The 72,089-nt window shown below is 44.7% G+C and overlaps 1 protein-coding gene across 1 annotated transcript; it reads right to left on the reverse strand.

Annotated features, from left to right (window-relative positions):
* Nucleotides 1-2,855: 2,855 nt before the first annotated feature.
* Nucleotides 2,856-47,956, reverse strand: DDX41 (DEAD-box helicase 41). The gene is made up of 17 exons (XM_075856497.1): nucleotides 47,620-47,956; nucleotides 43,738-43,824; nucleotides 43,263-43,422; nucleotides 43,050-43,124; nucleotides 42,128-42,188; nucleotides 36,661-36,797; nucleotides 35,660-35,732; nucleotides 35,370-35,523; nucleotides 32,375-32,511; nucleotides 18,225-18,387; nucleotides 14,462-14,593; nucleotides 12,863-12,934; nucleotides 12,216-12,312; nucleotides 10,690-10,839; nucleotides 10,031-10,102; nucleotides 9,831-9,941; nucleotides 2,856-3,648 (listed from the first exon to the last, which is right to left on the reverse strand). The coding sequence occupies exons 1-17, from the start codon at nucleotides 47,641-47,643 to the stop codon at nucleotides 3,512-3,514; spliced, it is 1,842 nt and encodes a 613-aa protein (XP_075712612.1). The 5' UTR covers nucleotides 47,644-47,956; the 3' UTR covers nucleotides 2,856-3,511.
* Between the last annotated feature and the right edge of the window lie 24,133 nt (nucleotides 47,957-72,089).

The raw sequence follows: 72,089 nt of genomic DNA on the forward strand, positions 1-72,089 counted from the left end.
TCAGTGTGAGCCTTTCTCAAGCATAACAGTGTCACACAAAAAGCACATATATATGCAGATCACAATTATAAATCCAATTACAGACATTTCATAAAATTGTGCTAAAACTATAAAACTAACACACAAAATTGTGTCAATAGGATCCCTTATGGATATACTCATATATACATGGGGATATACATATCAAATATTACGTGTAAATAGTGTAATCATGTTATATTAATAAGGCCAATCAATAGGATTGGCAACATATCTGTGACAACATGTGTATAGTATCACAACAGGTGTATTTATCAAACATTAAAAACATCCTAACCTCGCTGGATCGGCTGTTGGCGTCCCACCCTGTCCACTGCGCATGTCCATAGACTACGTCATATCCAATTTAACGTTAATGTGTGTTACAACGTATAACGTCCATTCGTGCATTCGTGATTCTCACTAGCAATATGAATCGCCATCTTGGAAGAGGGCACCGCTGTTTTCTCGTACCTCATATCCATCCCACACTGTCATTACTCGACTAGTAAGTAACATTGTATAGTTATAACCAACCTTATAGGTATCTAGTGAAATACTAGCGATGTCAAATACATAAAAAATTATTTTACGTATGACCATAGTTAATCGTATGTACATATACCTCATCCCCATAGTAGTAAATGTCAGATCCTATCATAAACTCTTATTATAGGAAAATATAGTGTGGGAATTAATTTAATTTTAATATTGTATCAAGTGAATGCATATGTATAATCTATAACGTATATGTGTGTGTATAGGACCATATTATCATGAAGGGTAGAGGATAATATATATCACAGATGGATTTCGAATAATGAGAGAATGGAATATGATATGATTTTACGGATATAATAGAAACGTTTTTTAAAAATAGAAATGAGAGAACCAGCCTTATTAATATAACATGATGATTACACTATTTACACGTACTATTTGATATGTATCAAACCAGCAGTGAAATGCCCTCTGTGTGCCAGCTCTAATGAGGTGGGACACTAGTGGAGCAGGAAAGTGGAACAAACCACAGGCTGGTGGGCGACAGAGGAACTTTCACTCTGGTCTTCAGCATGGCAGAGGGGCACGTGAATTGCATATGCCCACCAGATGTCGGAAAAAGTAGGGGGACAGCGTTGCCTTTGCTACCCCACTGAAAAAAAAAAAAAAAAAAAGAGAGAAAACAAAAAATAAATTAATGCAAAGACAGACTGCTGTACAAGCAGGGGTGTCTGCCTCCTACGGACACTAAGCGAAGACTGACTAGCTTAGTACCTATAGGAGGGCACATACTGGGCACAATACATTGGGCACTAAAATGTCATATCTATGGAATAATTGCAATTTCCACTTTGTAGCGATTTGCAGAAATTTGTGCACAAATACCTGTGTGGTCAAAAAGCTCACTACACCCATAGAATTGCTTTAGGGGTTATGTTTCCAAAATGGGGTCACTTCTCGGGTGGATTCCACTGGACTGGTACCATAGGGGCCCTGCAAATGCGACATTGCTTCTGCAAACCATTCCAGCAAAACCAATGCTCCAAAAGCCAAATTGTTGTACTTAGAAAAAATTGCTTTAATTGTGGGGTGCTTTTTCCTTTCTCCTACAGTCCTTGTGAAAATTAAACATTTGAAACTAAAATTACAATATTGGAAAAAAAAATGTTTTTAATTTTCACAGCCTAATTCTAATAAATTCTATGAAACACCTATGGGGTCAAAATGCTCACTTCACCCCTAGATAAATTCCTTGAACCAAAATGATGTCTGTTTCGGGGTGTATTTTATGTTTTGCCACTTCGAGTCCTTTTCAAACATCACGTTAGCTGGTAAACATCTGAAGGCCGGATTCACACGAGCGTGTTCAGTCTGCATGCGGACCGTTTATCATGGACCGAACACGCTCGTGTGAATCCGGCCTAATAAAAAGGAGGCCCCAAAATCCACAAGGCGCTCCTTCATTTCTGAGGCATGTGTTTCAGTCAAGTAGCACATTAGAGCCACATATGGGATACTTCTGAAAACGACAGAATCTGGGTAATAAATATGGACTGGTGTTTCTCTGTTAACACCTGTTGTGTTACAGAAATAAATGGATTAAAATTGAATGTTTGCAAAATAAACTTCAAATTGTAAATTTCAACTCCACTTTAATTCCAGTGAAACACCGAACGTGTTTATCAAACTTCCTAAATGCTGTTTTACATACGTTGAGGGGTCTACTTTTTAAAATGGCGTGATTTATGTGGGGTTTAATATATAAGCACAACAGAGTCTCTTCAAAACGGAAGTGATGCCTAAAAAAATGTTTTGCAAATTTTATTGAAAATGGGGTGAACACTCAGGTGAAAACCCATGCACATTGTTACTGTCCTGCACCTGTGTGATCATCACAACCATGGACACATTTTCATCCCCTAGGAATAAAAAAATGAAGGTTCCTATTGAATGATTGCAAGCAAAGATCTTAAAAATGGCTTCAAATATATATTAATTTTATTTTAATTTTCTAGATACAAAAAAAAAGTTACTTTTTTTGCTGAAACAGGAATACCCCTTTGGCTGCAGTCACATGTGGCAAATTTTGTTTCAGTCATCTGAATGAGGTGGTTTCTGCAGCAGGTGCATGAAATTCTGCAAGTTCCATTTAGAACTAATTTTCAGTCTCAAAAATGTATTGCAAATAAAACCTGCCGCGTGTGACAGCACCCGTTAACTCCTGGACAACTTCCTTAATATTAATCTGGGCTACAAGGTGCAATTCACAATTCTTGTAACTTCTATTCGTCTTAATGAAAGAAATAAAAATAAAAGTCTCCATGACATCCCCAGCAGACATTTAGTGCTTTTTTTTATTTTCATTACAAAAAAACAAGTACAGTGGAATGAGTGAGGTTGACAGCAACTAAATAAATTAACATGAGTCGTCGATTTTCTACTGATAAGCCAGGTGTGGGGCGGATATATACTTTTAGATTAATTTTCCTTTAAAAAGAGGACCTGTCACGTCCTCTGACATCTAAAACCGGCTGAATGCCTTACCAGCCACTGCAGCGCCAAGTACAGCACTGATTTGTTTTATTTTTTCTAGCTGCCCGTGTTCCCCTGCAATCCGTCCCCTTAGTCTCCTTGACCTCTGCGAGTTAGCTGGGCGGTCCCCAGCACTAAGTGTCTATGATGGAGATTGACACTGAGCGCTGGGGACCGCCCTCTTAACTGTCTAGTCATACAGGTCAGGGAAACTAACAGGACCGATTGCTGGGAGATGCGGGCGGTTAGAAAGTATAGAAGACCAGCGCTTCACTGAGCAGTGCAGCGGCTGGTGAGCTATCTAGCCGGTTTTAGAGGTCAGACGACGTGACAGGTCCTCTTTAAGCAGATGGAGTGTTTCACCAAAAAAAAAAAAAAATGACGATTTCGCTCCTGTGTGGTGAAAGTAATGGATAAGCCCAAATTCATGGCAAACACAGAAACCACCAATAATCTCCCCTTAAAAGTCCATGGAACTGGTGGCCAGGTAGTCTTTCCTCCCAATGGTGCTGACTTGTTTGGTCTGCATTGCCTCCAACTTGGGACAGTCTGTAATACGATGACCCAAACCTCCACAAAATGCACAGCCTCGTTCCCCTAGGAATAAAGAAAACAAAATTACAATGTAACCACAACATAGCTCATAGATCACATTTTTGTCCGGACAGTAAAACTAGGGCTGTCCATTAGTGAGCAAAGACTGCAGGAGCAAATATGGACTTGTCAAGCCTTTTCCTGAAAAAAACATCACGTATATAATGTCAATGGGCTGTTAGTGAAAGGTTCTGCCGATTCCAATTGCATTTCTGGATCTAGTTCTTTTGCGTTACATAGTTAGTATGGTTGGAAAAAAAACACTTCCATCAAGTTCAATCGGTGAGAAGATGTGAATGAAGTGAAGGGGTAGATTTTAGCACTTTGGTTCACCCTATTGAGCCAAAGAAAGGCAACCAAAAATACCCACAAAAAAACCAAAACAAAACACCAACATAAGGCATGAGTCAATCCACCATAAAAGGGAAAAATTTCCCTCTTGATCCCCAAGAGTGATTAAAGGAACAGTGTCATCACAAATAAATTTTTTATATGTTAAAGATGTTAGTGCTTTAATAAAAACGTTTATATTCATTTGTGTGTTTGTGTTTTACTTTTTCTTATTTTTACACTTTTTCTTCCCTATGGGGGCTGCCATTTTTTGTTCCATTTCTGTGTGTGTCGATTAACGACACACACAGACATGGAATACGGCGTTCACAGTCCCATAGGGACTGTGAACGGCTCCCGTCCCATTGACTGCCGTGTACGGTGTCTGTGTGGGAACTGCGCATGCGCCGCTCCCACACAGTCCTATTCGAAATTGGCGCCGTCCGGCGCCATTTTCCTGTGGACCGGAAGTCGCGGCCGGACAGTAATATTACTACTTCCGGTCGCGGCTTCCGGACTTGTGCACTTGGACCAGCGGCAGCAGATGGAGCGGACGGGCCGGAGGGAGCCGCGGCGGCAGGAGCAGGTAAGAGATTTCAATGTATGTTAGTGTTTGTGTGTGTTTACTACTGTATGTAAACCTACTACACTGTGGGTTACCTCAAAAAATAGCGACACACAGTGTAGGAGGTTAAACCTTTCAAACCCCTCGTTTATCCCGGCACTAGCCAGGATAAAGGAGGGGGGGATGCTGAGAGCTCACTAGAGCGAGGGCTTTTAACCCAATGTTGCAATGCTGCAATTTTGGGAACTAGCTCCATCTAGTGACCAAAAATGGGTAGTATTATAAATTAGAAAAAATTTATAATATTACCTGACTCGCGAAAAAAATAAAAAAAATTTGAACAATGTTTAATCACCCACACACTAAATGTTTAATTTTTAAAAAAAACAACATGTTTTTCTGGCAACACATTCCCTTTAAACCTGGTTCAACATTTATACAGGGATTCTATACATTTCGTTCTAAGTCGTCATCTAAGCCTTTCTTGAAGTCATCAGTTGTTCTAGCTAAAACTAGTTGCTGAGGTAGATTATTCCACAGAGTCACAGTAAAGAAGGCGGCTTGTCACCTCTGGAGATTGAACCGTTTTTTCTCCAGACGGAGGGAGTTTCCTCCTATCTTTATAAGGGATTTTACATACAACAGCCTTTCACTACATTTTTAGTTTGGGCTGTTAACTGGTTCCAGACCGCTGGCTGTATTTTTACGGCCTGCGTTCAGGGTCCTTAAAACCCGAGCCATAGACTTTTTAAGGCTCGGGTTTTAACTTGCTGCCCGTGCGATCGGGCAGCTGAATGTCGGGTCTCCGGCTGTCAGTGACTGCCGGGGACCCTAAGGAGAGGATAGAAGCAGCTTTCACTGCTTCTGTCTTCTCCGATGTCTTTTTACACATCGTTCAATGAACGCTGTGTATAGGAATAGAGACAGCAGCAGCGGCGCAGTCTCTATTCCTCCCGGTGATCATGTGACTGGTCACATGATCGCCGGGTGCCGTTAGTGACAGACTGCTGGTGGGTCTAAGGCCTCATGCACACTTCCGTTTTTTTCTTCAGGGTGCTATCCGTTTTTGTCACTGATAGCACCCTGAACCCATTCATTTCAATGGGGCCATGCACACTTCCGTTTTTTTGACGGTCCGTTGCTCCTTTCCGTTCCAAAGTAGAGCATGTCCTACTTTGGTCCGGGATTCCCATGCAAGTTAATGGGGCCGTCAAAAAAACTGAAGGCACACGGAAGGCATCCGTGTGCCGTCCGTGTGTGACGGAGCCGTTGCCTAGCAACCGCCGGGCGGGCAGAAAAACATGACAAAAATATTACACTAATCGGCAGCCACTTGTCTCTATCAATAACTGTTAGAGAAAAGAGGCTGCTGATTAAAAATAAAATAAAAAGCCTTTCATACGTACCCGGTCGTTGTCTTGGTGACGAGTCCCTCTTCTTCCTCCAGTCCGACCTTCTTTTGTGACGCGGCAGCCTGTGATTGGCTGCCGAGGGCGCGGCAGCCTGTGATTGGCTGCCGAGGGCGCGGCAGCCTGTGATTGGCTGCCGAGGGCGCGGCAGCCTGTGATTGGCTGCCGAGGGCGCGGCAGCCTGTGATTGGCTGCCGAGGCCGCCTGTGATTGGCTGCCGAGGCGACATGGATTGAACGTCATCTCTGGAGGCCGGACAGGAGGAATTCTTTTTTTTTTTTATTACATTATTTCCGCGCGCCGAGCATGGTACTGTCACCCTGGACAGTACCATGCTCGGCGCACGGAAACGGAAACATGGAGTGCACACGGGAGTGCACACTGAAACCACACGGCCGCTAAAACGGGTTCACGGACCCGTCAAAAGCGGCCGTGAAAAAGGTGTCGGAAGTGTGCATGAGGCCTTACTAGACCCAGCACAGCCCTATTAGTGACAATCGTCACTATGAGAGGGCCGATTTCCCCTGTTACTGGGGCTGCTGTGCAGCTCCAGTTACAGGGGAAAAGCCTGGTGTAAAAGAAAGAAAAAAAATATATATAAGTTCCCCAAAGGTCTTTTTTGACCTTTGAGGGACAGACCATAGTAATAAAAAAATAAGAAAATAAAGTGCAAAAAAAAAATTTTATAATAAATACACGTAAAATACCCACCCCAAAAAAAAACGTTCCCCCCCCCCCCCCCTCCAATCATTGTTGTAATGCTAGCGCTGACCCAATTACCCGAATATAGACATGTAATATATTAAAATTTACAGTAGACAATGACGATCACAAATAAAAGGTCTATTTTAGGGTAAAAGTATGTTATTACCCAAAAAAATAGCTGAAACGTAAAAAAGCTTATTTTTTTTACTATTATTTTCAAACTTTATGAATAAAAATTCTAAAATAGCAAAAAAGGTGTGTATAAAAACGATAAAAAATGAAACCTGCATTGTCTAAATGACGGAAAAAACGTCGTTAGCCCAACAAATAAAAACGTTATAGCCATTTAACTAACACGTGCTAAAAATGGCTAAACGGTGTCTGGTCCTGAAGGCGCAAAATAGCCCGGTCCTGAACTGGTTAATATACAAGTTAATCATGTTCACCCTAAGGGTATGTTCACATGCAGAGTCAAAAACGTCTCAAAATACGGAGCTGTTTTCAAGAGAAAACAGCTCCTGGTTTTCAGACGTTTTTTGTGCCACTCGCGATTTTCGCTGTGTTTTTTACCGCCTTTTATGGAGCTTTTTTCAATAGAGTCTATGTAAAACGGCTCCAAAAACGTCCCAAGAAGTGTCCTGCACTTCTATTTCGTGGTCGTTTTTTTTACGAGCAAAACCCCCGAAAAACGGCCGAAAATAGGCCGTGTGAACATACCCTTAGACAGGTCTTCCCGGATATAATAGAGTACATGTGATTGCTATAGATTTTAAATCCAACTTCTACTTTAAAGGGACAGCGTCATGATTTATTTATTTTTTATTATTAATTTATGTGTTTTTAAGAAAATAATATATTGACTTTATTTTTTCACACACAATGTTTTTTTTCTTAACACTTTCTTACTGTACTGGGGGCTGCCATGTTTTATTTAATCTGTGTATGTTTCTTGACGACACATACACAGATGAAATACAGTAGCACAGTGCATAGGAAACAATGAACGGCTTCCGTCCATTGCCTCTTCCATCTGGCTCTGTACTGCGCAAGCGCAGTACAGAGAGACCCAGCATAGAAGCTGGTTTGTAGGGGGAAAGCCGGCGCCATTATGAAGACTGGCTAAACTGCTGGTAAGCTGTGTGTGTCTCTGTCTGTCCCTCTCTCTCACAGCCCCCCTCTCGTGTGTGCGGGCGCAGCAAAGCTGTGTGTGTGCGGGCGCAGCAGATCTGTGTGTGTGTGTGTGTGTGTGTACACTTGCGCAGCAGAGCTGTGTGTGTGTACGCGCGCAGCAGAGCTATGTGTGTGTGTGTGTGTGTGTGTGTGTGTGTGTGTGTGTGTGTGTGTGTGTGTGTGCGTGCACAGCAGAGCTGTGTGTGTGTGTGTAGTGTGCGCAGCAGAGCTGTGGTTTTTTTTTGCAGTGGAGTATACCCGTGCGCCGCTGATCCTACATAGCCGCTTATCAGCTGTTTTGAAAAATCAGCGGCGAGCACACCCCGCACTCACACACAAATCCCCGCAAACATGCAACTGCACCACACACAACCCCACCCCACTGTTCTTTTATATGCAACGTTTTTTAAAAACGCTTGCGTAAAAAACTAACGGTCGCTTTCCCATTGATGTAAATGGGAAGCTTAAATCAAGCGTTTGACGCTTTTTTGGCGTGTTTTTTTATGCATTTTTTTCGCATAATTAGGACTCCCATTGACTATGGGATCATTTGGCACATTTTACGTGCAAAGGAATTGACTCGACATTTCATTATTTACACAATGTCTTTTTTTAAAACGAGTGTGTAAAATAGCGCGTTGTATATACTAACAGCACACTTTACCAATTATGTAAATCGTAATCAAGCGTTCTTGGATGCGTTTTTTTGGTACGTAAAGTGCGCAAAAAAAATTTCAAATACACGCCGTGTGAACCTGTCAACTGATTGTCATTCAATTCACTTTCATCGTTCTATGTGCACACACAAAATAAAAAACGTCTGAAAATACGGAGCTGTTTTCATGGGAAAACGGCTCCTAATTTTCAGACTTTTTTTTAGCAACTTCACGTCGGAACACGGCCGGAAATAAGCCGTGTGAACATACCCTTAGGGTACGTGCACACGTAGTGTTTTCAGCCGTTTTTCGGGCTGTAAACGTCCCGAAAAATCGGAAGCAGAACGCCTACAAACATCTGCCCATTGATTTCAATGGGAAATACGGCGTTCTGTACCGAGGGGGCGTTTTTTACACCTCATTTTCAAAAAACAGCACGTAAAAAGATGCCCGCGAAAAAGAAGTGCATGTCACTTCTTGGGTCGTTTAGAAAGCCGTTTTTCATTGACTCTATAGAAAAACAGAGCCAAACACAGCCGTAAAAAAAACGCAGCGAAAAACCAGAGTTTAATTAAAAAACGGCTGAAAATCAGGAGCGGTTTTCCCTTGAAACCAGCTCCGTATTTTCAGACTTTTTTTTAGTAAGCGTGTGAACATACCCTTAGCCTTTTGGTGTGTCCTATAGCTTCTGCCAGCTGCCATTTGTACAATTACTCAAAAATGGCAGCCGGACACTGCTTAGCAATTTGAAGACACTTTTTCCTGGCTTGTAGCCAAAAATAGGGAGGGGGGGTGAGATTCCCTCCCACATTTACAGCAGCTGTGAGTCAGGTTGCTTTGCCTTATTCACCTTGCTGTAATTCTGGGAAGTGCTCCCTCTGGTGGCAAACTTTCCACCATGTGGAAGAAAAAAAAAGAATACAGCAAAAAACTAAACATATAATAGAAATAAGTAACTTACTTAAAAAAAAAAAAAAAAAAAAGTTTCACTCGCGAACACATTCATTCCCTTTAAGAAATGGACATTTGAAGTTAAAGAAACCTGAATGTCTCAATCACATCAGAGTAATATAGTAGATCAACCCTTTAAAGTCTAAATCAGTGTGTATTTTGTTTCCCCCAGCCTTTCTGAAAATGCACAATATTTCATACCAAGTGTTTACGTCTTTTAGAGCACCACCCCTTCATCATAATTGGTTCTTTCCGATGACTCAGTTACAAACCTTAATCTTTTAAATCTTCAGTTCAGGGCTAAAAATTATTTTACTTGTGTCGAAATCCTTAAGTAATAAGTTGCAAGTAGACACTCCTAACAAGGGAAATGACAGGGAGTGGTTTTGTATTACTCACCGCCAATGTCCAGCATGGTCTCGTCGCTGCTGTTGAGTACTTGCAAGACAGGGGGCACTCGCTGCTTCGCCTCCATAAGTAGAGCTTTTAAGTCCATCAATACAGATTCATCTGTAGGAGTGGGGAGGTTAGTGGTAGAAATCAGGCAACAAAGGCAAACATTAATGGCCACATAGTGTCTTCTCAGCATAAACACTTACCGCATGCCTTGTTAATGAAAGTGGTTGCAATTCCAGTGTTACCAGATCGTCCTGTACGCCCTATTCTGTGAACTAGATATGAAAGCGGGTAGTTAGCGGAAGGTGCCACATGCCGATAGAGCGGTGTAAAAATTTCCGAACAATAAAAATAACTACGTATGAGGCAAAGAATAAAGCTGTACATAATATCAGCAAACGAGTTAACTAAAGGGATCGCACGGATTCATGTGTGATATTACCAAGACATATCAGCATTAGCTACTTTATTATCATTACAAACCTCAAAGTTAAATTATTTATACAATCCACCAAACTCTTAGCTGCTCACTTGCATCAACGGGAAACTTTTTTCATTTAATCTTTCTAAAGTATTCATTTCAGTTACAGTCTATGCTCCAGCATCACTACTGCATCTGACAAATTCTATTTTACTAGAAGATAAATTAGAATTATAGGGTATGGATATCAAAGCCTTCGGTTTATGAAAGAAGTGTACAATTTGTGGACACTAAAAAGTCCCCTTTTTGATTGCCAAAATTTTATTTATCAAATATTTTATAGTTAAAGTCAGTACAAAGACAAAGCTACTCCATAGTGTAGCCGGTTTCAGGGCAGACAGGGATTTCAATGATCAGCAGTCACTGTACTCCAAAACTCACCATAGTTCTCAATCTCTTCAGGCATATCATAGTTGATCACATGCTGGATAGCTGGAAAGTCTAAACCTTTGGAAGCAACGTCTGTAGCAACCAGGACGTCTTTTTTTTCTTCCCTGAAGGCCTCGATAGCTTTGGTTCTCTCCTCCTGGTCTAAACGAGAATAAAATAGCTAGTTAACACCTCAAGTGGCAACCGGTATGTCTGTGTTGGATATTTACTGTTAGTTTCCTTGTATTTGAAGTGCTCGTTCCTGGGAATGGTGATGGCTCTTCTGATTTACTTGTTATGGCCTTGCTTGATAAACTCCTATCCCAGTACATGCAGAGGTTTGTCACGGTCTGTGTGGTCTGAGCAGCTGTAAATAATAGATCTTCATATGCTTGGGGTGAAAACGGTCATTTTAGAGGGAAGTGTGTCGGTCTTCAGCCTATGAGTTTTTAATAGAAGGATTTTACCAGTTTATTGCCGTTTATGCCGATTGTGGTGCCCAAGAAATGTATATCTTTTTTTGAGTTAGTCTGTTTTAATGTCGTGGTGGAGTGGAAGGAATGACATTTTTTTTCTCAAATAGTCCTAACTATAAGTAATAACATTTCTAAATGAATATTGCCAATATTACCAAGGTAACTCATGGTTTTATTATGTTGGAGGGTAACTTATCTATGATTTATACTAAATGCTATCTATATGTGTTCATGGGATCTTCTTGCAGTTTGTGGTAGTGGATAACACTGGAGAGTGGCCAGTAAACCTTCTGCACGTAGTCCACTGTATTCATTATGACAATTTTTATTTTGTGTGAGAATTTTATTACTCCTCCGCAACGATGTTCTGTCTGTGGTCCTGTCGATTTGCAAAAATATCAGTGACTACGTGTTGTAGGCTTTTAATGTATATATCAAGTCTGGGTGTCCATTGTGCAAATTATTTTTTTGGGGGTTAGTCTGGCGACTGTGTCCTGGTTGCTGAGGGTCATCTACTTCTTAGTCACAGAAGACCTCTAATACCTCATGCACACAACAGTGTGTGCCAGCCGAGTCCCGTCAGTGATCCGTGGAAAGATAGGACATGTCCTATCTTTCCTCGGATCTGGGAAATCGGGTCAGTTTTCACGGACCCGATTCACCTGCTAAAGGGTGCCACTCGGATGAGGTTAAAAACGGCCCGAGTGGCACATCGGTCGTGTGCAAGAGGGCTAAGTCTCCTGAAGAACTCCCCCATATTTAGCTTTAGTCTGTGTAGCTTTTCTTTTTAAATAAAGACTTGGTTTAGCCATAACTTTTCGTTGAAGTTTCTACAATTATTATTATGCAATTTCTGCAATTGTAGATAATAAAAATGGATTTTTGTTTTTTGGAGGGCAGCAATACAGAGTCCCACACATGGCTCATCCAACCAAAGGACGATCCTGCTTATGTGCTCATCCAAACAGTTGATTATTTTCATCACTCCCTATAACTTATAATATAGCCAGGAGGGAATCTACATAATAAGAATAAGGTAAAACAAAAGGATATTTCACTCACCTTTTCCACCATGTATGGCTACCGCCTCCACACCTTTTAATAGAAGATACTCATGTATGGCATCTACATCAGCTTTCTTCTCTGCAAAGATCAGCACCTGGCACAGGACGGATAAATGGCACAACAATGAAGGTTAGATACAGTTTATGACAACACTCAACTTTACATACTAACATTGTGGGTAAGAAAAAACCTTTTTAACTAGTGAGTTGAAAAAATGCATCTACACAATTGCTGAAAGGTGCATAAAATATGGCACGCCATCCCCAAAATAGGTCGTACTGAAGATCTCAATGACTTTCAGTGCGGCACTGTCATAATCTACAAATGAGGGGAAATTGATCACGTTTTTTTCATTACTTCAGAAGGTCTTTCCATACAAATATGAACACTGAAGTCGTCTTCATCTATTTTGCGGATACTGTAATAATTTTTGTGGGCACAGTTTGGTGTGGGTTAGAGTACGCATTAGAAAGATGAAAGGCTATAGTGCGGATTAGAGCTGTTCGCACTGGTACTTAAATAGATGCACCCTTAAAACTAAAGAAAATTATATAAAAGGACTGAGCAGTGATTATAAAATAGGCATCAGACATTAAAACAAGACTTGTCAGCTTGTCCTTTAGAAAATATACGGCGTTACTCACAGGAGGTGGAGTCTTCTGTAGACACTCTAGTAGATAAACCATCTTGGCCTCCTCCTTCACATATTCTACTTCCTGAAAGGAGGACAAACAAAGCCATCAGAGACACGGACTACTTCACTAAACACACTAGCAACTACTTACACCTCATGCACACAGCAGAGCCATCTGCAGGCGACCACACAGAGGCAAAATGAAAAAGTGGAGTTGTTGCCGATAGCAACGTTTCCACCTCTCAGTTTTCAGAGGCCTTTGGAAAATGAAAGCAGCTACCTGATTGGTTGCTATGAGCAACTACTCTACTTTTTCTTCGTACAAGTTTTGGATACATCTTCGCCACTGAGCTTCAGAGGTTTCGTAATAGGTCATACGGAGAGGCATTTTTTACAGGATTATTCCTACCTAAAAGAATTTTTACAGAATCCGATAGAGCAAACCATGTATACGTAAAGCCAATAGAGAAAAAATCTATTACTACCATCTGAAATTTGTTCCCAACATTCTCTGGTGATTATTTACAAGACGGTTAGTTGTTTTTTTTTAGTCTTTTTTTCCTCCAGAAACAGCCCCACTCCCCATTTACTTAAACAGTGATGAACTACAATACTAGACACAACCCATAGACAGGAATGGCACTGTTTCTGTGGGGAAAAAAAGCAGACCCTAATCCTGGACAACTTATTTAAAACATTATTTTCCCACCAAAAATATAAATCCCAGAATTGTAAAGATTTTTCATTGCATACCACTTAAACTACTACAGTAGTCTGGACAGCGTTGCACAGTAATTTAGCATTCCACTTCGTTGATAAACCAAGCGGATATGGTCACATTGTTGGACTTGACAATCGGCTAATTGGGACCCTAAAATAACATATGGGGCATGATTTTAACCCCTTAACAACGCAGGCAGAGGGATTATTTTTTTGTTATATACCTCACTGCGTTCCAACAGCCATAACTTTTTTCCCCCCATTTACATACATATAGGAGGGCTAATTTTTTGCAAGACGAGTTGAATTACTCAATTGCACTATTTGGGGGAACATAAATCTTTGCCTTTAATCTTTAAGCCAGGATCGCACACACATTTTTGATGCAGTATTTGGCTCCCTTATTTTACGTCACTTAGATGCCATGGTCAATACTGACTGTGGCATGTAAGGTGTTAAACAGCCAAGATCGGAGAAATCTACGAACTCAGCAATTGTCATTCACAGCTGTCCTCCTACAGGTGACGGTGCGGGCACTGCTTTTGTACCAGCGTCATCACCATGCTATGCATTTCACAGTGCTGATCTTTAACTGCCGAATTACAGCACTAAGGGGTTAAAGGAGATGTCTCATTAGGACAGTCTCTTTCCATATGCCTGATTAGCGTCAGTGGGGAACCCCGCTCGGGAACCCGCTCTATGAGCCAGATCATTGAGAGCCAAGTATCAGTGGCTTCTGCTCCGCAGATCCAGCCTATTCAGCCATTAATTTCAATAGCTGCCGGGTATTACAAAATTTCTACTAATTGAAAGCAGTCTGTTTAGGTAAAAAGTCAAGCTCTGTGTTTAATAATGAAATTCTACAATATAAATATATCACATTACTCACCTGTATCACATCCAAACTGGCTGCGCCTGCTCGCCCAACGTTAATAGTTATTGGCTTCACTAGGGCACTTTTAGCAAAGTTCTGGATCTTCTTGGGCATAGTGGCACTAAAAAGAAGTGTTTGTCGCTGACCCTATAAAGTTGAGCAAAAATAAAGAAAAAATATCTAATAATAATAATGATAATACAGACAAATAAGTCTCATATACTAAAGTGGTTTAGTTACCAGACAATGCTAGTGCATCTATAAGATCCTTTGCCAGAGGGCACCCAATAACTAGCGCCATCATCCCCTAAAGAGGGCTCATACTTTTCTTTATTACCAGAATGCATGACGAAATCTTCAGAATTAAAATTAAAACCTTGCAATCTGGATATAACATCAGGGAAAGAAAATAAGATCACATACAATGCACGTGGTCCCAATATGCTCATCCCAAGCAGGATATGAAAATAAAATGTGTAATGTAAATATAATGTAAAATAGGACTTCTGTACTCCTCGTAGTTAGGCAAAATTTACAGCCATTCAAGCAGCCTAACGCACAGCCTGCTACTTTGCAACCCAGACTGAAGCTTGATGAACATGGAAAACTTCTGGGTGAAATGACCACCCTTCCAGAACTTGTTTTTCTTGGCATAGAAAATCGACTGCCAAGTTGTCCACTCCTGGTACGTGGACCACTGAGAGCACTTGTACACGATGTTCCACACAGAGTAGGATCTGAAAGGACTCTTACAGTCACCAGACTTTTACAGTCACCAGACTACTGGTGCTGCCTTGGTGGTTTAGATAAGCAACCACCGCTGGATCCTGATCAGGTGACGTTGGAAAAAGGAGAGTCCAATGGGACAGAGCTAGAAAGATTGCCCTCAATTCCAGAACTAGTGGCACGAACCATCTGGACGCCAAAAACTGCACCCTATCCGGACAGTCTGCCATCCATTGAGACGACCACCCACTGGAGGGGAGGAAAAGACAGACCCATAATGATGGCCAGTGAGGTCTCCCACTATCGCAACTCCTGACAAATCGGAGAGGTCAGGAGACTTTACTTGTCCAGTGAGTTTTGAGACTTGTCCCAGTGCGAAAGGATCGCCCTGTGACAGGACCTGGAGTGGAATTGAGCATATGGAACTGCCTTGAAGGTCAACACCATCCTGCCCAGTACATGAAAGCAAAAATGGATTGACGAAAGTGTTCAAACGAAGAAGGGCTACCTCGGCATCAATGGTCTTGATCTTGTCCACTGGAACACGAATCTTTGTTATCCTGGGGTTGAAAACTATTTCCAGAAACTACATGCTTGGAGTTGGGACCAAGTAGGATTTATCCTCGTTGATGATCCACCAGAATCTCATTGATGTGTTCAGAGTGATGTGAAGACTGGAAAGATTGCCTTCTCTCGAGGGGACCTACACCAAAAGATCATCCAAGTAAGGGAGGACACAGACTCCCCTGGTGCAAAGAAGCGCCATTATAGGCGCCAGAACCTTGGTCGAAAGGCACCAGGAACTGCACGGAAAAAAAAAAAAAAGACATCCTTTGGGAACTGCCGACTGAGGAACTGGAATAATCACCTTCCATATGAAAAGAGAACACACAGCCTGGGATAAACTCTTATTTTGTGTCCTGTCTACCCCACCTCCTGAACCCAGGAGTCATCCACACAAGCAAGCCATGTCTTCTGAAAGGAAAGCAGTCCCCCGTCCCCCCCACTCGGACATCCCACACAAGTGGGGAAACACATTCAGGCTAAAGATGCCTTGGTAGAAGAGTGCTTCTGGGCCCTAGTTTGCAGTTGCCTGGTTTGGCCTCCCGTCTGGTCCATGTGAAGAAAACTCTCTCCGGGATAAGGAATCGGCAAAGGACCAAAATCGCTGAGACCGGAGAAAAGGCTGCGGACGGTGTGAGCAGTTCTGAGGCAGAAGAGAGCTCTTACCACCAGTAGCCTCAGAAATAATTTTATCCAGACGTTTACCAAAAAGACTGACACCAACAAAAGGAAGGTCAACCATGGCTTTTTTAAAAGCCTGATTCGCTGCTCAGGACTGTAGCCACAAAGAATGCCGAATAGCAATAGAATTAACTGATGCATGGGCAATGAGGCAGGCTAACTCAAGGGAGGCCTAAAATAAGAACTTTGAAGCGTGAGTCACCTGAGGTGGTGAGAACAGCTAAATCCAAGCCGCATCTGACAGTAAGATGATGGTGGTCTTTGATAGGCGTATCCACAGAAGGAGAACAATACAATTTTAAGAACAAGACATCCTGGAAAGAAAACAGAGTATTAATGTGCTTTGAAACAGGTCTGTCAGGTTTCCACTCTAAATAAAATGTCCTCAAACTCACTATGGTTTAGGAAGCATAGCCTTTGGTGCCTATTACTTAGAAATAGAGATGGGGGTCATCCTTTACATGAAAGGTGTCCCTAAGAGCACATATCAATGACTTTGAATCCATATTGGAAGCAGCATCTTCATTGAAGACACTAATGGGGGATCCTTGGAAAGAGCCTGACGAGGAGTGGGACTTGTCCCTTACACTTCTACGCCTTTTATGGGCTTTACAGTGAGACGTAGATGGTGTATTGTCCAAGGGAGGGGACCCAAGTTTGACAACTATTTGGTATGACAAACCCTTCTAAAATACAACCATGGCTTGGGGGATTCTGGAACTGTCCCTATGGGCCTGAGCAAAGGATATTGCCCATTCAGAGGGTGCATCCTAGGAAGTCTTGGATTACAGATACAGAGGACAGAAAGGGATAGGCTGGCCACATGAAAAACTTTATATCACACCTGCTGCAAGAATAGTATGTAGTCATGCCCACCTGTTCCTGCTGCCCAGTGGCAACCTCCAGAAGATATGTCAAAAGGGAGAGAGAGAAAAAGGCCATGCAATGTCTGATAGAAAAAATGGACACCTGGGAAAAGGGCACTGAGAGAAAAATAAGTGTCACCGTACACAAAAAAAATAATTCAATTCTGCCCTAAGGCTGGCCTGCCAGGTGCTGTGTGCTACTGTCAGAATAAAGAATAAGACTAAAGAAGCAGCAGAAGATGGCTCCTGAAGTAGAAAATGCTGTTTCTCCCGCTTGAAAATGGTGACAGCACTCTAAAGTGAAGCAACCCCCTCCCGAGAGGAATAAAGCCCCTTCTGGAAAAGACCAATGACTCATCTGTGACGAGCAGGTGGTGGGGCCATGCGAGAACACACGGCTTAAGTCTATAAGAAGGCAGGGGTTTTTTGTTTTTTCTATATTTGGATGTATGCAAGGTCACCTTTTTAGTAACCCGGCAAATAAAGTGGGATTACTGGCACTCTGCCTGTAGAAAATTAGGTTAGTTGACCGGCGGTGAGGGAAAATCAGTGCAGAGAACTGTCTGGTGTTCCAGCACCCGCAGGTGGTTGTCTAGACGGTGAACAGGCTCAAAACCCCACCTGCACCTAAAGGATAGAATATAAATAAATAAATAAATCTAAAAACAAATAATAGCAGCAGACCTGAGTAATCTGGTGACGTCTGCCTCCTACAGAAACTAGGCTAAAATTGAATTAGCCAGGGTCTGTAGGAAGGCTATGGCCTGCCAGGGCGGACCAAAGATTTTTCCTACCTAGTATCAGCGGCCCATAACCAATGATATTAACAAAAAATATAGCAACTCAGAAAGTCTTACTTATTAACATAAAACATATTTCCCCTTTAAGAAAGTAGAAAACATGCCAAAGTGGAAAATACATAAATCAATAAAGGAATGTACCTTAAAGTAGGAAAATATCGTCCGAATGTCTTCCTCAAAGCCCATGTCAATCATACGATCAGCCTCATCCAAGGCCAGATACCTGCAAATGTCCAGGCTCACCATCTTTTTCTGAAGAAGGTCCATAAGTCGTCCTGGGGTTGCCACCATCATGTGCACACCCCTGCAAGACAAACATGCAGTTTATATACAGTTCCCTATTGTAACAGGGCAAAGATCAGCTGATTAACAAGCAAACAAGGAGCGGTGCTGTCAAAACTATGCAAATGCATGGGATAAGTGATCGTAGTAACGCTGGTTCGTCCCCATATTAAAAACATTCATTGTTCCATTTAGAGGGAGCAACAAAGGGATGATCGACAAGCTGTATTGTCGATCGGCACTCATTTTAAAAGTGGTAAACACGGGCGATATCTGCTTGTGTAAAACCACCTTAACTGAATCACTAAACTGGAATCGGCAAATGTTTTATTTAGCGGAAGGAAATCTGGCATTACTTAAATTGGATGACATAAAAGGGAATGGACTGATACTACTGGGGAAGAACAATTAAACTAACAGATATGAAAAGATTGACAGCTTCTGACTTCACAAGTGCAGATATCACACCCACACACCAGTAAGTAGACAACCAGCATTGTGGGTAGGCTATTAAAGGATTAAGTATTATTATACTATGATGCAAAAACTTGCCAAGTTGTCTACGGACATTTTACACAATAGATTAGAGTTCAGGCCTTTGCATGTTAGTTTGACACAGTATATATGTCAGCAAAACTCTTCGTCTTGGTCATGTATGTACAGGTACGTCTGTAGCCTTTTTGGGGCCCAGAGAAAGGAATAATGGTGGGCCCTTCCTCCACTTCACAAAAAATAACCAATGTTGTGAAAATTCTACGGTACAGTATAGGCAAAGAAATAAATATATGAATGCCATAAGACGTTTACCATTCACTGTGCTCTGTTAACAGCTTAATAACCAGGCCTGAAAAGGCCTTAACCTATTTTAAACCTTAATGACCAAGCAATTTTTTAAGTTTTTTCATCGTCGACTATGGTATTCATCCCGTCAAAACGACGGAACCCTTGCACAACGGAGACAAACTGAAACCATTGGCACCAGATCCGTCACCATTGAAATCAATGGTGATGGAAACGGAAACCTTTGGTTTCAGTTTGTGTCAGTCAGGGCACAAATGTAATTTGTGAACAACTTGCAACAAATGTCCATTGTTTTAATACAATGAGTCCCAGCAGCAGTTTTAAGGAACTGTGTCCAATGTTCCCAAATCTTTGCAAATTTATCATGTTTTCCAGTATATATTCACCTCGTGTTTTCATATGAAGCTATGACATTTAATTCTTTCAATCATTCTGGAATCTTCGTTTCCTTCCAACATCTGACTATTAAAGCCTTAGTGGCGTTAATAGATGAGGGATAACTAAGGAATGGTTAAATATACCATAATTATTGTCTAAATTGAGTAAGACAAACTCAGGAGTCTTCCCTGAGAAATTTTAGTTTCATATTTTATTCCAGAATGGTTGTATCAATGTACATTCATATAATATATGCAGTCGTTCAAGTTTTCTGCTAAATAACCTGTTAAATTAGTTTTTCAGGTTATTACAGTCGTGTAGATACCTAATATGTGTATGGTTTTTGTTTTTATGTAATATGTATGGGCAATAAAAAAAAAATATTTGTCTGCGGACATTTCTTTATTGTTAATTTTTTTTTTTTAGCCCAAGAAGGGATAACTTTTTAACAACTTTGTGTCCAGAGGTCGCAATAACGCCTTTACAGGCATCATTGACCACTGTAAAGGTACTATCACGCTTTAAAATCAGTCTTAGGCCATGTTCACACTGAGTTTTTTTTTTTACACATTTTTTGCCCTGGAAACCGCATCGGAAAACGCGCCAATAAACGCCCGAAAACGCCTCCCATTGATTTCAAGGAGAGGTGTAGGAGTTCTCTCCCCGTGAGCGGTAAAACCGGCTCGCAGGAAAAAGGAACGTCATTCCCTATCGTCGGGCGTTTAAGTCTCTGACCTCCCATTGACATCAATGGGAGGTAGAGAAAGCGTTTTTCACTGCGTTTTTGCCCGCTGCGCTTAATGGCCACGGGCAAAGAACACGGCAAACGGCGTGCAAAAACTCTGTGAACATACCCTTATGCGTATTACTACACATGAGAATAAACTCTCGCTTCAAGAGCTAATAACAGCTTCAGGGTTGCTAGGCAGCAACAATAGCCATCACCAGACCAGTAAGACAATGAGTGGCTGACCAGGTGACGCTGCAGTATGGCGGTCTCAGCACCCACGCGGGCTGTTACTAGTTCTGCTAAGAGGAACATGCTGGCCTGCTCTCCCGGAACCTTACCTCCACCTCGGAGAGTGAGGGGAGATGGAGCTGCCCAAGCTGTGTGGTGCCGGTGCCACACCAGCGGCAGTAGCTACAGTAATTACATTTACGTTGCTTCCTATCATGCTTAGGGTTGTGTTTTTTTGGCTGAATGCTGAATGTTGTTCGAAGGAAGATGAGCCCCAGTACAGATTCCAGGTGAGGGTTATGTGCTACACTAGTTGTAAACGGAGGGAACTTGTAAACTTTACTGCGGGCTGCTGAGTATCTTTGCCAACATGGATCCTGTATGTCGAGGCCAGGTACCTGTTTACGTGTGGAGGGCTTCAGGGGACTGCTCTGATTTTGGTTACCACATGTCCCCTGACCTTTGGTGACTTTGGTTTTACAACAGCTGTCTGTACTGAGAGCTGTATGGCTGCTAACATGGGGGTGGGGGGGGGGGGGGGGAGTTGCACTATGTGCTTTATGCTCTGTAGTTAAGGTGGGTTTAAAAATGGAGATTTCTGCCCATAATGAGCGCCGAAGGACAATATAGTAATAGTAAGTCAATCAGCGCTTGTTAACAGGCCCCTTTAAACGGGCCGATGCTAAATTGTATGGGAATAAATTATGGTTAATACAATAGCTTTGCATCAATGTCGGCAGAACATCCCGTTTACCCGGGGAGATGCGCTGTCGACAATGATGGTTTATTAGCCTGAATACACGAGATCAACCGTCAAACAAGCGTTTGTTTGTCGGCTGATCGCTGCCCTATATACACCGGCAAATAATAGTCTGAAAAAGCACTTTATGGAATGCTCGTTCCCGATTATTGGTCTTGTAAATGGACTTTCGTGTGATCCAGTAGCATAATTAGGAAGACATCTATAGTGGAAAAGACACAACTTTTCCCTTTCGGTCTTCATAAACGGATTGCCCTGGTATTGCCAACTGAAGTCTCTCCTGTTACCCTGGCATTTATAGTATTGTTTCCCTGAATAAAGAGCACATTTTTAAAACCACATATTCCTGCGTCTTATTAAATTAAATAACTGCAAATTACGTACTCCCCATGGCTAAAAATACTCCTCAAAAAAATAGATCTACTGTCTGAGATACTGGGTTGTTCAGTTCCCTTTGAAACAGGAATTTCTCTATTAGGATTACTTCAACAAGACATCTGGTCCCATTACAAAGGAATTTTTCTTCGAGAAGCCTTGTTTCTGGCCAAGAAAGCTATTGCTATCCGATGGATGGCTGAGCGCCCCCATTGATTTCTCAATGGAAGGAACTTGTTAACTCTGTGCTTCCATATGAAAATTTAGTTTATAAACATCGAGGCTGCCAACACAAGTTTACGTCTGTCTGGGGTGGTTGGTGTTCGTCTCCCCATACCTCCTTCATTACCTCAGGATATATTGTCTACCTGATGACTCGAGTTTTTATTCTGATTTGTTTGTGGTCACCTTACTGGTGCTTGTCTGGTTTCTCTTTTTATCTCTGTATCTTCCTACCCACAGGTGTGCGCTGACTTTAACCGGTTTTATTTATATATGCCTCCTCTTTAATGTCTCTCATATCATCAATGTGTAAAAAAGTGATGGTATGATGTTCCGGTGCAGGACTGTTATTGTTACACGCTCATGTTTACTCACAATTGTTTCTATATCCTTTATTGTACCTTGACGATTACCCTGTCATTTGTACTTTTTTTAAATAAAAAATAAAAAAACTCCTCAAAAATGAGAAGAGGAGTATTTTTACCATGCTGGAAAAAATGTAGTGCGATCTCTGACGGTCACTATGACACAGGCTGCTGTTAGGGCGACACATACAGAACAGACAGTCCTGGGGTTATTTCTAAGTGCCCAGGGTTGACTGCAGAGGGTTCCCCTAGTGATGTGATAGAAGAAGGGATTGTCTTTGATCAAACTGCGCTCACAAAAAGAATAAACTTTTGGAATTGGTTTATATAGGAGCCACACACATGGTTTTTTGTGCTTTTAAGTCTATAGTGAAATATAAAATGCACTGCATTCAACAGTTTTGGTTTTCAACCTTTTTGCTAGTTTTTGTATGGTCAGTGCCTGAATGAACGATTAAAAGTTGCTTTATTTGTCTTTTATTAAAAACTGGGCCCTGTCGCCAAAATAGGTCTAGTAACAGGCATTGGCAAAAAGATCAGATTACTGAAACAAAGTATCCAGAGGGTATTGGCTCTCTGTTAATGTCTCAGTTGTGGACACCTGTAACAATAGTAACAAATACTGGTCTGACCTGTCTGCCACTGAGGCCCCATGCACACGACCGTGCCCGCAATCACGGCCCGCGATTGCGGGCATGGCCGGCCGCTGACTGACAGCCGCATTTTCGGGCCGTGCTCCCATACAAAGTATGGGAGCACGGCCCGCAGAATGCGAAAGAACGGACATGTTCCATAATTCCCGGAACATTTCCACGGCACTCACACCCTTCCGTAGTGCTACGGAAAGGTGTCAGTGTTTAATGAAAGTGAATGGCTCCGTTTTTGCGGTGTGCATGGGGCCTAATAGTGTAGATTTCCCTACGTGTTTCTATAGGGGAGCGTCCTCCGGGGTAACACATAGATTTACTTATTTTTGCTGGTTAGCACACTCAGTTTGGCCAGTGTCTCCAGGCGTGCATTTGACACTTGTGTTTGGCCGCACGCGCACCAGAACGCCCCAAAAACTTTTTTTGGGGTGGATATTTTATGTGTATTTATTATTAATTTTTTTTGCACTTTTTTTTACTTTTATTTTTTTATTATTATGGTCTGTCTCTCAAAGGTCGGATAAGACCTTTGTGGGACTTCTATATATTTTGTTTCTTCTTTTTCTTTTCACACCATTTTTCTCCACTATAACTGTAGCTGCCCAGCAGCCCATTCACTGGGGAAATAAGCCCTCTCATAGTGACTATTGTCTAGTAAGACCCAGCAGCAGTCTGCCACGAACGGCACCCGGCAGCGAAAGCGGCTTCTATATTCTCCTCAGGTTCCCCGGCAGTCACTGACTGCAGGAGATCCGACATTCAGCTGCCTGATCACTCGGGCAGCAAGCTAAAACCCGTGCCATAACTAGTCTATGACGCGGGTTTTAAGGACCCCGACCGCCGGACGTATATACACAGCCGGCGGTCAGGAACCGGTTAAATTTGGAACCAGGTAAATGCGTACAAGGGGCCTAGTATAGTAAATCCCAATGTCAATATAGATACTACGTTTTAATTGTAACCCATTATCTAATCCAGGAGAACTAAATATATATTGGGGGGTCTCATAACCTCACAAAGATGACATCTAAGGGGGAACATATTACCAGCCATACAATTAAACAACCGAGGTTTATCCTATATCGGAGGAAAGTATAAATAGAAAGACAATTACTGAACAAGATACTGAGAAGAAACTATAGAAAACAGGTATAAAATATGTGTTCGTTGAGACCCTGTGGTTTGCATCCTGAAGATCCACTGGGCTGTTTATTGCAAAATCTTCCTGTCCCAGTTTCCCCCTCTGGAAGGTAGCCTAACATGTCCAATCCCTTGAAATTTTAAAATTGTGTAATCGCCTTGGTGATATTCCCATATGTGTCATGAAATAGGGATATTATCTTTCCTACTGATGTCACACATGTGATGGCAGGACTGTCCCCCACCAAGTCCCCAATGTCAGGTCTGCTTTCAAAAACCCCCAGTAGGTATCGAGTATCCTTTGGACATTATCACATACTGCGTCATATGTCCCTATGACTCTAATGCGTTCTTTTATTGAATGTTCTTTAGGGTTCAATAGAGAGTCTCTGTTTGACCTAAGTGCATGTTGGTATGCCGTCCTCAATACTCTTTGAGGGTATCCTTTTTTGTTTAAACCTCTCCTTAAGATTATGGGCTGAAATTTTTGTCCGAGATCATAGAAAAATTGTGTCTTGCTCTAACATACTGGCCCTTGGGTATACCTTTATTCAAGGCCTTTGGTTGACAGCTCTCCCATTGGAGCAAGTTATTTGTTGCTGTATCCTTCCTAAACATATCAGTTTGAATACATCCTAGATCTGTTTTATGTTTTCTAATGTCTAGAAATGTGATGTCTCTCTACTTGATCTTGGACGTAAAGAATAAGCCAAGATCATTGATGTTCAACGCAGATACGAATTCCTTGAATTCCTTTTGTGTTCCAGACCACAGAATAAAGACATCATCAATGAATCTAAGCCATAGTACAAATCGATGATGCCCATTTCTCCATGTCATCACCAAAAAACACTTCCTTTTCCCACCAGCCCAGAAACAAGTTGGCATAAGTGGGGGCACATGGGCTTCCCATGGCCACTCCTCTGAGCTGGTGGAAAATTTTGGCATCAAATAAGAAAAAGTTGTGCTCAAGTACAAAACAGTAATTGGACAACAAATTTATTGTGGGTATTAAATTGGGTACCCCTGCCTTGAAGTAAGTGCTCCACAGTCCTACACCCAGGTTGATGGGGAATAGAGCTGTAGAGCGCCTCAAAATCAAGGCTGGCTAAGAAAACATTTTTTCACAATTTTGTCAGCACATCCATCGTATCTCTTGAATATGATGGAAGTACTGTGACAAAGGGTAAAAAAAAATTGTCCACATACAGGTTAGTATTTTGAGAGACACTGTCGATTCCTGAAACAATAGTTAGTCCTTTTAAGAAATCTAGACCCTTATGGAGACTGTAAAATGCGGCACATTGTGGGTGTTCCCCCAATATGAATGCCATTTCTTTATCATCAATAACTTTCTCCCGCAAGGCCACATTCAATATAGTCTTTACCTCATTTCTGTATTTTAGAGTAGGATTCTCCGTTAGTGCTCGTTAACACAGCCTATCCTTCAGGATTAACGGACACATGTCCCTATATCGTGCTAGACCCATAATGACAATATTACCGCCTTTGTCGGAAGGCTTTATCACGATCGTGTCATCCTTCTCCAATTTAGATCCCCTATAGAAGTGTAGTTTTCGAAGTTGATCAACAACGACTTCACGGAACACATCATGTTGCCAAACACCACATGTTGCCATACATAGGTTGATTCTTAACAGACGGCAGTCTGAGATTAGTAAACGGTCCCTCACCAATATCTCTTTGGCCCGGATCCCATAATTTGTCCAGAACTCTCAAACAGGGCAAATGTTCTTCCAAGATGCCTAATTCCTGGCATTGAGGTTTGTCATGAGTTTTAAAAAAAATTAATAATTCCATTTGAGTTTACGCACAAATAGATTTAGATCTTTGACCAAAGAGAATAGATCAAATTTATTGGTAGGGACAAAAGAATAGTCCTTTTTTCAAAAGATTTGTTTCATCGTTAGTGAGAATTCTTGTTGATAAATTAATAATTTGTAAGTTATCTTCCTGGTGAGAGATCCCTGATCCTATATGTCTTTCTGATCTCATAGCAGATATTCTGAAATCTGGTGACTTTTTGCTAAAAAACCCTCCCTATGCAGACCTTTTCCTCTGCCTCTTCCCCACTGCCTAGATCAGGGGTCGCAAACACGGCCGGGTAAGTGGGCCACATATAAAAAAAATGGGAAGTTGACGGGCCGCATTACTTTCAAATTTGATACAATACAAAGTTATTGTTAATCAATTAGTTATTTGAACTCCTATAACACTATATTACTATAATAATACTACTACATTACTATAATATTACCGCTAGGTTTAAAGTTTGAGATATTTCTCCACATGCTTATTTCAACAATCCAGTTTAAGAGTCGCTAAATGCAGTCCGGCAGCTCAGTTAGCAGCGTTTGGCAGACACACGTCAAGATTGGGCAGCCCCTTTTTAGATAGTGCCACAGTGCCCTCGGTGGATGCTGCCGCAGAGTCCTCGGTAGATGCTGCCGCAGAGTCCTCGGTAGATGCTGCCGCAGAGTCCTCGGTAGATGCTGCCGCAGAGTCCTCGGTAGATGCTGCCGCAGAGTCCTCGGTAGATGCTGCCGCAGAGTCCTCGGTAGATGCTGCCGCAGAGTCCTCGGTAGATGCTGCCGCAGAGTCCTCGGTAGATGCTGCCGCAGAGTCCTCGGTAGATGCTGCCGCAGAGTCCTCGGTAGATGCTGCCGCAGAGTCCTCGGTAGATGCTGCCGCAGAGTCCTCGGTAGATGCTGCCGCAGAGTCCTCGGTAGATGCTGCCGCAGAGTCCTCGGTAGATGCTGCCGCAGAGTCCTCGGTAGATGCTGCCGCAGAGTCCTCGGTAGATGCTGCCGCAGAGTCCTCGGTAGATGCTGCCGCAGAGTCCTCGGTAGATGCTGCCGCAGAGTCCTCGGTAGATGCTGCCGCAGAGTCCTCGGTAGATGCTGCCGCAGAGTCCTCGGTAGATGCTGCCGCAGAGTCCTCGGTAGATGCTGCCGCAGAGTCCTCGGTAGATGCTGCCGCAGAGTCCTCTGTAGATGCTGCCGCAGAGTCCTCTGTAGATGCTGCCGCAGAGTCCTCTGTAGATGCTGCCGCAGAGTCCTCTGTAGATGCTGCCGCAGAGTCCCGGAGCAGAGCCGCTTCTAGCATCCTTCCCGGGATTCCAGCTCTGCTCCTGACATCACTGTCCATATATGGACAGAGATGTCAGGGGCAACCCCAGAGCCGGAGTCCCGGGCAGAGCACTAGTAGGCTCTTACTGGGACTCCTGCTCTGGGGAAGCCCCTGACATCATTGTCGATGTATGGACAGCGATGTCAGAGGCTTCCCCAGAGTCTCAGAGCAGAGCCTATACTACCGCTCTGCCCGGGACTCCGGCTCTGGGGAAGCCTCAGACATTGTGTGTCCAAACATGGACACCGATGTCAGGGAATTCCAGAGAGTCCCGGAGCAGAGCCGATACTAGCTCTCTGCCCGGGTCTCCGCTCTGGGGAAGAACCTGACACACTGTCCATATATGGACAGTGATGTCAAGGAATTCCACAGAGTCCCGGAGCAGAGCCGATACTAGCGCTCTGCACGGGACTCTGCTCTGGGGAACACCCTGACACACTGTTCATATATGGACAGCGATGCCAGGGAATTCCAGGGTCTCGGAGCAGAGCCTGTACTAGCGGCTCTGTGTCCCGGGGGCAACAGATAACAGCCCCAGGGGAAGCATGCGGCCCGCGGGCCGCGTGCTTGAGACCCCTGGTCTAGAGCGTGCTGGATTTCTGCCCTGGGCTCCTCCGCCCCGTGCTCTCCATAGAGGGTATCTCTGAGTATCTGAATCCGAGAGATCCCGCTCTGAGGAGGATAAGTTTGTGTCAACCTCTTGATGTGTACTTGTTTTGGCGCTAAAGTCAAAAATTCTTCCCTCCTTGAAATCCAAGATATCCCTGACAAATTGGAAGTGTTTTCTTTCCTTAACATGCCCAGTGAATTTCTCAATCACTTGTTGTAGTACGGTTTCCTTTCTCTAAAACTCAGGACTATTGACAAGTTTCTTTAGAGATTAAATTCCCTCCTTTAAATCCTTAGGCCTCATTCACACGACAGGGTCCGAGTGTCGGCCGGGAAAATCGGCAGATTTTCCCGGCCGATTTGCATCCGTTCCGATTCCATTCCGAGTTGCCGTTTTTACCGGTCGATTTGGACCCGATTTGAATCCGTTTTTTTCCCTGTCCGTTTTAAAATCGCATGAATTTCATTTAAAATTTGTTGCCACACACAGCCCTTTGTAGATAATGCCACCCAGCCCCCTGTAGGTGATGCCACACAGCCCCCTGTAGGTGATGCCACCCAGCCCCCTGCAGGCGATGCCACCCAGCCCCCTGCAGGCGATGCCACCCAGCCCCCTGCAGGCGATGCCACCCAGCCCCCTGCAGGCAATGCCACCCAGCCCCCTGTAGGCAATGCCACCCAGCCCCCTGTAGGCAATGCCACCCAGCCCCCTGTAGGTAATGCCACCAAGCCCCCTGTAGGTAATGCCACCAAGCCCCCTGTAGGTAATGCCACCAAGCCCCCTGTAGGCGATGCCACACAGCCCCCTGTAGGCGATGCCACACAGCCCCCTGTAGGCGATGCCACACAGCCCCCTGTAGGCGATGCCACACAGCCACCTGTAGGCGATGCCACACAGCCACCTGTAGGCGATGCCACACAGCCACCTGTAGGCGATGCCACACAGCCACCTGTAGGCGATGCCACACAGCCACCTGTAGGCGATGCCACACAGCCACCTGTAGGCGATGCCACACAGCCACCTGTAGGCGATGCCACACAGCCACCTGTAGGCGATGCCACACAGCCACCTGTAGGCGATGCCACACAGCCACCTGTAGGCGATGCCACACAGCCACCTGTAGGCGATGCCACACAGCCACCTGTAGGCGATGCCACACAGCCACCTGTAGGCGATGCCACACAGCCACCTGTAGGCGATGCCACACAGCCACCTGTAGGCGATGCCACACAGCCACCTGTAGGCGATGCCACACAGCCACCTGTAGGCGATGCCACACAGCCACCTGTAGGCGATGCCACACAGCCACCTGTAGGCGATACCACACAGCCACCTGTAGGCGATGCCACCCTGCCCCCTGTAGGCGATGCCACCCACCCTGCCCCCTGTAGGCGATGCCACCCACCCTGCCCCCTGTAGGTGATGCCACACAGTCCCCTGTAGGTTGCACCCATCCCCCCCCCCTTTCCAGGAGAAGTCACTGACTTCAATGTCCATATATGGACAAGGTAGTCACTGACTTCTCCTGAAGAGGAATTCCCTGCCACAGGTCGGGAATTCTGCTTCAGAAGTGAGTGACGTCACTGTGTCCATATATGGACAGTGTAGTCACTCACTTCTCCTGCAGCGGAATCCCCGGCCATAGAGTCGGGGATTTCGCTGCAGAAGTGAGTCACTTCGCTGTGTCCATATATGGACAGTGTAGTCACTCACTTCTCCTGTAGCGGCATCCCCGGCCATAGAGTCGGGGATTCCGCTGCAGAAGTGCGTGACTTCGCTGTGTCCATATATGGACAGTGTAGTCACTCACTTCTCCTGTAGCGGCATCCCCGGCCATAGAGTCGGGGATTCCGCTGCAGAAGTGCGTGACTTCGCTGTGTCCATATATGGACAGTGTAGTCACTCACTTCTCCTGTAGCGGCATCCCCGTCCATAGAGTCGGGGATTCCGCTGCAGAAGTGCGTGACTTCGCTGTGTCCATATATGGACAGTGTAGTCACTCACTTCTCCTGTAGCGGCATCCCCGGCCATAGAGTCGGGGATTCCGCTGCAGAAGTGCGTGACTTCGCTGTGTCCATATATGGACAGTGTAGTCACGCACTTCTCCTGTAGCGGCATCCCCGGCCATAGAGTCGGGGATTCCGCTGCAGAAGTGCGTGACTTCGCTGTGTCCATATATGGACAGTGTAGTCACGCACTTCTCCTGTAGCGGAATCCCCAGCCGGGGATTCCGACTCCTACAGCGAGCAATAAAAGATCCTCCTCACATGCACTCTGCACTGTGAGGAGGAGAGAGAGTGCGCGAGCGACGGTAGACCCGGCCATCACTCGGGACACATTCCGGTGATGGCCGTGTATTACGCGGCCCCATAGACTTCTATGGGAGCCGGGCGCCCGGCTGAAAATAGAGCATGTCCTATTTTTTGACGGGCGGACTTCCCGGCCGTCAAAAAATCGGTCGTGTGAATAGCCCCATTAGGGGTCTATTAGGGCATGACCACACATGGCGGAATTCCTCCGCAACTGTCCGCATCAATGCCGCACAGAATCTGCGTTGCAGATTCTGCAGCGGATCTGCACAAAATGTGCAGAAAATTGATGCGGACTGGCCGCTGCGGACTGCAGGAAAAGTGCTTCTCTTCTCCCTATTCAGTGCAGGATAGAGAGAAGGGACAGCACTTTCCCTAGTGAAAGTCAAAGAAATTCATACTTACCGCCCGTTGTCTTGGTGACGCGTCCCTCTTTCGGCATCCAGCCCGACCTCCCTGGATGACGCGCCAGTCCATGTGACCGCTGCAGCCTGTGCTTGGCCTGTGATTGGCTGCAGCCGTCACTTACACTGAATCGTCATCCTGGGAGGCCGGACTGGAGACAGACCCAGGGAGTTCTCGGTAAGTATGAACTTATATATTTTTTTACAGATACATGTATATTGAGATCGGTAGTCACTGTCCCGGGTGCAGAAACAGTTACTGCCGATCGCGTAACTCTTTCAGCACCCTGGACAGTGACTATTTACTGACGTCTCCTAGCAACGCTCCCGTCATTACGGGAGCCCCATTGACTTCCTCAGTCTGGCTGTAGACCTAGAAATACATAGGTCCAGCCAGAATGAAGAAATGTCAAGTTAAAAAAGCAAGACGCATCCGCAGCACACATGACATGTGCATGACAGCTGCGGACTTCATTGCGGAACTTTGAATCTCCATTGAAGTCAATGGAGAAATTCCGCCATGAGTCCGCCACTGCTCCGCAACAGACAGAGCATGCTGCGGACACCAAATTCCGCTCCGCAGCCTATGCTCCGCAGCGGAATTGTACGCATCGTGTAAACGAACACTGCTAAATTAAAGTGAAAGTCAATGGAGAAACGGCTCCGCTGCGGATTAACGCTGCGGAGTGTCCGCAGCGGAATTTAAGTGAAATTCCGCTATGTGTGAACCCGCCCTTATTCCTAATGCAGCCGGGTGCCGGCCGATTTATGAACGGCCGGCACCCGGCCGGGAATCCCTGTCGTGTGAATCCCGCCTTAGAGTGGCCTGTGAGAAGTATTTTCTCCTCTTCCAGTAAAATGCTCATAAATCTAAGAGAAGACTCAATAGATTCCTTCTCCCATTTTTTCAGCAATTCTACTGATCGCAGTCTAGATGCAGGGATCAAAGTAATCTTCAACCCCCAGGGCACAATTTGATGTTTGAGGTATGTCTCGATCATTTGCACCTCCCAGCAGGATCTAATATGGCCGTTATATGATTTAGTTAGATGATGAAATGAAGTCGTAATGATAAAATTCTGCGATTGAGACACGTTAATTTTCCAAAAATACATGAATCACTAATCATTTGTCGGTGTTAATATCAGCTGTAAGGAAACCGGTCATCCCTCCTTCAATTATAACCAATATTCAAAATACATTTCACTGAAAGTGACCAAGATATATGTGTATACGTTCAAGATAAGTATCTTGAACGTATACACATATATCCTGGTCCCTTTCAGTGAATTTTTTTTTGTATGGTAATTGGCGTTTTTATTTTTTTTACACACAGCATGCTTTAGATGAGGCCTCTTTTTCTGGCGTTTTTTTCCCCCCTAAGGATTCTCTATAGGACATCAAAAACAACTGTAAAATAAAGAAATGTTCAAAGTAGCACTAAATGAAAAATGGCAAAAATAGACAAATAAAATGTCATAAAAAATACCATGCTACATTAAATAACGGTGGTGGTTTAGAAGTGTTTTTTTATGCAGTGTGACTGAAGCCTAAAGCGGACTGGTGGGGGTCTAGCTACTGGGACTTATCGATCCTGACAATGAACCAGTTTGAGTTCAATTTTCAATGGGCAGTATCTCCCTAGTTAGGTGGATGAGAATTTCAGAGACTGCCAAGATTGTTCACGCGCTCATTTCAGTAATCCACATTTATTAGACTGAGAAGAGCCTATGAATACATGTCATGCTGGTCTATTGTGAAAGGGACTAAATCTGGCCCTGTCGCCGGAATGGTCCCAAAGATCAGAAGCCACCACTCATTGTTTCAAGGCCCATTGATAACCTCCACATATTTTTATTACATAGGTAATGAGAGAAAAACATAACTTACTGTTTGATGGTTTCCATCTGCTCCTTGACCGACATACCACCAATGCACAATGCTGTCCGTAAGGTTGGAAAGTTATCTTCCTGCAGCAAGCGGCAGTAATACTCGATGATACTGTGTGTCTGACGGGCCAATTCTCTCTAGAACAACAAAGTAGTCAACGTAAATAACAAATGATCAGTGAATAAAAAATAATCACTATTGCAGGAATTCACTTAAATGTACAGTTTCTAACATGTCGATACAACAGAACATTGGGTTCTTCACAAAACAATAGGGTTGCTCTGTAGAGAACTTGAATCCCTGTAGTGCAGGGGTGAACAACCATTTCTGGTCCAAGGGCCATACATTGTCAGATTGTACTACTCACAAAGGCCGCAATGAAAAACAGCAAAAACCGAAGTGAAGAGAGACACATGTTCTTGGATATTCCATGTGTCTCAGAAGGGGACATCCTTTTAAAAGGAGCAATCGAAATAAAACTGATGCACTGTGTTATACCCAGTGAAGGGCCTAAGGGGCGGTGCATGACAAAGCAGTACCAAGAATATCAGTCATTGTCTGCACTAGGCATAACACAGTAGTAGGAGTTTTGCTTGGATTGCTCTTTAATTTGATTAAAATAGAACTCATACCGGCCAACAACTCCCAACATAACAATGCCAACCTAAGTACTCCCCCCATAATGGTGCCAGCCCCACAGTGTTCCCCATAACAGTGCCAGCCCGTGTCCCCAATAAATGTGCCAGCCCCAGTGTCCCCCATAAATGTGCCAGCCCCACAGTGTCCCTCATAACAGTATCCTCCACACAGATCCTCCCATAACCGTGCCAGTCACAATGCACTATTAGTACTTCCCTGTGCCTGCACAATGTGCACTCCTCTGAAATGGAAGATACACGTGATCTCTGCATCAGTAGGAAGCGACCATCTATTGACAGCCGTGTCTTTTTGAATTATTGAGACACAGTCAAAAGGATGTCTATGACCTGATAGCTTGGAATGACACAGAATAGCATTGTGGGGCGCATTTTCTCCCCGGGCAGCAGGTTGTGCACCCTTTCTGTAGTGCAATAACTAGGATTGTCAGATATTTGCACTTGCAACAAAGGACAATTGATCGTTAGGAAAACAAGGGAAAAAACGTCCATTAAGGTTACCTTCTGACATGTCTATATGATCTTTCCAAAAGCTACATTTTTATATGAATTTCCCCTTCAAGTATAAATCACAGCCATTAAATGTATTATGTACAGGCCAAGTTTCACACACAAATGAAAGAAATAGATAATTAGACTACTGCTGTATGCTTACACTGACCAGTCCCACGTCCCCTAGTAACATGCACACTTGGCTTCGCTGAGATTACATATTATTTAAAAAATAAATAAATAATAAGAAAAAAAAAGTGCCAGACAATTCTGGTGTCACTGTGAAAAAAAAAAATATATAAATATATAAAAATCGATAGAGGGTGTTCACGTCCCTATAGACACTAGATTGTCTGCGAATCCTGTTGAAACCTGTAGTATCCAGCAAAGAAAATGTCATATTAACCACTTCCTGACCAGAGGCTTTTCCCTGACAAGGCCCACTTTCACGTTTTAGCCATGCGCCAATTTAAAAGCAAAATTGTTCCTCTATTATTCTTCCAACCTACATGTATTTTGGTCTTGTTTTTCATAGAACATGTTGGGCTTCCATATTTAAAAAAATAAATAAATAAAAGAATAGATATATTTTACTTTTCAAAAAATATAAAAGGAAAAAAGGGAAATAAATGTGAATTTAGATGTATTTTCATCTGGTGCATGCCACTGGGTAAACACACCTGGATACATATTTGGCAACGTCTGCAGACTTCAGCGATACCAAATATGTGGGAATTTCATACACGCTGGGCGCAAGGCAGAATGAAGGGTGCGCAAACTAGCTTTGGGAGAACAAATTTTCGAAAGCTGGTTCCAAAGCGATCTTTGTGTTCGCGACCAGTGTCGTGGCCAAAGTCGCCATCTAGCCCCAGCCTAAGGCCCCCTGCACACGGCTCTGCCCGTAATCACGGCCAGGAATTACAGGCACGACCGGTCGCGGACAGATACTCGTATTTGCGGACCGTAAAATCAGGAGCACAGTCCGTAAAATAAAAAAATAGAACATGTCCTTTTTTTTGCGGGTCATTTCTAAGGCCCAGACACCTTCCCGTAAATATACGGGAAGGCATCGGTGGGCAATAGAAATTAATGGGTCCGTACTTTGTTCCACAATTACGTTCTGTAATTTCGGATCAAAATTACGGCCGTGTTCATGGGGCCTAATACTGTACATCTTTATATGATATGAAACATATAGATAAAGAGATAGGTAGATAGAAATAATAATAATCTTTATTTGTAGAAAAAAATAAATAAATAGCAATATATATATGTATATATAGGCTTGTCAAAGGTCCCATTGAGACGGATCGAAACGTTGCCTGCCTATGGGGTGAATAAACACATCACCTTTTTCACCGTTTTCCCTGGAGTGCTGTCTCTTCAATATATATATATATATATATATATATATATATATATATATATATATATATATATATATATGTGTGTGTGTGTGTGTGTGTGTGTATAAAGATACTATAATCATCTATCTCATGTGTACCTATGGGTGGCGAGTCATCGCGGGGGGGGTCCAGCGTGTATGGGGAAGCGCCGCCGGGGGGGAATAGTATTGAGATCATTGTGACAGGAGACAGCTGTGTCACGGAGCTAAGTGCCACCACAGAGTGGAGAAAGGTATAACTCTGCAAGACGTTCTAGAACAGCCCTGCAGATTTAATTGCGGACTGCCCGGACGTTTATAGTCTATGGGCGGTCTGCAAGTGGTTAATGGCCATATTTGGGCATTAAAAACTTTTATGCTGATATTTGCCAAAAATCATCTTTTTCTTAATACATCATTACCAAACATTTAGCAGGACATATATATGAAAAAGTATACATACGGATGGGCAAATAATTAGTCCATATGGTCCTTCCCGCTTTGTAAAAGGCAACCTCTTTTCTTGCTCCATACAAAACATGATAACAGGTAGCGTAAATACCAAAGTCTTTCCAGAGCCTGTAAATGCTATTCCGATCATATCCCTTCCAGAAAGGCTGCAAGAAACAACATTCCCTTAGTCAAAAACGAATTCGCAAATAACATCCCTTTCTTGTTTTCACATAGAAATATTACACCACAGCACTACAGCTCTGAACACAAGAGAAAAAATAAAGGAACTGTAGTACTCACATGGTTGGGATCCCTTGAATCTGGATAGGGGTAGGATGCAGAATTCCTTTTTTCTTCAGTCCGCGTAGAATAGCTGTCAATAAAATCATAAGCATTAAACAGTACCTCTCCTAAAAGTGTATAATTACTAATTTACATAATTTTTCTCTGGTTTTTCTTGTACTAGTAAGGAATTATTCCAAAATATAACTCATTTGGCTTTAAAACAAACATGAAGAATAACACTATTTCTGGCCACTAGGACTTGTATGTGGCATTATTTAGCAGTTTTCCCCTCTGTAGACTCTATATCTAATTCTCCGTACTCTATGAGCTAGTGGCTGAAATCTAACTGCTATAATGTCTTCTATACTCTTCACACATAGAAGAGGAGAATCCTGCTATCCTATCTCTATCACATATATAGAAGCTGCAGCAGCATGGAGGAAATTATACAGCAGTAATGAGCAGTATAGCTGAGAATCCAGCACTGGGGAGATAAGTTACCAGCAGCCTGGGTGTCCTCTCTTTCTGCTCCTGCTCTCCGCCCACCACTCTCTGAAAGCACAATCCTCGGCTGTGTCCGTAAACTGTGAAAAAGTATTGGCGACAAACACTGCAGCCCTATCAATAACCTTTTCAGCGGGGGGTGCCGGGAGTCGGACTCTCACCGATAGGATATTGATGACCTATCCCAAGGATAGGCTATAAATAAAAATATTCGGACCACGCCTTTAACATATTCCAAATACCATCATCACAGGCTCCAGCTGCAGCCTTTGTAACAGCGCCATTCAGGTTAATAAAAATGTTAAAATTTGTAGAGCTCCATTACTGTAGCCAAAAGCTGAATATTTTTTTTTTGCCGGGGGTGACAATTTAACATTTATGTTCTTAAACATACCTAAAACGTCAATAAACCATTTAAAAACTATTTGTAAATTAAAAATATGTTAAATATAAAAACAGAAATATTATACAAGACCATAAAAGCCTGGGAAAGCCATATAGCTGATGGTTACCTGCTGGGAACTTCATTTCTTTGAAACTCTTTATGGGAGGAGGAATGCCATCCCCTTCAACCAAAATGTGGTATTTTCGTCTGACACGCTCATGCCGAGCTTGCGACATCCCAAGGATATGCCGCGGAGCTTTCCAGCTTAAAAAAGCAAGACTAAGGTTAACAACTAGAGACTAGACATTTGGAGTACAACTATAAAAGAATAAACTAAAATATATTAAAGGAATATAAGGCTCTGTTCACATCTGTGTTGGAGGCCCCATTAGGAGTCTCCGTTGCAGATCCAGCCGAGATTATTATAAACAATAGCGCAGTATGCTGCACTACTGTTTCTGGTAAAACAACGGACAACCCTGCGAAAAGCCAACAGAACCCATTAAAGTCAATGCTCCATCGGCCATGGTTGGGGTCCGTAGTGAAACGCGGTGATGGAAGAGAACAAATGCTTTCTCTGCCTCCCATTGATTTCAATGGGAAGTTTGAAGCGGAACAGTGGCAAGGAAGAGCATGCAGATTTTTTTTTACTGCGAGTGGCTAAAAACCGCCACCGGAAAAAAACGCCTCCGTCTCCCATTGAAATCAATGAGAGGCAGTTTTGGTAGTTTTTTTACAGCGGATTCTGATGCGTTTTCCGCGTCAAAAAAACTCTGTGTGAACTGGGCCTTAGAAGATCTAAAGGTTGTCTTTTAGATGAGCCTTTTAAAGGTCTTTTCTGGCTAACTGCCATCAAGCCTCCTTACAAGTTATTACGTACTAATAACACATCATTCTATTTACAAGCTTTATGTTGTCTGAATATCATGTCTGTCTCCAGTAAACTTGGCAATCTTACCTCAGAATGGCCTTGAAAGCCTGGTAAGGAGGCCAGCAGTCTGATATTCAGAGAATACAGTTTAGGAATAAAGCTTAAGGCCCTTTTACACTGGCCAATTATCGGGCAAACTAGCGTTCATAGAACGCTTGTTCCCTATAAATGCTGATTGCATAGTTTTAAATGCATAAACTTTTTATCCTCGTCGGCAGCACATCTCCCTGTTTAGTTAAACAGTGTATAAGTGATTAAACAGTGTATAAGTGATTAAACATTGTTCTAATTTTTTTAATTTTTTTCACGAGTCAGGAAATATTATAAATTAGATTCTAATTTATAACATTTCCCAGTGCTGGTCACTAGATGGAGCAATTCCCAAAATTGCAGCATTGGCATGTGGTAAAGCAACCACATTGCTTTATGCTGCAAAATTTGAGAATACACACTCGCTTTAGTGAGCTCACAAAATCCCCCCTCCTTTATCCTGGCTAGTGCAAGGAGAAAGAAGGGGATTGAACGGTCAAACCTCCTACACTGTGTGTCGCCATTTTTTGAGCTAACATACAGTGTAGTAGGTTTACATACAGTAGTAAACACACCGTAAATCACGTACATACACAGACCTAACTTACCTGCTCCTGCCGCCGCCGCTCCCTCCGGTCCGTCCGCTCCAAGTGCACAAGTCCGGAAGCCACGACCGGAAGTAGTAATCTTACTGTCCAACCGCGGCTTCCGGTCCACAAGAAAATGGCGCTGGACGTCGCTCGGCCGAAGACCTTCAATTTGGACTGTGTGGGAGCGGCGCATGCGCCGTTCCCACACAGACGGCGTACAGCATAGTGGATGGAACGGGCCCCGTTCGCATTCACTATGGGGCTGTATGTGCCGTATTCCATGTCTGTATGTGTCGTTAATCGACACATACAGAGATTGAAAAAAAAATGGCAGCCCCCATAGACAAGAAAAAGTTAAAAAATAAAAAAAAGTAAAACACAAAGAAATTAATTTTTTTTTAATAAAACACTAAAAGCAAATTGATATAAAAAAAATTATTTCGCGACACTCGTCCTTTAAGGCAAAGTAGAGGTGAACTTTACCAATTTTATTTTTTTTGCTGAAATTCATTTGTAATACATTTTTTTCTGTAACACAGACGATTTTACCAGAGAAACGCAACTCAATATTTTTTGCTCAGATTCTGCACTTTTTAGAAATATCCAACATGTGGCTCTAGTGTCCTAATGGACTGAAGCATCAGCCTAAGAAGCAAAGGAGTACCTAGTGGATTTTGGGGCCTCCTTTTTTTAGGAATATATTTTAGGCACCATGTCAGGTTTGAAGAGGTCTTGTGGTGCCAAAACAGTGGAAACCCCCCCAAAAGTGACCCAATTTTGGAAACTACACCCCTCAAGGCGTTTTTCTAGGGGTAAAGTTAGCATTTTGACCCACAGTTTGTCTTTTTGCAGAATTTAGTGGAATTAGTCTGTGAAGATGAAAATCACCTTTTTTTCTGCGAAAACATAGAATTTTTTTCATTTTTACAAGTAATAAAGGAGAAAAAGCACCCCAACATTTGTAAAGCAATTTCTCCCGATTACGGCAATACCCCATATGTGGTCATAAACTGATGTTTTCACTCACAACAGGGCTCAGGAGGGAAGGAGCGCCTTTTGGAGCGCAGATTTTGCTGGATTGGTTTTCAGTGCCATGTCGGGTTTACAACGCCCTGGAGGGACCAAAACAGTTGAAACCCCCCAAAAGTGACCCCATTTTGGAAACTAAACCAAGGAATTTTTCTAGGGGTATAGTTAGCATTTTGACCCCACAGGTTTTTTGTAGAATTTAGTGGAATTAGGCCGTGAAAATGAATATCAACATTTTTGTCCACTAAAGTTTCACAAGGGATAAAAGAGAAAAAACACCCCAAAATTTGCAAAGCAATTTCTCCCGAGTACGGCAATACCCCACGTGGTCATAAATGTTTTTTTTATTTATTAATTAGATATGAATTAACCCTTTCAGGACTGATCTTTTTTTGCTTTTTCATTTTCGTTTTTCACTCCACGCCTTCCAAGTGCCATAACTTTTTTTACTTTTCCATCAATAGCGTGGTGTGAGGGCTTATTGTTTGCGGGAAGAGTTGTAGTTTCTATTAACACTATTTAAAGTACCATAACATTTACTGGGAAACTGGAAAAAACTGTGATTCCTCCATTGTTTTAACGTCTTTCGCCGTGCGCTAAAAACTACAACTTTAGTTTTATTCTGCGTCTCAATACGATTACGGTGACACCAAATTTATATAGGTTTTTTTTAATATTTTACTACATTTACAAAGATTATTTGTTAAAAAAATTTAATTGTTTTGTATCATCACATTCTGACAGCCAGACCAGAATTTTTTAATTTTTTTGTCGATTGAGCGGGCTTATTTTTGGCAGGACGAGCTGCAGCTTTTATTGGTACCATTTTATGGTACATACAACTTCATGATCACTTTTTATTTAAAAAATTTTTTTAGCGCTAAGGTGACCAAAAAACAGCAGTTTTGGCAATTTTAATTCTTTATTTCTTACGTCGTTCACCATGTGCAATACTTTATTCTGGAGGTTGGCACGATTACGGCGATACGTTTTGCAGCGTTTGCACAATAAAATAAATTTATTTTCTGAGACACCATATTCTCAAAGCCATAACTTTTTTATTTTTTAGTCAAAAAAGCTGTGTAAGGGCTTGTTTTTTGCGGGACGGGTTGTAGTTTTTATTGGTACTATTTTGGGGTAAATGTGACTTTTTGATCACTTTTTATTCTATATCTTGGGAGGGGTAGCGACCAAAAAAAAAATAGCGATGCTGGCATAGTTTTTCGTTTATTTTTTTCGCGGTGCAGGAAAAATAACATTATAGTTTCATAGCTTGGGTCGTTACGAACGCGGTGATATCAAATATGTGTACTTTTTTTTTTAACGGTTTAATTTTTTTCCTATAATAAATGACTTATTATAGCAAAAACAAACTTATTTTTACACTTTTATAAACTTTTTTTTTTTTTACGCTTTATTTTTTTACCTGCAGCTCTGATTGCTGCTAGAATACATTACACTACCTAGGTAGTGTAACGTATTCCAACTGTCAGTGTGTCGTCACACTGAGGCTGGTCCTCATAGGCTTCCATACATGGCAGACCCGGAGGCCGTTGCCTGGCCTCCAGGTGCCATCACAAGCATCAGCAACCCCCACAATTGCATGGGGCTGCCGATGTGCTACACACCCCCTAAATGTGGTAATTGCAATCTATTGTCGCATTTAAGGTGTTAATTGACAAAATCAGCGGCGATGACCCGCTGATGGGCAACACTGGAGTGTCAGCTGTCGGGGACAGCTGACCTCCCGGTTCCCGATGCACACCTTGTCGCCGACAGTGTGCATCGGGAACGACACAGTGACTTCCTGTCACTCTAACAGGAAGCCTATCAGGACCAGCCGGAGGTTGGTCCTGATTGGCTTCCGTCCATGGCAGACACGGAGGCCATTGTTTGGCTTCCGTTTCCCATGCTAACTATCGGCAAACCCCGCGATTTCGGATCGCGGTCTGCCGATATGCTGAAAGCCCCTAAAATGCGGCAATCGCAAACCGATCGCCACATTTAAGGGGTTCATTTGCCGAAGTCAGCGGCAAAGCACCGCTGGCCGGCAAGAGTGGAGTGTCAGCTGTCGGCGACAGCTGACCTCCAGGTGAACACTGTCGCCGACAGTGTGCACCGGAAACAACTCAGTAACTATACATCCTCGTGAGGGAAGTAACCTCCCGGGACGGCGTATAGTTACTGACTCGTGCGGGTAGGGGTTAAGGTTAAGCTTTATGTATATAAACAAATGAAGCTATAACAAAGCAGAAATGATGTGCTGCTTCTCCGCTCCTCAGGAAAGTAAACACTCCTAGTATTATTTGTATATCCTAACATTACATCCCTGAAGGTCACATTCTCCACCCGAGTTACGTCTTATGTGGAGACCTTATCCGATCCAGGTATGTGAAAGTGTCTTACCCACTCATGGAAATGTACATTCCTGTAAGTAAAGACCTTCTCAGACATAATGCTTGTACTCCAGACACAGACAGCAGAATGGCAAATCTCCCGGTTCACACTCAAATTTAAATAAACAGTTAAGTTCGTGGTGTAGAGAAATGTCATACCAATAAAAAAAGAAGAGAAAGCTGCTGGTTTATTTGAACGTAACCCAAATTTCAAAAGCACAAAATAAAAAAAATGAAAAAGCGGTTGTACCAGAATAAAAAAAATCATCCCACATCAACGGGATAGGTGATCGTTTTCTGATCAGTAGGGAACTCATCGATCGCGAGAACGGGGGTACCGCACCCCTCGTTCCTCTTCACTGCAGCTCCATTCAAAGTCTATGGGAATGACGGAAAGAGCTGAGTACAGCGCTCGGCTGTTTAAGCCATTCTCTGACATTGAATAGAGTAGCAGGCGCATGCTCCACTGCCGTTCCATTCAAGCTCCTCACTGCAGGAAAAGTGGGTGCTAGCTCTGGTGCCCCCAGAAATCACACAATTATCACCTGTATTATGGAGAGGTGATATTTTTTATTCTGGGAATACCCCTTTAAAAAACAAAAGGAAACATAGGCTCACCTGGTCTTTATCGGGTCATCATAAGTAATACCTTTTGCCATTTCTTTCACAGACATCAAAGCTTTATGGAAAAAAGACAATGTATCAGTAAAGAAAATATATACAAACTATTTAAATGCAATTTTATGCAAATGTCAGTCATCAAGCAGATATGAGCAATGGCAAATCAATTCATGGATTAGCAAGGGAAAAAGTTCCACATCATCTGTCACAACAGCAACTACAGTTCCAAATCCTCATTTTCCTGCACTGGTAATTTTTACTTGTATGACTTCGGCCAAGTTCATATAACATTAAGTGGCCTATGTTTGAAATATACCACTGGAAAAACTCCCGACGTATGCGTTAAACATAGGCTGTGACGGATGCCTTAACATTACACCATAGACTATAAGGGTGTACTTTAAACAGATACGTTATGAACTGGGGGTCATGAGAGATCATGTCGTATCTATTAAACAGATACCATTATAGCTTATGGATGGCGGATGCCACGATTAGGCATCTGTTTGACGTATCCGTCACTCATAGTCTAGAATGGTATTTGTTTAAGGTATACGTCATGAAACGCTATTAAAAAGCCCACGATGAACACTTTAAACATATGACTGTAACTAACATATGCCATACAGTGGCAAAGATCACCCATAGGCTTTCTGTTTAAAAAAGTATACCAAGTGGTATAGGTTTTCTTCTGCTGATGTATACCGGCCCGGCAGAGGCCAAAATGGGCACTCTTTGGTCTCCGACGGGCTAATGGAGCCTTATCTACACATTTAACGTGTAAGATGGTAGCTTTCCCTATGTACACGCTAAACGTAGTGCAATAAAGAGGTGTTGTGGGGGCCTTACAGATATGCACTGTGGCCATGACTGTCATTTATTGCACTCTACAGATTAGATGATGTGGTATAGTGCTCACCTCTTCCCTCTGTCACACTCTCCAAGATCTTCTCTTCTTCTTTCAGCTGCTTCTCCTTTGCAGATTCTTTTCTAGCTGTCAAACAAATACATTCATGATTAGTTTCTGTCCTCTGCCACCATCATTGTTACATCAGATGAGACATTAACAGGCATTCAATAAGCAGATGAACTGCAAATACAAAATACAGACAACATTGGAGGTTTCAAACACCTTCTGCTTTCTCCTTTAAGTGTTGATGCTGATCCAAAAGACTGACATTAGATCGGGGACCCAAAGGAATGTCATCTTCGTCCCCACGATGTTCACTGCCACTGTCCCTCTGCTCTTCTTCTAGGACTCCTTTCTTACGCATCTGTAATCGCTTTTGAAGCTGTGAGTAGATATAAGAAATGGGTTTTTAAAGGGGAACTGACAGCCCAGAATCAAGTGCATCTAATGGTAATGGCTTCCCTTAAATCAGCTTTACAGCCTTGCCGAATACGATCATAAAAATAGACTATAAAAGTTGGAAATTTGTTTGCAGTAAAAATACTGTATATGCTAAACGGTTACCAACACTGCTGTACATACATTATCCAGAAAGCACAAAACAGATTTAAATAGGGAAGTTTACATTAAAAAGCATAGCAACTAATACATTAAAAAACAGCTAAAAGCAAAAGATAAATAAAGCAACGGAAGTTACCAGCTGCTGCCTCCGCTGCTTAAGCGGTATATAGGGCACATAGTCGTCATCTTTATCGGACAATGCATCTTCGTCCTCAAGAGCTCTCTATGGAATGAGACACGTACAATTTCAATATATCACAATCATATTAAATAGATAAATGTAAACAAAATGTTACTGCTAAAACGGACTTAACCCCTTAAGGACACGGCCAATTTTGGCCATGAGGACAGAGCAATTTTTTTACATTTCCCTCCTTGCATCCCAACGCTCATAACTCTTATTTTTTTTACGACGTAGTTGAGACTTTGTTTTTTGCGGGACGAGTTGTACTTTATGTAGGTACCATTTTTTGGTACAAATACATTATCGTTTAATTTCTATACATTTTTATTTTGGCGAAAATGCTGAAAAAAAGCAGTTCCGCTGCAGTTTTAATATTATTTTTTTTACACCATACACCGATCATAAATAATGTTATACATTTGTTGTACAGGTTGTTACGGTCGTGGCGATACCAAATATGTCTATATTATTTCATGTTTTGGGACTTATATTTAAAAAAGTTTATTTATTATAAAAAATGTGTTTGTGTATTTTTTTTACTTTTTATTTATTTATCATTAAATTGTTTTTTACATTCATTTAACTTTTTTTTTTTTAATCCCATAAATGGATTTATCATTTTGATTTTGATTTTGTAACTGCAATGTACTGGCATAGATCTATATGCCAGTACATTAGCCTGTGTACTGATTGTACACAGGCAGTTGTTAGGGCATACCTCAGTATGCCCTAACAACAGGAAATATGTTCAGACAGCCTTGGGGTCCTTCAATGAACCCTGGGCTGTCTGGCCATGAGTTGTGGGCTTTGATTGCATCACAGTTATATACTGTGACGCGATCAATGTGCAGTCCCCCCTCTTTGAACGCCGCGATCTGCGTTCATCGCGGCGTTCAAAGGGTTAACGGCGGAGAAAAGATGTTTCTCTCCTCTCCGCTGTCAGAGCGGGGCCGTGGCTGTGTATTACAGCTGTTGCCCCGCTCTCGATCGCGCGCACAGACGGCTGTCACACAGGACGAGTATGCTCGTCCTAATCGATCAGGACGAGCATACTCGTCCGGTGTCGGCAACCAGTTAAAGAGGCTCTGTCATCACATTATAAATGGCCTATCTCCTACATAATGTGATCGGCGCTGTAATGTAGATTACAGCAGTGTTTTTTTATTTAGAAAAACAATCATTTGTGACGGAGTTATGACCTATATTAGCTTTATGCTAATGACTTTCTTAATGGACAACTGGGCGTGTTTTACTATATGACCAAGTGGGGGTTGTGGAGAGAAGTGTATGATGCTGACCAATCAGCGTCATACACTTCTCTCCATTCATTTACACAGCACATAGTGATCTTACTAGATCACTATGTGCAGCCACATACACTTACGTTACTCAAGTGTCCTGAGAGTTAATAGACATTACTACCAGCCAGGACGTGATGTCTACTCAGAATCCTGACACTTTGGTAACATTTGCGTGAGATTTATGGCAAGGCAAGCATAATCTCGTTTTAAATGACAGTTTACAGCGTAATCTCACGAGATTACGTCTGAAAAGAGGTCGTGTGCACATACCCTTAGAATACAGGAGTATACTAATACATTATAATTATAAAATAAAGTTGTTAAAAAGTTATCCCTTCATGGGATTAAAAAATAATAATAATTTAACAAAAAAAATAACCAAAAAATAATAATAATAAAAGTCATTATCTAGTATAAAATATATTTTATTGCCCATACATTACATAAAAGCTACACGTTAGGTATCTACACGACCATAATAACCGAATTAATGTAACAGGTTATTTAGCGTGAGACATGAATTAAATAAAATATGAACAAATAGCAATCCATCATGTTTTTTCCTTCCATCGAAGGTATACTTTTGGAGGAGTCTTCATGTATACCTCTGACGGACAGCACTGACGTATCCCACTGTATAGGCATATAGCGGGATACGTTGCCTGAACTCCCAGGGAAGCTTCTGAAGTCACTGTCCATATGTGGACATTGATGCCAGGGGCTTTCAACTATGGAGTCCCCGGCCAGAGCATCACAAGCGCTCTGGCCGGGGGCCCTGTCTTGGGAAAGCCCTTGACGTCACTGTCCATATATGGACAATGACATTAGAAGCTTTAAAAACAAGATCCACGGCCAGAATGCCATCAAAACACTCTGCCTAGGGATTCCTCTCTTGGAGGAGCCCCTGACGTCACTGTCCATATATGGATAGTGACGTCAGGAGCTTTAAGATGCCGGAATCTCCGACCGGAGCATCGGCAACTCTCAAGAATGCTTGACAAAGGCTCTGAGGAGCTGAAACGCCACATGGGTGTATACAAAGTTACATTTTTGGATGTGCTGCCTGATTCTCCTTTCTTACTCTTTTGGACTGCGTCGAGCTAATGGAGCCCTGTGGACACGTTAAATGTAGGGCCAAAACGCGATGTGAACAGGCCCTTATGCCCCATGCACATGACTATATTTTTTATCTGTAATTACGGACCCATTCATTTCTATGGGCTACGAACACCTTTCTGTATTTTTACAGATGGGTGTCCGTGCCGTAGAAATGATAAAACATGTCCTTTTATTGTCCGTAATTACGGCACTGACTCCCCATAGAAGTCTATGGGCGCTTCCGTAATTACAGACAGCTACGGATGTGCATCTGTAGCCGTCTGTAATTACGGAAGAGTTGCTATGCGACGCCAGGAGATTAGTCAAGATTCCTCCCTGTGTTTTTTTGTGGATCCGTAATTATGGATGCGTTACGGACTGTATTTATGGGCTCCATTCCGTATATGCGGATGATTTATGGATGACTATAAATGACTACGGATCCGTATTTACAAATGGATGAAAAATACGAAAGTGTGCATGGGGCCTTACATTGGATGAAAATGAGATGTATCATCTGCTATAGGTTGTGGGTTTTACCTCCCCATTGAATTCAAATACAATTGACAAGCTGCGGATTAAAAAACGCACAGCAGGTGAATTTCCGAGCGTTTTTTCTGCTTATCATTTATACAGTGTGTTGATGAGATTTGTTCAGATCTCATCCACTCCGCTGCTACTGTATCATGCTGAGGATTTTCCCCAACGAAATCCGTTGCGGAAAATCTGGTGTATTTACGCTTCGTGTTAACCTGACCTAATACTGATGAAATATCCGTAAGGCCCCATGCGCACGACCGTGCCTGTAAACACGTTCCGTGATTAAGGGCACGGATGGCTGCAGACAGCCACCCGCATTTGCAAGTCGTGCTCCCATATAAAGTATGGGAGCACGGTCCATAAGAAGCAAAAAAATAGGACATGTCCTATCTATTGCAGCGCCGTTCTAAATATCTGGGAAGGTGCCTGTCGGACATAGAAACGAATGGGTCCTTAATTACGGACCATAATTGTGATTCGCAACTATGGACGAATTCTACGGTTGTTTGCATGGGGCCTTGCGCAGTACATTTTTTGTACCCCCAAATGCGCAGGAAAAAAATACAATTGCTCCGGCATAAAACAAGGCATCATATAGACATGTCAATATATTAATAATAAAAAGTTAGGAATGCTGAAAGGCAGAGAGGCAAATATAAAAAAAATTGTAGCTGGTCACCAAGTTCTTTTCAGGACTATTCATTAAGGAGTTAATAAATTTGCCCCAATGTCTTTACTATGAAAGAAATGATCGGATTGGTGACTAGAGATATAGACACAAGACTCAGAGAGGAAAACAAGAACAACATAGTTATATCTCGGTCATTCCCGGCAATAACCAGTGATAAGGAAAACACCGAAAGAAGGAGGAGAGTCGCAACCACACGACACCGACCTTCCTGTCGCTGCTGCTTTCCATGGCACCGAACTGCTCGAGACGCTGGCTCAGGTTCCAGGATCACAACTCTTCCGGCGCTCCCGTGTCGTCAGAGAAGTCTGTCCAATCACAGACAAGAACTGGTTCAGATTGTAAACAATCGTATTCAGAAGTAAGTTCTTTACACCCCAGGATGCGAGTGTATGGGCTCCTTGGAGGTTCTGACGTCACGCGGCCACGTGTCTCTGCGCTCACGTGATGGTCACATACTTCTTCCTGCTATTTCCAGAACGCTCAAAGAGCGGCAGGACAGGGGAGACTCGATGAATGGCCGGTCTGGGATCTGTGTTGGAGGAGGGGCTTTGTTCTGGGGGCTGTGCTGGAGGAGGAGGGGTGTTTGCTCTGGGGGCTGTGTTGGAGGAGGGGTGTTTGCTCTGGGGGCTGTGTTGGAGGAGGGGTGTTTGCTCTGGGGGCTGTGTTGGAGGAGGGGTGTTTGCTCTGGGGGCTGTGTTGGAGGAGGGTGTTTGCTCTGGGGGCTGTGTTGGAGGAGGGGCTTTGTTCTGGGGGCTGTGCTGGAGGAGGAGGGGTGTTTGCTCTGGGGGCTGTGTTGGAGGAGGAGGAGGGAGTTTGCTCTGGGGGCTGTGTTGGAGGAGGAGGGTGTTTGCTCTAGAGGCTGTGTTGGAGGGAGGGTGTTTGCTCTGGAGGCTATGTTGGAGGAGGGTGTTTGCTCTGGGGGCTGTGTTGGAGGAGGGTGTTTGCTCTGGGGGCTGTGTTGGAGGAGGGTGTTTGCTCTGGGTGCTGTGTTGGAGGAGGGGTGTTTGCTCTGGGGGCTGTGTTGGAGGAGGAGGAGGGTGTTTGCTCTAGAGGCTGTGTTGGAGGGAGGGTGTTTGCTCTGGAGCCTATATTGGAGGAGGGTGTTTGCTCTGGGGGCTGTGTTGGAGGAGGGTGTTTGCTCTGGGGGCTGTGTTGGGGGTGGGTGTTTGCTCTGGAGGCTATATTGGAGGAGGGTGTATGCTTTGGGGGTCTGTGTTGGAGGAGGGTGTTTGCTCTGGGGGCTGTGTTGGAGGAGGGTGTTTGCTCTGGAGGCTATATTGGAGGAGGGTGTTTGCTTTGGGGGCTGTGTTGGAGGAGGGTGTTTGCTCTGGGGGCTGTGTTGGAGGAGGGTGTTTGCTCTGGGGGCTGTGTTGGAGGAGGGTGTTTGCTCTGGGGGCTGTGTTGGAGGAGGGTGTTTGCTCTGGGGGCTGTGTTGGAAGAGGGTGTTTGCTCTGGGGGCTGTGTTGGAGGAGGGTGTTTGCTCTGGGGGCTGTGTTGGAGGAGGGTGTTTGCTCTGGGGGCTGTGTTGGTGGAGGGTGTTTGCTCTTGGGGCTGTGTTGCAGGAGGGTGTTTGCTCTGGGGGCTGTGTTGGAGGAGGGTGTTTGCTCTGGGGGCTGTGTTGGTGGAGGGTGTTTGCTCTTGGGGCTGTGTTGCAGGAGGGTGTTTGCTCTGGGGGCTGTGTTGCAGGAGGGTGTTTGCTCTGGGGCTGTGTTGGAGGAGGGTGTTTGCTCTGGAGGCTGTGTTGGATGAGGGTGTTTGCTCTGGAGGCTGTGTTGGAGGAGGGTGTTTGCTCTTGAGGCTGTGTTGGAGGAGGAGGGTGTTTGCTCTTGAGGTTGTGTTGGAGGAGGAGGGTGTTTGCTCTGGGGACTGTGTTGGAGGAGGGTGTTTGCTCTGGGGGCTGTGTTGGAGGAGGGTGTTTGCTCTGGGGGCTGTGTTGGAGGAGGAGGGGTGTTTGCTCTGGGGACTGTGTTGGAGGAGGAGGGTGTTTGCTCTGGGGGCTGTGTTGGAGGAGGAGGGTGTTTGCTCTGGGGGCTGTGTTGGAGGAGGAGGGTGTTTGCTCTGGGGGCTGTGTTGGAGGAGGAGGGTGTTTGCTCTGGGGGCTGTGTTGGAGGAGGAGGGTGTTTGCTCTGGGGGCTGTGTTGGAGGAGGAGGGGTGTTTGCTCTGGGGGCTGTGTTGGAGGAGGAGGGTGTTTGCTCTAGAGGCTGTGTTGGAGGGAGGGTGTTTGCTCTGGAGGCTATATTGGAGGAGGGTGTTTGCTTTGGGGGCTGTGTTGGAGGAAGATGTTTGCTCTGGGGCCTGTGTTGGAGGAGGGTGTTTGCTCTGGGGGCTGTGTTGGAGGAGGAGGGTGTTTGTTCTGGGGGCTGTGTTGGAGGAGGAGGGTGTTTGTTCTGGGGGCTGTGTTGGAGGAGGAGGGGTGTTTGCTCTGGGGGCTGTGTTGGAGGAGGAGGGTGTTTGCTCTGGGGACTGTGTTGGAGGAGGGTGTTTGCTCTTGGGGCTGTGTTGGAGGAGGGTGTTTGCTCTGGGGGCTGTGTTGGAGGAGGAGGGGTGTTTGCTCTGGGGGCTGTGTTGGAGGAGGAGGGTGTTTGCTCTAGAGGCTGTGTTGGAGGAGGGTGTTTGCTCTAGAGGCTGTGTTGGAGGAGGGTGTTTGCTCTGGAGGCTGTGTTGGAGGAGGGTGTTTGCTCTGGGGGCTGTGTTGGAGGAGGGGCTTTGTTCTGGGGGCTGTGTTGGAGGAGGAGGGGTGTTTGCTCTGGGGGCTGTGTTGGAGGAAGATGGTGTTTGCTCTGGAGGCTGTGTTGGAGGAGGGGCTTTGTTCTGGGGGCTGTGTTGGAGGAGGAGGGGTGTTTGCTCTGGGGGCTGTGTTGGAGGAGGAGGGGTGTTTGCTCTGGGGGCTGTGTTGGAGGAGGAGGGTGTTTGCTCTAGAGGTTGTGTTGGAGGAGGGTGTTTGCTTTGGGGGCTGTGTTGGAGGAGGGTGTTTGCTCTGGGGGCTGTGTTGGAGGAGGGTGTTTGCTTTGGGGGCTGTGTTGGAGGAGGGTGTTTGCTTTGGGGGCTGTGTTGGAGGAGGAGAGGTGTTTGCTCCGGGGGCTGTGTTGAAGGAGGGTGTTTGCTCTGGGGGCTGTGTTGGAGGAGGGTGTTTGCTCTGGGGGCTGTGTTGGAGGAGGGTGTTTGCTCTGGGGGCTGTGTTGGAGGAGGGTGTTTGCTCTGGGGGCTGTGTTGGAGGAGGAGGGTGTTTGCTCTAGAGGCTGTGTTGGAGGAGGGTGTTTGCTCTGGGGGCTGTGTTGGAGGAGGCTGTTTGCTTTGTGGGCTGTGTTGGAGGCGGGTGTTTGCTCTGGGGGCTGTGTTGGAGGAGGGTGTTTGCTCTGGGGGCTGTGTTGGAGGAGGGTGTTTGCTCTGGGGGCTGTGTTGGAGGAGGGTGTTTGCTCTGGGGGCTGTGTTGGAGGAGGGTGTTTGCTCTGGGGGCTGTGTTGGAAGAGGGTGTTTGCTCTGGGGGCTGTGTTGGAGGAGGGTGTTTGCTCTGGGGGCTGTGTTGGAGGAGGGTGTTTGCTCTGGGGGCTGTGTTGGTGGAGGGTGTTTGCTCTTGGGGCTGTGTTGCAGGAGGGTGTTTGCTCTGGGGGCTGTGTTGCAGGAGGGTGTTTGCTCTGGGGCTGTGTTGGAGGAGGGTGTTTGCTCTGGAGGCTGTGTTGGATGAGGGTGTTTGCTCTGGAGGCTGTGTTGGAGGAGGGTGTTTGCTCTTGAGGCTGTGTTGGAGGAGGAGTGTGTTTGCTCTTGAGGTTGTGTTGGAGGAGGAGGGTGTTTGCTCTGGGGACTGTGTTGGAGGAGGGTGTTTGCTCTGGGGGCTGTGTTGGAGGAGGGTGTTTGCTCTGGGGGCTGTGTTGGAGGAGGAGGGGTGTTTGCTCTGGGGACTTCGTTGGAGGAGGAGGGTGTTTGCTCTGGGGGCTGTGTTGGAGGAGGAGGGTGTTTGCTCTGGGGGCTGTGTTGGAGGAGGAGGGTGTTTGCTCTGGGGGCTGTGTTGGAGGAGGAGGGTGTTTGCTCTGGGGGCTGTGTTGGAGGAGGAGGGGTGTTTGCTCTGGGGGCTGTGTTGGAGGAGGAGGGTGTTTGCTCTAGAGGCTGTGTTGGAGGGAGGGTGTTTGCTCTGGAGGCTATATTGGAGGAGGGTGTTTGCTTTGGGGGCTGTGTTGGAGGAAGATGTTTGCTCTGGGGCCTGTGTTGGAGGAGGGTGTTTGCTCTGGGGGCTGTGTTGGAGGAGGAGGGTGTTTGTTCTGGGGGCTGTGTTGGAGGAGGAGGGTGTTTGTTCTGGGGGCTGTGTTGGAGGAGGAGGGGTGTTTGCTCTGGGGGCTGTGTTGGAGGAGGAGGGTGTTTGCTCTGGAGGCTGTGTTGGAGGAGGGGGTTTGCTCTGGGGGCTGTGTTAGAGGAGGAGGGGTGTTTGCTCTGGGGGCTGTGTTGGAGGAGGAGGGTGTTTGCTCTGGGGACTGTGTTGGAGGAGGGTGTTTGCTCTTGGGGCTGTGTTGGAGGAGGGTGTTTGCTCTGGGGGCTGTGTTGGAGGAGGAGGGGTGTTTGCTCTGGGGGCTGTGTTGGAGGAGGAGGGTGTTTGCTCTAGAGGCTGTGTTGGAGGAGGGTGTTTGCTCTAGAGGCTGTGTTGGAGGAGGGTGTTTGCTCTGGAGGCTGTGTTGGAGGAGGGTGTTTGCTCTGGGGGCTGTGTTGGAGGAGGGGCTTTGTTCTGGGGGCTGTGTTGGAGGAGGAGGGGTGTTTGCTCTGGGGGCTGTGTTGGAGGAAGATGGTGTTTGCTCTGGAGGCTGTGTTGGAGGAGGGGCTTTGTTCTGGGGGCTGTGTTGGAGGAGGAGGGGTGTTTGCTCTGGGGGCTGTGTTGGAGGAGGAGGGGTGTTTGCTCTGGGGCTGTGTTGGAGGAGGAGGGTGTTTGCTCTAGAGGCTGTGTTGGAGGAGGGTGTTTGATTTGGGGGCTGTGTTGGAGGAGGGTGTTTGCTCTGGGGGCTGTGTTGGAGGAGGGTGTTTGCTTTGGGGGCTGTGTTGGAGGAGGGTGTTTGCTTTGGGGGCTGTGTTGGAGGAGGAGAGGTGTTTGCTCCGGGGGCTGTGTTGAAGGAGGGTGTTTGCTCTGGGGGCTGTGTTGGAGGAGGGTGTTTGCTCTGGGGGCTGTGTTGGAGGAGGGTGTTTGCTCTGGGGGCTGTGTTGGAGGAGGGTGTTTGCTCTGGGGGCTGTGTTGGAGGAGGAGGGTGTTTGCTCTAGAGGCTGTGTTGGAGGAGGGTGTTTGCTCTGGGGGCTGTGTTGGAGGAGGCTGTTTGCTTTGTGGGCTGTGTTGGAGGCGGGTGTTTGCTCTGGGGGCTGTGTTGGAGGAGGGTGTTTGCTCTGGGGGCTGTGTTGGAGGAGGGTGTTTGCTCTGGGGGCTGTGTTGGAGGAGGAGGTTGTTTGCTCTGGGGGCTGTGTTGGAGGAGGAGGTTGTTTGCTCTGGAGGCTGTGTTGGAGGAGGGGGTTTGCTCTGGGGGCTGTGTTGGAGGAGGAGGGGTGTTTGCTCTGGGGGCTGTGTTGGAGGAGGAGGGTGTTTGCTCTAGAGGCTGTGTTGGAGGGAGGGTGTTTGCTCTGGAGGCTATATTGGAGGAGGGTGTTTTCTTTGGGGGCTGTGTTGGAGGAGGGTGTTTGCTCTGGGGGCTGTGTTGGAGGAGGGTGTTTGCTCTGGGGGCTTTGTTGGGGGAGGGTGTTTGCTCTGGAGGCTATATTGGAGGAGGGTGTTTGCTTTCGGGTCTGTGTTGGAGGAGGGTGTTTGCTCTGGGGGCTGTGTTGGAGGAGGGTGTTTGCTCTGGAGGCTATATTGGAGGAGGGTGTTTGCTTTGGGGGCTGTGTTGGAGGAGGGTGTTTGCTCTGGGGGCTGTGTTGGAGGAGGGTGTTTGCTCTGGGGGCTGTGTTGGAGGAGGGTGTTTGCTCAGGGGGCTGTGTTGGAGGAGAGTGTTTGCTCTGGGGGCTGTGTTGGAGCAGGGTGTTTGCTCTGGGGGCTGTGTTGGTGGAGGGTGTTTGCTCTTGGGGCTGTGTTGGAGGAGGAGGAGGGTGTTTGCTCTGGGGGCTGTGTTGGAGAAGGGTGTTTGCTCTGGGGGCTGTGTTGGAGGAGGGGTGTTTGCTCTGGGAGCTGTGTTGGAGGAGGGTGTTTGCTCTGGAGGCTGTGTTGGAGGAGTGTGTTTGCGCTGGAGGCTGTGTTGGAGGAGGGTGTTTGCTCTGGAGGCTGTGTTGGAGGAAGAGGGTGTTTGCTCTGGGGACTGTGTTGGAGGAGGGTGTTTGCTCTGGGGGCTGTGTTGGAGGAGGGTGTTTGCTCTGGGGGCTGTGTTGGAGGAGGAGGGTGTTTTCTCTGGGGGCTGTGTTGGAGGAGGAGGGTGTTTGCTCTGGGGGCTGTGTTGGAGGAGGAGGGTGTTTGCTCTGGGGGCTGTGTTGGAGGAGGAGGGTGTTTGCTCTGGGGGCTGTGTTGGAGGAGGGTGTTTGCTCTGGGGGCTGTTTTGGAGGAGGAGGGTGTTTGCTCTGGGGGCTGTGTTGGAGGAGGGTGTTTGCTCTGGGGGCTGTGTTGGAGGAGGAGGGTGTTTGCTCTAGAGGCTGTGTTGGAGGGAGGGTGTTTGCTCTGGAGGCTATAGTGGAGGAGGGTGTTTGCTTTGGGGGCTGTGTTGGAGGAGGGTGTTTGCTCTGGGGGCTGTGTTGGAGGAGGGTGTTTGCTCTGGGGGCTGTGTTGGAGGAGGAGGGTGTTTGCTCTGGGGGCTGTGTTGGAGGAGGAGGGTGTTTGCTCTGGGGGCTGAGTTGGAGGAGGAGGGTGTTTGCTCTGGGGGCTGTGTTGGAGGAGGAGGGTGTTTGCTCTAGAGGCTGTGTTGGAGGAGGGTGTTTGCTCTGGAGGCTGTGTTGGAGGAGGGTGTTTGCTCTGGGGGCTGTGTTGGAGGAGGGTGTTTGCTCTGGGGGCTGTGTTGGAGGAGGGTGTTTGCTCTGGGGGCTGTGTTGGAGGAGGGTGTTTGCTCTGGGGGCTGTGTTGGAGGAGGAGGGTGTTTGCTCTAGAGGCTGTGTTGGAGGAGGGTGTTTGCTCTAGAGGCTGTGTTGGAGGAGGGTGTTTGCTCTGGGGGCTGTGTTGGAGGAGGAGAGGTGTTTGCTCTGGGGGCTGTGTTGGAGGAGGAGGGGTGTTTGCTCTGGGGGCTGTGTTGGAGGAGGAGGGTGTTTGCTCTGGGGGCTGTGTTGGAGGAGGAGGGTGTTTGCTCTGGGGGCTGTGTTGGAGGAGGAGGGTGTTTGCTCTGGGGGCTGTGTTGAAGGAGGGTGTTTGCTCTGGGGGCTGTGTTGGAGGAGGAGGGTGTTTGCTCTGGGGGCTGTGTTGGAGGAGGAGGGTGTTTGCTCTGGAGGCTGTTGGAGGAGGAGGGTGTTTGCTCTGGGGGCTGTGTTGGAGGAGGGTGTTTGCTCTGGGGGCTGTGTTGGAGGAGGGTGTTTGCTCTGGGGGCTGTGTTGGAGGAGGGTGTTTGCTCTGGGGGCTGTTTTCGGTGGAGGAGGATCGTGTTTGCTCTGGGGGCTGTGTTGGAGGAGGATCGTGTTTGCTCTGGGGGCTGTGTTGGAGGAGGGTGTTTGCTCTGGGGGCTGTGTTGGAGGAGGAGGGTGTTTGCTCTGGGGGCTGTGTTGGAGGAGGAGGGGTGTTTGCTCTGGGGGCTGTGTTGGAGGAGGAGGGTGTTTGCTCTAGAGGCTGTGTTGGAGGGAGGGTGTTTGCTCTGGAGGCTATATTGGAGGAGGGTGTTTGCTTTGGGGGCTGTGTTGGAGGAGGGTGTTTGCTCTGGGGGCTGTGTTGGAGGAGGGTGTTTGCTCTGGGGGCTGTGTTGGAGGAGGAGGGTGTTTGCTCTGGCGGCTGTGTTGGAGGAGGAGGGTGTTTGCTCTGGGGGCTGTGTTGGAGGAGGAGGGTGTTTGCTCTAGAGGCTGTGTTGGAGGAGGGTGTTTGCTCTAGAGGCTGTGTTGGAGGAGGGTGTTTGCTCTGGAGGCTGTGTTGGAGGAGGGTGTTTGCTCTGGGGGCTGTGTTGGAGGAGGGGCTTTGTTCTGGGGGCTGTGTTGGAGGAGGAGGGGTGTTTGCTCTGGGGGCTGTGTTGGAGGAGGATGGTGTTTGCTCTGGAGGCTGTGTTGGAGGAGGGGCTTTGTTCTGGGGGCTGTGTTGGAGGAGGAGGGGTGTTTGCTCTGGGGGCTGTGTTGGAGGAGGAGGGGTGTTTGCTCTGGGGGCTGTGTTGGAGGAGGAGGGTGTTTGCTCTAGAGGCTGTGTTGGAGGAGGGTGTTTGCTTTGGGGGCTGTGTTGGAGGAGGGTGTTTGCTCTGGGGGCTGTGTTGGAGGAGGGTGTTTGCTCTGGGGGCTGTGTTGGAGGAGGGTGTGTGCTTTGGGGGCTGTGTTGGAGGAGGGTGTTTGCTCTGGGGGCTGTGTTGGAGGAGGAGAGGTGTTTGCTCTGGGGGCTGTGTTGGAGGAGGGTGTTTGCTCTGGGGGCTGTGTTGGAGGAGGGTGTTTGCTCTGGGGGCTGTGTTGGAGGAGGGTGTTTGCTCTGGGGGCTGTGTTGGAGGAGGGTGTTTGCTCTGGGGGCTGTGTTGGAGGAGGAGGGTGTTTGCTCTAGAGGCTGTGTTGGAGGAGGGTGTTTGCTCTAGAGGCTGTGTTGGAGGAGGGTGTTTGCTCTGGGGGCTGTGTTGGAGGAGGCTGTTTGCTTTGGGGGCTGTGTTGGAGGAGGGTGTTTGCTCTGGGGGATGTGTTGGAGGAGGGTGTTTGCTCTGGGGGCTGTGTTGGAGGAGGGTGTTTGCTCTGGGGGCTGTGTTGGAGGAGGGTGTTTGCTCTGGGGGCTGTGTTGGAGGAGGGTGTTTGCTCTGGGGGCTGTGTTGGAGGAGGGTGTTTGCTCTGGGGGCTGTGTTGGAGGAGGGTGTTTGCTCTTGAGGCTGTGTTGGAGGAGGGTGTTTGCTCTGGGGGCTGTGTTGGAGGAGGGTGTTTGCTCTGGGGGCTGTGTTGGAGGAGGGTGTTTGCTCTGGGGGCTGTGTTGGAGGAGGGTGTTTGCTCTGGAGGCTGTGTTGGAGGAGGGTGTTTGCTTTGGGGGCTGTGTTGGAGGAGGGTGGGGCTGTGTTGGAGGAGGGTGTTTGCTCTGGGGGCTGTGTTGGAGGAGGAGGGGTGTTTGCTCTGGGGGCTGTGTTGGAGGAGGAGGGGTGTTTGCTCTGGGGGCTGTGTTGGAGGAGGGTGTTTGCTCTGGGGGCTGTGTTGGAGGAGGGTGTTTGCTCTGGGGGCTGTGTTGGAGGAGAGTGTTTGCTCTGGGGGCTGTGTTGGAGGAGGGTGTTTGCACTCTGGGCTGTGTTGGAGGAGGGTGTTTGCTCTGGGGGCTGTGTTGGAGGAGGGTGTTTGCTCTGGGGGCTGTGTTGGAGGAGAGTGTTTGCTCTGGGGGCTGTGTTGGAGGAGGGTGTTTGCACTCTGGGCTGTGTTGGAGGAGGGTGTTTGCTCTGGGGGCTGTGTTGGAGGAGGGTGTTTGCTCTGGGGGCTGTGTTGGAGGAGGGTATTTGCTCTGGGGGCTGTGTTGGTGGAGGGTGTTTGCTCTGGGGGCTGTGTTGGAGGAGGGTGTTTGCTCTGGGGGCTGTGTTGGAGGAGAGTGTTTGCTCTGGGGGCTGTGTTGGAGCAGGGTGTTTGCTCTGGGGGCTGTGTTGGAGGAGGGTGTTTGCTCTGGGGGCTGTGTTGGAGGAGGGTGTTTGCTCTGGGGGCTGTGTTGGAGGAGGAAGGGTGTTTGCTCTGGGGGCTGTGCTGGAAGAGGAGGGGTGTTTTCTTTGGGGGCTGTGTTGAGGGTATGTATTGAGGTGAGGTCTGGGTTCTATAGTGTTGGTGGTAAGAAGTGTCCAGTCTTGGTCCTGTATTGAGGAAGATATGACCCATGGGGAGCGGTTGGTGTGTGAGAGAGCGGGGAATTATAAGGAGCAGTGTATGTGCATTTTGGGGATACTACGGAAGCTTTGAGGCTGAATTCGTATAGGGCCCTGTGTGTTCATGTGGAGTTCTTATGTGGTGTTCGACTGTGTAAGGGACTGCAAGACTATAGTGAAATGGGGGGGGCAGTTGTGAGTTATGTGACCTTCTGTTGTACATTACACAACAACCTACCAACCTTGTACCTTGTGTAAGGACCAGACCTTTCTTGTATTACACAGCAATAAACCATTCTGCATTTTTACCTCCTTTGTGCCATTAGATGTATTTTTACAAGTTCAGGCGGCTTTTGGGCTTGTGTTCTCTACAACTGAACAAAATGCAGATGTCAGCCATGTCTATGGGGAAATAATGTGATTATGATCTGCACTCCTTTACATGGTGCCCATGAAGGATGTTTTTCAGTCACAACAATCCAGAGAAAAAAATGTCACGGCACTCGTAGAAAGATATAATGCATAACACATGTTATGTTATTAACAATTATCCATGGCCAGGCTAAGGCCTCGTGCACACTTCCATCACCATTTTCACGGCCGTTTCTCTCGGATTCGTGTGTCCGTTATAGTTTCCGCGTGTTCTTCGTGTCCATTCCGTGTTTCCGTTTGAAACGGATGTTGTGTTTCTGTTAAAAAAAAACAGAACGTATTGAACTTAATTTGAACTTGTCACGTGTCCCAGTCTGTGAACTTTGGCACGCCCCGCCGTTGCTAGGGCAACGGTTCTGTCAAAAACACAGTACACGGAAACCTTCCGTGTGCCGTCCGTTTTTTTCACGGACCCATTGACTTCTATGGGCCCCACGGTCACAGAATCACTGACAAAAGTAGGACATGTTCTACTTTTGATGGTATGGAACAACGGATCCGTGAAAATAATGAACGTGTCCATGGGCCCATTGAAATGAATGGGTCAGAGTGCTATCCGTGAAAAAAACGGATAGCACCCTGAAGGAAAAAACTGAAGTGGGCATGAGGCCTAAGAATTTTAGTTGCACGATGTGTTAGTGTAGCCACTTGATTAGCACCGAACATTTTGTCTATTATGTAGGCAATCTTTATTTAAAATAGAAATGAATTTCTAATAACAAAGTCATAGCACTGACTAAAGTTGAGCATATACCCTGGATAACTGTCAGCTGACCCCCCCCCCCCCCCATACACATGTATGCTTGGCCCATTGCAGAGAGGTAAATAAGCTTCTGCCAGTTACCTCTGGTGGCAGGTTCTCCTGTGAGAACAAAGGATCGGGCATGTTGAAATCCAACAGCTCGATCCTTCTTTCCCCCCTGTCAGGACAACTCCATACACATTATATGGTCAGCCGGTCCTGCCGTCATTCATCTATTGTGTATAGGTGCCTTTAACCCGTTAGTGACCGCCAATACGCCTTTTCACGGCGGCAACTAATGGCCTTTATTCTGATGCATAAGCCTTTTCACGGCGCTGCATCAGAATAAATAAACAGAGGTAGCTGGGGGCATTTCTGCACGAACCGGTGAGATCGATATCAGTATCGATCTCACCCGTTTAACCCCTCAGATGCGGCGCTCAATAGCGAGCGCCGCATCTGAATTGTTTTGGAGAGGGAGGGAGCTCCCTCTCTCTCCCACCGACACACGGCGATAAGATCGCCGAGTGTCTGTGTCTCCGATAGCAGCCAGGGGCCTAATAAAGGCAACCAGGTCTGCCTGAAGTGAATGCCTGCTAGTTCATGCCAGAGGCATGGCCTAGCAGATGCCTGTCCGTTTTAAACAGGCAGTAATACACTGCAATATAAAAGTATTGCAGTGTATTCTAAAAGTGATCGGGGGATCGCATATTAAAGTCCCCTAGTAGGACTAGTAAAAAAGTTTAATAAGGTAAAAAAAGAAAAAACGCACTTTTTTCCCTTACAAAATGCTTTACCATTAAAAAAGTTACACATATTTGGTAGTGCCTCGTCCATAACGAACCTGACTATAAAGCTATTACATTATTTAACCTGCACGGTGAATGCCGTAAAAAATAACATAAACAAGTGATCAAAAAGTCACATCTACTCCAAAATGGTACCAATAAAAACGACAAATCGTCCCGCAAACAAAAAGCCCTCATACAACTTGCATCGGCGGAAAAATAAAAAAGTTATTGCTCTTCAAATATGGAGACACAAAAACAAATAATTTTGAAAAAAAAGTGATTTTTAATGTGTAAAAGTAGTAAAACATACAAAATCTATACAAATTTGGTATCGTTGCAATCGTAACAAACCGCTGAATAAAGTTAGTGAGTTATTTATACCACACGGTAAACAGCGTAGATTTAGGACGCAAAAAATATTGGCGAAATTTCAGGTTTTTTTTCTATTCCGCCCCCCCCCAAAAAAGTTATTAAAAGTTAATCAATAAATTATCTGTACCCCAAAATGGTGCTATTAAAATATACAACTTGTCCTGCAAAAAACAAGACCTTATACAGCTATGTCGACACAAAAATAAAAAAGTTATAGCTCTTGGAATGCGACAATGGAAAAAACGTAAAAAATAGCTTGGTCATTAACCCCTTCAGGACTGAGCCTGTTTTGGCCTTGTGGACGCAACCAATTTCTTTCAAATCTGACATGTCACTTTATGTGGTAATAACTTCGGAAATGCTTTTACCTAGCCAAGCGATAGTGAGATTGTTTTCTCGTGACATATTGTACTGTATGTTAGTGGAAAAATGTGATCAATAAATTCAGTATTTGTTTGTGGAAATTTGCAAAAATTTGCATTTTTCTAAATTTAAATGTATGTGCTTGTAACAGAGATAGTAATACCAGACAAAATAGTTACTAATTAACATTTCCCATGTGTCTACTTTATTTTGGCATCGTTTTTTGAACGTCCTTTTTTTTTTTTTCTAGGAGAATACAAGGCTTAGAACTTTAGCAGCAATTTCACACATTTTCAAGAAAATTTCCAAAACCTATTTTTATAGGTACCAGTTCAGGTCTGAAGTGGCTTTGAGGGCCTTATATATTAGAAACCCCCATAAGTCACCCAATTTTAAAAACTGCACCCCTCAAATTATTCAATACAGCATTTAGAAAGTTTCTTAACCCTTTAGGTGTTTCACAGGAATTAAAGCAAAGTAGAGGAAAATCCATTTTAATTATTTTTTTTCTGTAACACATAAGGTTTTATCAGAGAAACGCAACTCAATATTTATTGCCAAGATACTGCCGTTTTTAGAAATATCCCACATGTGGTCCTAGTGTGGTAATGGACTGAAGCACAGACCTCAGAAGCAAAGGCGCACCTAGAGAATTTTGGGGCCTCCTTTTTATTAGAATATATTTTAGGCACTATGTCAGGTTTGAAGAGGTTTTGTAGTGCCAAAACAGTGGAAACACCCCCAAAAAGACACAATTTGGCAAACTACACCCCTCAAGGAATTCATCTAGGGGTATAGTGAGCATTTTAACCCCACAGGTTTTTTGCTGAATTTAGTGGAATTAGTCCGTAAAAATTAAAATCTAAATTTTTTTCAATAAAACTTAGAAATTATAAATCTTTACAAGGAATAAAGAAGAAAAAGCACCCCAAGATTTGTAAAGCAATTTCTCCTGATTACGGCAATACCCCATATGTGGTAATAAACGGCTGATTGGACACACAACGGTGCTCAGAAGGGAATTCGTGCTATTTGGCTTTTGGAGCTCAAGTTTACTCAATTGGTTTTTGGGTGTCATGACGCATTTGCAAAGCCCCTGAGGGACCAAAACAGTGGACACCCCCCAGACGTGACCCCATTTGGGAAACTAAAGCCCTAAAAAGGATTTGTCTAGGGGTATAGTGAGCATTTTGATCCCAGAGTTTTTTTTTGCTGTATTTAGTGTAATTAGGCCGTCAAAACTTCTATTGTTTTTTTATTCGTTTTTTTTTTACGGAGTTCACCGTGCGCTATAAATGACATATTTAATTTATTCTGTAGGTCGATGCGATTATGGCGATACCATATGTATATAGGTTTTTTATGTTTTACGGTGTTTGCACGATAAAATCACGGTTTTAAAAAAATAATTTCGTTTTGTGTCGCCATCTTCTAAGAGCCACAACTTTTTTCTTTTTCTATCAGGAAAGCTATGTGGGACTTGTTTTTTGCAGAACAAACTGTAGTTTTTATCGGTACAATTTTTGGGTACATGCGACTTTTTGATCCCTATTTATGCAATTATTTGGGAGCTGAAGTGACTAAGAATAGCGACTCCGGTAAAGTTTTCTGTATTAATTTTTTTTATGGCGGTCACCGTGCGGGATAAATTACATTATATTTTTATAGTTCAGGCCGTTATGGACGCGGCGATACCAATTATGCATAGTTTATTTTTTTCATTTTTTTCTAATAATAAAGGACTTTATAAGGGGAAAAAGGCGATTTTTAAATTTAATTATTTTGCCATTTTACTTTTGTCCATTTTTTTGGAACTTTTTTTTTTTTTTTTTATTCCCACTAGGGACTTGAAGGTCCAATTGTTGGATCGTTGTTATAATACCCTGCAATACTTATGTATTGCAGGGTATTATACCTGTCTGTTTCACACTGACAGGAGGCATATTAGGTCCTGCCTCTGGCAGGACGTAATCGCCTTCAATAGATGGCAGACCGGAAGCCTTTGTTAGGCTTCCGGTTACCATAGAAATCGCCCCCCCCCCCCCGCAACAATGGGCCCCCGCAATCGGGTGACAGGGTGCCGATGTTGCTATAACAAGTTAAATGCGGCGGACGCTATTGACTGCCGCATTTAAGGGGTTCATCGGTTCGGATTACCGCTGTGATCCGACCCGATGTTTTCCCCCAGTACTAAGGCTGCTAGTAGCAGCCTATACTGGGAGATGCCAGGCTGCGGGGACTGCATGTGTGCTCTGTTAGGAGCACACGTAGATTATCAGGCTGCAGGCACAAGGACCAGCTCTGCAGCCCGTTAATCTACGTGGGGTGGTCGAGAATGGGTTAAGGTTTAAAATAGGCTGGTTATTAAGGGTTTAAAGGGGTTGTATGTTAGTTATAAAAAAAAAAATCCAGTAATCCTCCCTCCAATCCAACGCAGATGTCATGATGGTCCCCCGCTGGTCTTTATTTACATTCAGGCTGGCGGGAAACCAGCAGAGCATCTGCACTTGAACTGAGGGGGAATGAGGTGAGTACTTTTTTTTTATTACGTGTTTCAACTTTTTATGTTTATATTTAAGGAAAGAAAAAAGGAAGAACACGGCGCACATGGTTCATCATCCCAAGGGATCTGAATAGTGGTGTCACGGGAGTTCAGAATCGTGCTCATCTGATGGCGTTGTGCTAGGAGCACAACGTCCTTATGCGTATATCTGTATATGGAGGTCTGCAGCCCGGGATTTATACGGAGACCCGTGGGGTTCCGTTTGGCAGGATCAATAGCAGAGAAAAAAAGAAACCTAAAAAGATAATCCCTCTTATTGGCGCTGTTCCTCTCTGGTTGTTGTTTTCTTGGTGAGCCTTGCTGGTGCGGAAGCACTAGCGATGAGTCATAGACTATTCTGGTCCGTGACCACAAGATTGGATAACAATTTGTTTCAATGTGGATAAATAGGGCCCTGTTCTTTTTTTTTTTTTTTTTTTTTACGCGGAACCGCGTTGGAAAATGCGCCTAAAAATGTCCGAAAACATCTCCCATTGATTGTGGGGATTTTAATTGTTACTCCATTACCCCTATAGATTATATAAACCCTGCAATGAATGATAGTTTTGAAAATGTTAGCAAAAAATAAGTATTCTGGATGTACAAACTAAATACATTAAGTCCAGTTGGTCTCCATATTATTACAGAGACTATAATCTAATAGTCAACAGAAGTACAATTAGAGGCAAACTGTACTGGAAACAAACAAACATGTACATTCCTTGAAAAAATAATAATAAAAAACTAACCCGGTATAAACTTACGCTGACGAACCCGATATAGACCTTTTGAAACCCAAAAATATTTATAGCATCCCAAAGCCACCTGACGGTGCTAAGGTAGTTCATCCACTCTGAACAATCCGCATCAGATTGATCCTTCTGGGCCATCGTAGAGCTCTAACAGACAGCTCCCTTGAGACTTTGGCTGTCAGTGATAATAAACCGGAGTTTACCTTATGAATATTAAAGAGAAAGATTATATATCTAAATGAACCTTCCTATCTCGTCGTAGAGATCTTATTGTGGATTTATATAGGCATTATAAATGTTTAGATAATGCTTATATTTATTTATTTATTCCTACCCGTGTTTTATTGTATTTATTAGTGTATTGACTTGATTCTCGAGAACATATGAGAAACCGTGCCGCCTTCCAATATTGTGATAGTTGCCGACACTGCAATGAATGAAGGGAGAACTTGACCACATTGTAACTATTTGCCTTTTTAGTAATGTTTATACAACACCATGTGAACTATGACCCTACAGCCTCTTTTTGGTACTCTGCCCAGCTATATAAGTAATTGCCAGGACAGGGTAAGTTTTATGTATTTTTAGCCTGAGGAAGAGACCGGTCCGGTCTCGAAACGCGTAGCCTTTATACTTTTATCCATATTGAAATAAACTGTTATTAATCCAATCTTGTGGTCACGGACCAGAATTTGTCTATGACTCATCGCCAGTGTTTCCGCAACAGCGTGGCTCACCAAGAAAACAACAGCCAGAGAGGAACAGCGCCAATAAGAGGGAATATCTTTTAGTTTTCTTTTTCTTTCTGCTATTGAACTTTTTTTGTTTGTCTTTTAATTTAACTGACATCCTCTTTAACCCCTTGCAATATTGAACCGACTAAAACGTAACTGCTGCTGGAGGGACCTCCTGGTAGTAATTCCAATATAAGTAGCAGAGTCCAATAATATTCGCAAGAACAACCATTTTAAACGAGAAATGGCAGCAATTATATATACAGTTAGGTCCAGAATTATTTGGACAGTGATACAAGTTTTGGCATTTTAGTTGTTTACCAAAACATGTTGAATATATTGTAATATAATCAATATGGGTTTAAAATGAAGAATCTCCGCTTTAATTTGATGGTATTCACATCCTAATTTGAGGAAGGGTATAGGGATTACAGCTCTTTAATACGTAGCTGCCTCTTTTTCAAGGGACCAAAGGTAATTGGACAATTGTCTCAAAAGCTATTTAATGGGCTGCATGGGCTATTCCTTCGTTAATCCATCATCAATTCAGCAGGTAAAAGGTCTGGAGTTTATTCCAGGTTTGGAATTTGCATTTGGAAGCTGTTGCTGTGAACCCACAACATGAGGTCAAAGGAGCTCTTAATGCAAGTAAAACAGAACATTGTAAGGCTTAAATAAATTAAGAAATCCATCAAAGAGATCGCACAAATGTTAGGAGTGGCCAAATCAACAGTTTGGTACATTCTTGAAAAGAAAGTGCACCTGTGAACTTCAAAAGGACTGAACGTCCACGGAAGACAACAGTGGTGGATGGCCGCAGAATCCTTTCCATGGTGAAGAAAAAACACTTCACAACATCTACCCAAGTGATGAACACTCTCCTGGAAGTAGGTGTATCAGTATCTAAGTCTACCATAAAGAGAAGACTTCATGAGAGCAAATATAGAGGGTTCACTACACAAGGTGCAAACCATTAATCAGCCTCAAAAATAGAAAGGCTAGATTAGACTTTGCCAAACAACATCTAAAGATGCCAGCCCAGTTCTGGAACAGCATTCTTTGGACAGATGAAACTAAGATCAACCCGTACCAGAATGATGGGAGGAAGAAAGTATGGAGAAGACTTGGCACGGCTCATGATCCAAAGCACAGAACATCCTCTGTAAAACATACTGGAGCCAGCATGATGGCCTGGGCATGCATGGCTGCCAAATGCACTAGGTCACTAGTGTTTATTGATGTGACAGCTGGATGAATTCTGAAGCTTTCAGGGATATACTTTCTGCTCTGATTCAACCAAATGCAGCAAGGTTGATTGGATGTCGCTTCACAGTACAGATGGACAATGACCCAAAACATACTGCGAAAGCAACCCAGGAGTTTTTTAAGGCAAAGAAGTGGAATATTCTGCAATGGCCAAGTCAATCACCAGATCTCAACCCGATCGAGCTGCACTTCACTTGCTTAAAACAAAACTTAATTCAGAAAGACCCACAAACAAGCAACAACTGAAGACAGCTGCAGTAAAGGCCTGGCAAAGCACCACAAAGGAGGAAACCTAGCGTTTGGTGAGGTCCATGGGTTCCAGACTTCAGGCAGTCATTGTAAAGGATTCTCTACAAAGTATTAAAAAAAACACATTTTGTTTATGGTAATGTTAATTTGTCCACTTTTGAGCCCCTGAAATGAGGAGGCTGTGTAGAAAAATGGTTGCAATTCTTAAACATTTCACAGGATATTTTTGTTCAACCCCTTGAATTAAACCTGAAAGTCTACACTTCAATTGCATCTCAGTTATTTCATTTAAAATCCAATGTGGTGGCATGCAGAGCCCAAATCATGAAGATTGTGTCACTGTCCAAATAATTCAGGACATAACTGTATTAGGGGAAGATTTACTATTATAGTGTGCCACAATTCTGTCACAAATTAATTAAAAAAAACTGGTACACATGTTGTCAGTGTCCTGTTCTGATGGGAAGCTCCGACGGAACGTCAGAACGGGACCCTGACGCAGATGTGAACGAAGCCTTCGAGATAAGAGGTGTGGATTAAAATGCGACAAATTGCGCAACATTCTGGCGCCAAAAGACTGGTGTAAATGAAAAAAGATGGTGTAAAGTTAGACAAATAGACAAGAGTATAGAACGTCTAGCAGGATACACTGAGTTCCAAATTAATTAATGCTCTCTCACTGGTGGATCTGAGAGAGGCCTGCCGGCCGGAGAGAGTCCATGACACGCAGCGTCAGTGTTCAAAAGTTCTCTGCCCTAGGGGGCGGATCCATCTTTATTTATAGGAAAATGAGAGTAGGCGGTATCCTTAACTTGCAAACATAAACATTCTACATATAGTAACATACAGAATCCCAATCTCAGCTCTCGTATGTATCTTTATCCATAAGAAATACAATGTCATCACATTTTGTCACGTTGCCTTTGTAACAGCTGAATGCAAAGTCATACACCAAACGACTTAGAATAGAATAGCCATCCCCCCTGTAGGCTGTTCTTTCAGCAGTTCTGTGAGCTCCAGTGACAACTGTCCATAGCAGTAGATAATACATAGCACTTTTAGGTTCACACATATAAAGATATTAAAATATTTTTGACAATTCCCTTCTTTTGAACATAAATTTGCTTAGCCATGTATTAGAATACTCATCCAAGGCTACCTTCTGGTCAGCTATTCTGAATCAGGTCATCTCGTGCCATTCACCTTTGGATGGGTACTCAGTATACCTGTCTAGCAATATGTGAGTGTACAGCGTTACATACTGAAAACACCTGAAGATTTAGGGAATTACAGGTTTCACAATTCGGGCAATACCATCTATCTTGGTGTTGTGCTACGGCTTGACAGATAACTTTATCAGGTATGGAGGCATTAAGTGTCACGTAAACAGGTGACTCTGAATGTTTCCTTACTCCTCGGTTCTTAGGGTGGTGGGTGTTCTGAACCAGATGCACTTTAATATCCTGTGCTGCTTTCTTGACTGCTGATACTTTTGCAATCAAACATGTTACAAGTTTAAACCTCTATCTAAGTAGCTGATTGTAGTCTGGCTAGGGTACATTCTCCTGGGTGGCAACTACTTATATGCTTTAAACCCACATATATGAAGCATATGTTGAGTTGAAGCACATCCCTGGAGTGATTTAACACTCCTGCAATCCAGGAGAACAAGATTATGTCCCGTCCAGTGGCATTCATCGATGCCAACCCCTTTATCAGTTAGATGACCTCGTATTGCACTTTCTAGGCCCTGTGTCATACATTTACTAGCTGTCTCAGAGCACTGGTAACTGCCAGTTGCTCTTATCCCCACACAATATACATATTTTGTGTATTTTCCCTCACAGTCGGTGAGGTTTACGGCATCAAACAACAAGTCATTTTTATTAACTGACCTTTGTTTACACATCACACAATGTCATTGGGGTAACATCTAATCATGGACTGCAGTATTCCTGGCATGAGATCTATTTTCCACAGCGCCTCCCTTTTTAAATTTCTTACACCGCTAAAGGGAAGGTGTCACAAATTATTATTTTTTTTAATATAATATTGCTTTTAGTATGTCATTAAAATAAATTTTATTTATTTGTGTTTTTGTGTTGTACTTTTTACTTTTTTCTTTCTTTTACTTCTCTATGGGGGCTGCCATTTTTTTTTTCATCTCTGTATGTGTCGATTAACGACACATACAGAGATGGAATACGGCACATACATCCCCATAGAGAATGAGAACGGGAGCCCTTCCATTCACTATAGCGTACGCCGTCTGTGTGGGAACGGCGCATGCGCCGCTCCCACACAGACCAAAAGGAAGGTCTTTGGTAGAGCGACATCCGGCGCCATTTTCATGTGGACCGGAAGCCGCGGCCGGACAGTAAGATAACGACTTCCGGACGCGGCTTCCGGCCATATGTTCAAGGCAGCGCAGACGCAAGGACTCGGAGCGGAGGCGGCAGGAGCAGGTAAGTTATGTTTGTGTATGTGATGTGTGTGTATGTTATACTGTCTGATTACCACTGTATCTAATCCTCCTACACTGTGCATTCGCTCAGAAAATGGCGGCACAGTGTAGGAGGTTTGAACATTCAACCCCCTTCTTTCTCCTGGCACTAGCCAGGAGAAAGGAGGGCGGATTGTGTGAGGACAGTAGAGCGAGTGTGTCTACTCCAAATTTGCAGCATAAAGCAATGAGGTTGCTTTACCACACTGACAATGCTGCAATTTTGGGAATTGCTCCCTCTAGTGACCAGCACATGTAAATGTTATAAATTAGAATCTAATTTATAATATTTCCTGACTTGTGAAAAAATGTAAAAAATGAAAACAATGTGTAATCATTTATATACTAACTGTTTAACTGGAAAAAAATAAAAAATTTCTAGCGACACATTCCCTTTAAACAGACAGGGAACCAATGCCCCCGCTGCTATTACAAGAGAAACAACTTAGGAGTGTTAGCGTTAAGCGCTAGGGAAAAGAGATGGGACTGCAAGGCCAAGGCAATAACTATATCTTCAGATATGGCATAGTTTTTGAATGGATACATATACAACAGTCCAGCAATTTAGTCAATGCTGATATCACTTGATGTTTGATAAACTTGTTCTTAAAGTCTTCTTCTAGCTCATCATTCAGACAATAGGTAATGTAGAGCTGACAGAGAAGATGAAGGTCAGCCGGAGCTTGAGGAGACCCACAGTTCAGCATCGTGATTGAGGACATTTCAGCATTGACTGGCGTGTATCCAAGTTGTCTTTCCTTCCAATTTAACGGATGTGGAAGTTGTGAGTTGGACTTGGTAGGGACCGGCACAGTGCGGCTCTAGTGCTTTACAGTGTCTCTTTAAACGCGCCCAGTCCCCTGGCTGTAAACAATGTCCTCCTTTCACTTAGGGTCTGGAATGGAGTCATAAACATATTTATACATCTTCGTGAGCTGTTTTTTCAGAGCTCCCACATAACTTGTGAGGTCAGAGTGCAATGGGCAGGCACTCAGTCCATGGTTTATAGGTTTCAGACATGACCTTCTTGATTTTTAACTTCAAAGTCCCATTCAACCTTTCTACCTTCCCACTGCTCTGGGGATAATAACAGGTGTGGAAAGCCTGCTCTTTGCCCAGGGCCTGCAAGATGTCTTGGAGTACCTCTCCAGTAAAGTGAGTTTCTCTATCACTTTCTATAGTCTCAGGGACCCCATATCCACATACCACTTCTGAGAGCAATCTTTTACGTTGGCTGTGGCCTTCATTACTGGTCACACCTCAGGCCACCCAGAGAACAGACCTATACAGACATGTACATGTTCATACTGTCCCACCTTTGGTAATTGAGTTAGTACTGCAATCGCTGATATGGGTAGTCTGCCTTTACCATATGCCTTTTTGCAGCAGAGTTTTGCCTATATTATGGCAGGCACATATCATGCACCAGTGGACAAATCTAGCAGCAGCACTTCTGAAACCTGGGGGGTACCCACCATTTGTTCACCATTGCACTCTTGACACATGCGTTGGTCTTTGCATTAGTTGGGTTACCATGGGGAAGAGGACTCTGGGTAGGCACATCCTGTTACCCACCTTACATATTCCATCCTCCCCTTCACTCGCACCTTTTGTCTGCCACTGTCCTTTTTCTTTTGTGGCTTGACTTTGCAGTCTACTTAATATTGTCATGTCTATGGGACCAGATGCTATGCTGGTCAAGAATACTACATCCTCCTCTTTGAGGGATGTGAGAGCCGCAGCTTTCGCAGCCTCGTCTGCAAATCTATGTCCCCTCGCTTCAGGGGTAGCTTGCACTTTAGTAAGAGCTTGCACTTTGCGTATACCTACCTGCTTTGGCAGTGTCAGAGCATCAAACAGTTCCGGAAGAAGCTGATTTTGATCAGCGAAACGTACGTCGGGAATATACCGACTCTGTAAATAGGGAAAGAAAACAGAGGGAGAGAAATAGTGTAGAATTATCGAGTCCTACGTGTAAAATTGCCCCTAGCTGTTGCAAATGTGAACGAGGAACGACGTTGATATCACTCGCTCACGCTGTCTGAACGGCGAGCTTTGATGATGTCACAGTCATCTATATCCTAAACACTAGCCGCTAGGTACTAGCACTTGTGGCTCTACTCCTAGATTCGCTGCCGGGGAGACAGTCTCAGTGCAGCGACGCGGTGAGATATCACTGCTGAGACTTAGCCACAATAGGTTTGTGTAGCAGTTCTGGTCTCGCTGCTGGGGAGGAAATCTCGGTGCAACGATATTGTGGGATATCGCTGCAGCTGCATCTAGGTCTGGGCTACGATCTCAGTCCTGTGATGTGAGATATAACTGCAGCGTATTATTCCATCAATACGTCTATATGACCCATGGAAAAAAGTCAACCTAGGCGATTTTGATGTGGATTTGGTGAATAAAAATAAGAACAAATACACTACTCTAGCTCAGAGAACACTCCCTCCTTAGTCCTGGTGATACGGACACAACCTCCTATACAGGAGGGTGTCTCCATTCATTGGGAATTTAAATATACAATATAGGAAAACGATTAAAATATACACAAGAAATAAGTAAAAACAAGTAAAAATATAAAAAAAATTGAAAAAAATATTAATAAATAAATTTTGCCAGTGGAATTTAAAGGGGACATTGCATTGGATTTTCTTTCCCTATCAAATTGTCGGTATCAATCTTTATACTAATTGAAGGCGACCTAACATATAACAGTCTTGCCCCTCTTCCTCTTTCCCCCTACCTATAACCTCATGATATATACTGGTGGTGTACACCTGGGCAAAAACTGACAACCTAAAGAACATAATAGGAGGTTATTTCTTTCTTTTTTCAAACAGTTCTTTCACTCTCTCAACATTATGAGTTTACCCGTGGATCCAGCAAAATCCCTGCTCCTCCAGATTAGGCCATAATCATGTGCCATACCAAAAGCATATCTAGAGTCAGTATGTCACGTATTCTCTGCCTCCGGCTCCCTCAGTCTACAGGACATCAAGAGTTCCTCGCTGGGGCGTCGCCCGGCCTGGCATACTGCAGCTAATAGGAGCTCAGGAGCATCAGGCCAATCAAAGCCTGGCTGATGTTCCTGAGCTCCTGCTCTCTCCTTATTTAGTTCAGCCTGGGATAGTTGGCCTTTGTCTGTAATTAGAGTTTTCTTGGCTGGTGCTTTCCCTTGTTTCAGACTCCCAAAGCGACTTGCATTTTGACCTTGGCTTGACTCCTGACTTTTCTTTGCCTTCTGACTTTTGTTTTTTCCTCACTCTCTTGGTTTGACCCTGCCTGCCTGACTCCGCCTTTTGTGCCCGGATTTGTCCGTGGCGCAATTGCTCTGCCTCTCCCTCCGTGTCTTCTCTGGTGACCCCTTTTTTTATTTCGTACTGTCTCTGTCTTATCCTTTTGTCAGTTTCACTTGTACCAGTATAGGGAACGCCGCCCAGTTGTGCGCCGTCGTTTAGGTCAGGTCGTACAAGTAGGTAGGGACAGTGGTTTGGGAAGAACAGGGACCTCACTGTTTACTGTGTATTTGTTCATGACAGAATTACAGAACTTTTACCTGCTCTTCCCTGTTGTCTGGCTTTTGTTTGCCATGGACCCTTTGGTAGTGTTAACAGAGAAAATGCAGGGTCTCACCCAATTGGTGCAGGATATGGCCCAGAGAGTCTACCAGCAGGAGCATGCCCTGCAAGTGGCCGCCCCTGTGTTACCCATGGCAGCCTACCCTACCACACCTGTGGTAGAACCCCAAATCCAGTTACCCGATCGTTTCTCTGGCGATCAAATTTTTTTTGTATCTTTTCGTAAGAGCTGCATCCTTTATTTTCAGTTACGGCCACATTCTTCTGGCTCCGAGTCTCAACGGATCCCCAGGATTGGGTATTTTCCTTATCTCCCACTAGTCCCCAACGCTCCTCTGTCTACGCTTTCTTTTCTGCCCTGGGACATCTCTCTGACGAACCCGACAGGACAGCGATCGCTGAAACTCAGTTAGGGGGACTTCGTCAGGGTAAGGGGCGGGTAGAGGAGTACTGCTCTGAGTTTAGGAAGTGGTC

This window comes from Rhinoderma darwinii, chromosome 3 (genome assembly GCF_050947455.1).
Source record: "Rhinoderma darwinii isolate aRhiDar2 chromosome 3, aRhiDar2.hap1, whole genome shotgun sequence".
In the NCBI taxonomy this organism is placed as follows: Eukaryota; Metazoa; Chordata; class Amphibia; order Anura; family Rhinodermatidae; genus Rhinoderma; species Rhinoderma darwinii.

Bases quoted from the DNA above. Each gene is read 5' to 3' on its own strand.
- DDX41 (XM_075856497.1), bottom strand. From the start codon at position 47,643: ATGGAAAGCAGCAGCGACAGGAAG. The intron at 35,733-36,660 runs GTAACCATCAGC...TTTTATTGACAG, and splicing joins AGAAATGAAGTTCCCAGCAG to CTATTCTACGCGGACTGAAG. The intron at 10,103-10,689 runs GTGAGTTTTGGA...TTTCATATCTAG, and splicing joins TGAAGAGATTGAGAACTATG to TTCACAGAATAGGGCGTACA.